A 53417-nucleotide genomic window follows, 5' to 3' on the forward strand; every position below is an offset into this window, starting at 1 on the left:
CCCCCCCTCAGAGAACATTCAACAGATCAGCAGAAGAATCCCACACACCCATTTAAAACAGATTTATTATTTATTTGTTCTCAGTATCTGTTTGTGTCTCACAGAAGTTGTGATTTCACCACAAAGTCCTCAAACTTCACTTTTTTACTGGAAACTGAATGAACTGCAGGCCTTTAAATATTTGATTCAGTTTCATCTAAAAGTCAAATAGAGGAACGATGTTACAACCCAGAGCATAAAGTTATTAAAAAGAACAAAGATTTTTAACTCCAGTTGAACAACAGACATCCTGTCAGGAAATTCGATTTCACAACAAACTGGCCGTCATTCAGAAAACCAGACTTTCCAGCACTGACAGGATTAACGGCCTCACACGTCTGTGGTTGTTCAGGAACCACAGACATGCACGATGCAGCCTTCTTTCGTAGACTTCTATGAAAGTGAGTGAAGAATGCAGCTTTACAAGTTTTTCGTTTTGCACGACTAATTATTTGTCACTCGTGTTCATGTGAAAGTGAAAACTGACAGCTGATGCATTTCAGGTATTTTAAATAGGAGAGCGTTACTGGAGCTGTGACCTCTTTAGACCTCGTCCTCTCCATCACGGCCCTTTTACAGGTGAAGAAACTGTGTCTGTGACTCTGAGAGCAGAGGTTTGGGTCGATGCAGCAGCCACGAGGCTTTGTGGTTTGTAGTTCTGAAGATCATTTCAGCTCCACTACAGGCCAGCATGGGAGTGAAAATCCAACCTAAACAGAGGTACACAGAGTCGGCTCTCTTCCTTCTTGTTTATTGTGGGTTGATCCACAGTGATGAATTTAAAATGGTCGAGTACTTTAACCACAACAAAGTGCAGCATATAGAAGCTTTACGTGGCACCAGGCTCAATCTCACAGCAGGGGAAGCACACATACTTTCTTTGATAAAGTCTTTAAAAAGTCAGCTAATAAGACAAGTTAAAGCAGCTTTAACTCAGATATTTAACTATATTTAACTCAGATATAACTCTGCACAGTTTTATTAAACCTTCTTGGAAAAACTGCAGGCACATGGAGACAGACTGGAAACAGGTCTGTGAAGGTTTTTGTGGAGGAAGAGAGGAGGAGTAGGAGAGTCTCCACTACTTAGGTCAGGTTGATGCAGCTCCTCAGGTTAGCAAAGTGTCCTTGAGCGAGATGCCCCAAAATAATGTGATGTTTCATTTGTGTGATCAACGATGTGATGCATGGATGGAATAAAGGGCGCTTTGATGCAGTCTGTGCTTTACAGTGTTTATCAACCACAAACTTATTTTAACGTCAGGTTTATTTATCCAGAGAAAAAGAAGCTCTTTAGATTTACATGATGTGGCGTCTCTTCACATCAGAACTACAGTTAATACATGTTGTAGTGTTTGGACATTTTTAAATCAGTTTTAATTCAGTAACTTATCACCACAGCAAACACGACTCATCACTAAATCAATAAATTCACACCTTCTTTTGTGATCAATGTTTTATTGATTTACAGCAGGGTTGGTTCCCTAAAACAACACTGGTCACAATGCATGGAGAGAGGAAAGAAAAAAATACGGTGGAAATACAAATATTAGAACGTACACAAGTTACAACCAGTTATTGCCTCTTCCAGCTGATAATTTTGGATGAGAAGGTTTTCCAAGCTTCGACAGTTGTGGGTCGAGCTTTATTTAATCCTGCAGTGGTAAGTTCAAGGTTAACGATACAAAGAAAACATCCAATCAAGAATGATTTCAAATGTCAGGACTGAACTAGTGCTTTGTAATTATCTTCTTTGTGGATGAGAATCCTGCAAACAAGATTTTGCATTGTATTTGTTTTAAGGAGATGTCAGAGGAATCATTAAGGAGACAAAGATCAGGATTGAGGATATAAAAAACTTCCAGTACCTCAGATAACACAGAGTTCACAAAGCCCCAAAAGTCAGATATAACTGGACAGTCCCAAAACATGTGTAAGAACATGTGTAAGAACATGTGTAAGAACATGTGTAAGGACATGTTTAAGAACATGTGTAAGAACATGTGTAAGAACATGTGTAAGAACATGTGTAAGAACATGTGTAAGAGCCTGGTGATGAATCGTTGCACATGTGACGGTGATACGAAGCCTGTAGCTTCATCTGTGATCTCTTGTAGGGTTTAATGTAGGTTCTGTGGATGGTTTTGAAATTAATTAGTTGATGTGCCAAGTTCACAGAAGTCAAACTTAGACTAGTCCACACTGTGTCCCAGTCTATATCAACCTGTAGTTCTCCCAGTTCCTTAATCCAAGTAGATTCAGTGGGCAGAGGATTTACATCATGTTCGGCTCATTTGTTGTAAATTATGGAAACAGAGGATCTGCCAGATTTGGGCAAGATCCAGTCCAGCATGGGATGAGAATGGAGGGGAGAGTCCCAGGGGAAACACATGCTTTTAAATCTGAGCTGTATGTACACAAAGTAAGAAGACGCAGGAAGGGAAAAAGTGTCCTTAAGTCCTGAAATGAACGAAGGCCCTGAGCGTCGAACAGATCATCAAAAATGTTTATTCCGGGTGAAGACCAAGAGGGTTGAACAAATGCTGCCACACAGTAATTTTAAATTGTGCCAAAGTGGTGAACTTTTACAAAATTACACTGGATCACATAACCGTGGATCTATTTTCAAATTCACACCTTTTTTAAACAATGAGAGCTCTGATTCTACAAACCTGTGCATTGATACAGTAAAGATCTGCAGATGATCTGCAGATGATTGCAGGTCCAGAATCAAGAAGCTGCTGGAAAGAAGTGTTAACCAACATGGGGCTCTCATGACTATAATGTTGTTCTAACATTTAACAGTGCAACCAGAATTTAAAAAGTTGTAAATAAAAACAGAGCGCGGGGATCTGCACACCGACAACGAGAGGTGACACAAGGCTGAGTGAGAAACAGCAGGAGGAACAGTTGGTAAAACGGAAGCAGGTCAGTGATGTGATCAGGTGTAAAAAGATGATCTTACAGAGGCAGAGGTTCATCAGTCTGCTAAAACCTTCGTTTGCAGCGCCACCACCGGCTCCATCGCCTGCAGCCACCATGCTGCCACCGGGTCTCGTCTTGACCCAGCCAGAGGTGTCGCCATGCCTGGTCTCATCCTGCCTGCCAAGCCCTGTCCACGTCCAGCACGTCCACGTCCGGGGCCTGTCAAGACAGCCCGTCCACGGAAACCCACCAAACCACCCAAGGTGTCACATTTCGCATTCACACTATCGTCGACCACCTGCAAAGCCACCCGAGGGTTTTCGTACACGCCCATGTCACCGCCAGCCAAGCTGTCCAAGTGTGGTCAGTCATGCCCGCTTAGCCACCGCCACATACCACGTGGTCGGCCCCCTGATCTGCTCCGTGGCCACTGTTGGACTCTTGGCCGGCCCCCTGAACATTTGAACTATGGACCGTTGTGCCCTCGACCTCCAGGTCGGCCCCCTGAAAGGTTGAAGAACTGTCTGCTGAGCTTCAGTGTCTTTCACAGACTTTTGTGTTGCACTATTTCATGAGCTCCAGGTTTTTTGACTTTGGTCAGTTTCAGTCTGTCATGTTATCATATGTAAGGGTGCAATAGAAGTGTTATAAAGTGTGACTCACAGCCTTCAGCTGAATTATAAAAACACACAGTGTCTCATTTAGCTTAATCAACAGGTAGACTTCAGATTTTATGACATAACGCGTCATTCACAACAGCTTAAATAACTGTTAGAGCCGTTTTATATCCGGCAATAAAATGTTTACTGAGAACCTGAGAATGTGGGCGTGGTTACAGTTTGTGTCCAAAGAAATTCAAAGCATAAAGTGAGCTATGATTCATCCACCCACTGAGCTGAGCTATAACCCTATTATGGTCTCCACAGGAAGCTGAAATGTTTTTATAAGAGTTAATGCATGTGGTTTTTACGTCTGTAAACCTGATCCCAGAGATTTCCTGCTGACAGTTTACAGGAAGTCAGCTGTGAATGTAAAGCTTCATTTGGACAGAAGGTTTTTCATGTCCTACTGTCTTCCTCAGAAATCAATATGAATATAAATTTTCATTATTTCAGACTTTTGTTTTACATGTTTTATAACACAGATTTTGTACTTTTTAAAACACGTTTCCCTCTTTTTATCTTTTTATTATTGTTATTTTTACAGATTTCAGAAAATCCCGGCACTCCCACTTTTCCTCTGAATGACACACCTGTGAAGAAAATAGATTTCACAACAAGCTGACTGTGTACAGAAGCCCTGATTTCCCAGATGTCACAGCCTGTGGAATAACAGCCTTGTACGTCGGCCTTTGTACAGCATGTTATCTTGACTTCATAAAGAATCTGTAGGCGTAGAAGTTTCCAGTGACAGTTGTGGACTGAAGGTTGGTGTCATGAAACTCACTCATCTCTACTACATGCCAGCATCAGGGTGAAAATAACAAAAACAAAGGCAAACAGATCTTCAGCTGTTGGCAGCAGTTGTGTTTAAACTGAGTCGAGTACTTTGACCAGAACAAAGTACCAGGAAACAAGTGTCTGATTTATCGTTCGTATGTGCCATATAATCAAAGTGCTTCTCGGATATCATATAAGGCTGCATGAGTGGGTGAGTGTGCACAAAAAAGTGCTGACCAAGTGTGGTCAGTCGTGCCCACATGAGCCCATTTACCACTAAGATTTGATGCTGTTGACAGATTTGTTCTTCTTAAACGTCTTTTTCATGTTTAGGAGCCTCAAACCTGAAGTTATGTCAAGTTTATTCATCCAGACAAAAAAGCTCTTTGGAAGATTATTATTGTTATTTTATGAATGATAATACAACAAAATTGCTCTCCTGTTGCACAGTACTAATTAATACATTTTAAGAAGGAATTGATAATAAAAAGGATGCAATGAAAAACTACAGAAAGCACAGTGGTGAGATTAAAATCAGTCAGTATAATAGCAACAGGTGCAATGTGATTTTGTGAGGACTGATTTGGATAAAAGTCAGTGTGTACTAGCACTAACTGTGTCATTTTTAAAGGCTGCGTGAAAATCCTGAGCAGGTTAGTGCAGGATAAACTTCCTGTTTTTCCTCTATAATCTTCCTTCTTTTTCTCTGCTGATGTTCTAATGAACTGATTCAATCTGAGTACAATTAGAATTAGACTCAAATACAGTTTTTATTCAAATCTACTGACATCATTTTATTGTTACATTAATGTAGCACAAGTTTCAGTTAGCTTTGCACAGAAATAGCTGGCAGTAATGTCGTCCAAGCAGATACTTTTTACTTTGAGTACATTTCAGAGCTGGTACTTCAACTTTTACTGAATACTTTTTAACACTAGTATCTGTACTTCTACTTAAGTACAGAATATCTGTACTTTTGCCATTTCATCAGCCGTTCAGCTGTAACCTTTCCTACCTGTCCTGAAAGAGTGGGTGGTATACTGATGGGTCTGGAATTACTTCCTCATTTATGAAGAGGCGTTCCAATAACGGTTTCTGATGTACAGGGATCATACCTTTAATGACTGATTCACACTGATCAGGTATAACAGTCTGTCCACTGACAGCTGACGTGAACAGCACTGATCGTCTCTTCTTTGTCCTCAAAGTTGATGTTAGAAGCAAAGAAAAAGTTTAATGATTTGAGTGATCGTCATCCCGTGTGGTCCGATGCAACAGACAAACTACTGTAGCTCAAACTGCCATAAGGTTTCATGCTGGGTCTGATAGACAGTGCAGTATGTTGTGTATGGGGCAGACAGTCAGGGTGCCCACGCTGACCCCTGCTCACCACTGAAAGCACCAACAATGGCCACGTGAGCATCAGAAGTGGACCATGAAGCAATGGAGGAAAGTGGTCTGGTCTGATCAATCACATGTTCTTTAACATCATGTGGACGACGGGGTTTGGATCATCGCTTACCTGGAAAACACCTGGCACAGGGATGCACTATGGGATAAAAGGTGACTTGGAGGACGCAGTGTGTGAGATGCTTTGGGCAATGTCCTGGTAGGAAACTTTAAGTCCTGCCATCAAGGCAGATTTACTTTTGCATGTAACATCTGTGTGATTTGGTGAACAAACAAGTCTGATCCATGGAGGCCAAACCTCACAGCTTACAGGACTGAAAGGATCAGTTGATATCATAATATTGTGATCGCAGCTTTTTTATTTGTATGAGTCCTGGTGGGTTAATGTGCCAGAGCACATTATAACGTGGTTTTTAAAGGCAAAAGTGTTTATAGTTGCTTCAAATGGCAAATCTTAAAGCTAGAACTAAAATAAAAACTGAATGGATGTGGTGGCGTTTTGCTGCCATGGTTTGGATCAAAATTGTTCTCACTGATGGTCAAACTCCTGTAAAGATGAATAAAGTTATTCTTTAAACATAGATGTTTAGGAAAGACAGATAAAAAATATTCAGAGCAAAATGTTTCTGTTTTGATGGGGGTGAAGTTTTAGATGATTTGGACAGATGTGTACAGATGTGGGCATGTACAGCTCAGCAGGGCTCACTCGTCGCTCTAATGAGGATGAAAATGATGTGACTCACATGTTATGGTCTTCACAGTCACCAGATCATAACCCAGCTGACTTTACTGACGTTTCCTTTAATTAGTTTCATTATATGACCCTAACAGTAAGCTACCTTAGAAGAGCATTCAAACATGATAGTAAATGTACTTAGTTACTTTCCACCACTACAGCTTCCAAATTGCAGCTAAAGCCAAACTGTAGGAAAAGACAGAGAGACAAACAAGCTGAATATCCCAGGTCTCATCTTAAATTTGTATTATTAATCACAACTGTTGCATATGATCTATATATAATCTTCCCAGCAGCCCTGATAATGAAGATGATGGTGATGATGCAGCATTAATGAGGTCTGATCCTGCATCTCTGCAGGATGGAGACAACACCCTCAGACGCTGCGCACCTCTTTGATTCAGCTGCAATAAAGATCCAGGAGGATGTAATCACATGACATCCTCAGTATTGATTGGTGCAGTGTTGGGGTAACATGCTCCAAAGGAATGTGCAACTTTAATCACGTTACATTTTTCAGTAATCCAATTTCAGTTATAAATATAGTAGCTTGTTGCTTCTATTACAAAGGTTCTTCAGTTATCTGAACACTGGCTGGGTACAAAGGGGGGGGGGGGGGAAGTCAAGTTTTTCCTTCCTGGTTGTTCACACTGCAATCAGAGTAATTTAGTTCATGTGCAGAAGGTGGTGGTGTGATCTACAGCTTTTCAGGAGTCAAGATATGGACATCAATTTTAGTTTTATAGCACAAAAGGACATTCTAATGTGAAGCTAGCCAAGAACCCAGAGTGATGTTAAAGCAGTGAGTGCTGACCCGAGCCCAGGAGCCAGACCCTGAACTTCAACTGATGAGCAGTCAGGCTGTGTCCTCATTAGGCCAGGGACTTGTGTTAGTTAAATAGTAATTATGCGACAATACAGGTGATGCAAACGTAATGTAACAAATTAATTTCTCTAGCAAGTAACTAACTAAGGTAAAGTGCTTTGTGGGGCAGCACCTCATAGCGAAGAATCTTATGTTAAGGTCTTCACAGTCATCCATTGCTGTGGAAGTCATCTGAGGAGGAAGCATCGCTTTAACACCGTTGGAACATCACCAATGAACAGTTACTGACTGCTGACAGAGAAGCACTCATCCCAACACACCCTGTCAGTTGATAACTTCTATCTTCCTTTCCAAAGGTTTGAAGACACAAGCACATAAAAAAGTCACAAGAGTTTATTTTCATGTTTTTTGTACACTTGCAGAAATCTTTAAGCACTTTGTGAACTAAGTTTATAATACACAATCATCAGTTACAGCAGAAACACACTTACAGTACAATTGCAGTATCATTCATCCGCAGCATATGAGCAAGTTCAATAAGGAAGTTCTGTAATCACTGTGTGTTCAGCTGCTAGTCTGACCACTACCACATTCTGTCAATACTGACATCATTATTCTAGTCCAATCATCTTCTTGCACACTATCTTTAAGCCAATGAGCTTGCATGATTTAAATCTGTGTGCTCTGTATTCTCCCTTCTGGACTCTCAATTATGTACCCCACCTACTCCCCATCTCCACATCACCCAGTCACTCTGAGTCACTGGGATAACTGGGATTCCATTCTGCCATAAGATTATCATAGTCTAATTATCAATAAAACTGATTAATTTCTCAATAAATCATATTAAGTTCTCCCAAAGGATCTCTCCTTAATGAAATACTTTTATAAAAAAAAAAAAGCATACAGGCTCATTTAAGATAATAGCAAAGCGATATGCATACTAAAGGAGGCACATTATACAGAGGTTCACCTACATTTAGAGCAGTTCAGGGCTAAGTTCACCTTTGTTTTATCAGTTTAAGTCGGCTGATTCAGTGTGAGCTGCTGAATGTATTTCAGTCACTGAGCAATTTTATTTAACATGTTCACAATTCACCTTCAGATATTCATTCACACATAATCAAATGAACTGCTATGCAAAATGCAGTGTAACTCAATGAAAGGCTGAATTTCAACCTTTTCTTTCAAAATTCAAAAAAATTCAAAACAGTGATTTAATGCTCTTTGAAATTTGTTTGAAATGAATTTGCAAACTGATGATGATTCAGTTAATCAATGACGACACAATGCTCTCCCTACATAGGCTGCATTTGTAAGTTAAAAGTATCAGCATTAGTAATACTGACCCTGTAATGACTTAGTATTGGATCAAGATCAAAATTTGCTGTATCCAACAACCACTAAGCTAACACAGCGAGGCAGACAATCTTGTTTCACTGTTGTAGCTTATTATATGATCCTGCTTCATCATCACATTACTTTTATAAAATGTCAAATTAAAATAAGACAACTTGCATTAAACAGCTCTGGAACAATTTTGAATTCTTCATAAAATTTGTCCAGGAAATAAAGAGTTCTTTATAACACACGAGTTAAACATTCTGGATAAAAGACATGGACACACACGCATGCAAACTCACACTGAAGCAGCTGACTTAAATCCCCAAAATAGAACTGGATTGAGATGTGTGACATGGAGCTTTTCTTCCATCCTTTGCTTCAGAAAACGTCAGGAGAAATTCAGAAGTGGAGAGATAATTCAATGAACTATAACACTTGTCTGTCAGACCCTCCTGGTGCTTTTGATCCCATTCGATTTGCTGTGGAATTGCAGAGAAAAAAAAGCAAAACAAAAAACTAATGAATCTCAATAGAAATTTGTTTTCTTTAAAACAGGGTCAATAAATGAATGTATTATCCTCACATCATGGGTAAGCTGATATTAAAGAAGACGATATTATACAAACTTACCTCGAGCATTGAGTAAAATTACACAACAACTATTCCAATTATTCCAAAAATAACTGAAACAATAGTAGCTCTCATCATCCCAGTCCCAGACGGCTCACCTGAAACACAAAAAAGATGAAGTCACACTCAAGATGTTACAGCAAACATGTACTTAACATAGGTTACAACCTCTGCATCGAAAACATATAAAAGGTGTTATAAAGTATATGGAAACTAATAAGTTAACAGTAAAACATGATTTACTAATGAAACCACAATAGCTAAAATCTCAGTTAAATTAGGAGAGTGTAAATACAAGTGTGTGGAAGTGTTTGACTGGGTCAAAGGAGCTTTCAAAGAAAAGCGTCTGGACTTCTCAGACGCTTTTCTTTGAAAGCTCCTTTGACTACGATGACCTGGATGACTGAGAACCTTCACAGAGAAGTGTTTGACTGTGCTGCCAACACCTGATGATTTATATATATGGATGTTCAAATTCATGCTGCCAACGGTCATTTTATTCTCTTGTGATCAATCAGATATCTTCAAAACGTTTCAGTCTGTGTTGATGAATACATCAATGTTACTGAACTGTATGACTCTGCAGGACAGATCAGATTTTTTTTTTATGTTTTAAAGTCCAAGAGTGGATGGAAACTATTGGTGAAACTGCTAAAGAGGCCTCATTTTAAGAGCCACCCCCAGCTTCCACTAAATTCATCACTGACTTTGAGTGAAGTTCACTGCATTGCTGAGTGTGTCATGCTCATTTAATACTATTACTTGTTAGGTTTGCAGACCTATAAAGTAAGGGATTTTTTGAAGTATAAAAAACAAAATACTTGCTTAATTTAACTTTAATGTTCTGAAATGTAGGTTTGTTTTTAGTTCTCATCCAAAGTTTTGAAAATCAGGAGACAAATAAAATGTAAAAGTTGCACAAATCGAAACTATTTACATTTACAGCTAAAGTTATTTTTGCTTTTCATCAAAACAGACTGTCGGGCTCATCAAAATGTGAGCTGAACTAAACCTGCTGCAGCCTGTTGGGCAGTGAGTTTACGGTTGAGTGGAGCGGCAGAAGTAAATGAAAAAGATTAGCTAGAGGCAAAAAAGAACATAATATTGCCACATAGAATGTAGCAGAATAATTATTCTATCTCGATTATGTTCTTTAGAAAGAATAATTGAAATTCAATTATGAGTTTTCAGAGATCTACTATACTAAGTGTTATCGTAGATCTATAACACTTAGATATGACAGATAAATCTTTTAGCTGCATATACACTTATACACAATAGAGTTTAAGCTTCACACCTGTTCTGTTACAATACCTATATAGAGTATTTACCCTGATGATCTGGTACCCTTTACTGCTTTAATATAAAAAGTCAATATAGTTTGGCTTAAAACAAACAAACACTCTTCACTGGACATCCTACACAGTTCAGTTAAAATTGTCACTACGATATGGTGGGAGAATGGCATTTGTCTAAATCTGCGTAGAGCTGGCTGTCCTCACAAACTGAGTGATCAGGTAAGACGACAAGTGTGTGTGTGTGTGTGGGGGGGGACCAAGACCAATGACCACACTAAAGGCCTTAAAAGCTTCAGTGGCACAGATGGGAGAGACTGTATATACAGAGTGTCAAAGAGAGCCCCTGTTGAATCAGGCTCATACTAAATATCCTGTGAAATTTGCCCAAACACACGTGGGTAAAGGTCAACTGGCAGAAGGTTCTTTGGCCATCAGACTAGATGCTTTGTTTCACAAACACCAAACACTGCTCATCACCACAAACACACCATCTCCACTGTGGTGGTAGCAGCATTGTGCTTTTGGGATGCTTCTCAGTAGCTCTGGAATGCTTGAAAATGTAGAGGGGAATATGGATGCAGAAATATAACACTAAATCCTGGAGGATAATGTCACTTACAAGAGAACTGCAACTTGGGTAAAGATTTATTTTCCAGCAATGGTTCACAGACAACAAGGTTCTAGATTAGCCAAATCAAAACCCAGATCTCAATCCAGTCAAGAATTTGTGGTTGGACTTGAAAAGAACCGTTCATGCTGGATCCTTAAATAACTTGACTAAGCTTGAGATTTTTTGCAAGAAAGATTGCACTGTGCGCTGTCTATCTTGCGTGCTGCACAATATCGTTTATTATTTAGTAACTACTGATATCTACTGCTAGCTAGTTTATTGTGATGGTGCTTTTTTAAATTATGTTGCTCTTTGTTGTTTGCTTTCTCTTCTGTTTTTTTTCTCCATACAGGTGACCCAGGTGTTTTGTTTTTTTTGTTTGTTTGTTTTTTTTTTCACTCTTCCCCCCTTCTCACCGTCTCTTCTCCCCTTTGGTTTTCTTTCTCTCCCTCTCTTTCTTTCATTCTTTCTCCCTGTCCTATCCCCCAGTCATGTCTGTCCTGTTTGTAGCAACTGAAAATAAAATAAATTCATAATTATAATAAAGGTCAATCAAATGGACCAATATGGCAAGGCCATGATGATCCACTTGGTAAAATAAATCCGCCTGGCATCTTTCTTGGCCTTAAGACAACAATTCTGATGGCTAAAGATCCAAACGGGACACACAAAAAAAAAAAAAGAAAAAAGAAAGATTGCAGTGTCCAGATGGCCCAGCCTGATTGAGACATATCCACACATACTCAGTGATGTGACTGGAACTTAAAGTGCATCTACTAAATACTAACCTAAAGGGGGTTAATATTTATGAAATCACTTCTTTTACCTTACATATTTATAATTATTTTAACTGAACTCGGTAGTATGTCCACTGAGTTGGAAATCTTTTTGTAGCCATCTCTTGACTTGTACTTTTCAGTGAGCTGTTCTCCAAGTTGCTTGGTGTCATGTTGCAATTGTAGCAGGAATACCAATGAACCAGAGACTGGACCTCACAGACACACGTGTTTTTACCGCAATCACCTGACACATACATCAATTGCACTCAGGCGATTTCCATTTCAGTAATTGTGACACTGATGGAGTCAGCTAGCTGAACCTCTACTGAATTACATCAATCACTTTTATTTTAGACTATATATTTTTAATTCTTTCATTTAACTCAAGCTGAATTATGTTAACCATGATTTCATTGATTAATCCATAAAATACTGAAATATCCTGAGTAAATACTTTTTATAAGCATTATATAAAGTCTAATTGCATTACATTTGTTATGTTCAAGCTATCTGATAATGTTATTAAGGTTTTTATTCAATTATGTGTTTTAGCTCTAGTCTGACCACAAATGTCTTATTTTTGACACAGATTTAAAGCCAGTGGAAATAGACTGTATAGTCTCAGGTATACAGTCTCAGATCTTCTTCTTCATTCTTCATTCACCACATGTATAAGAAAACAGCACTTCAGCTCTCTTATTCTATGACCTCAATAAGCACATAACTTAGGAGATTATGAACTTAATCACTGGTTTCAAACCTTGTAATGCAACATTTTTTATTTATTTTGCAAGTTACCATTAAAGCCAATTTGATTGGCAAGTCACGAGCCTATCAGGATGCAGTGGTTTCATAACACCATGCCAAAAACTCTCAGCTTGGGGCATCACTGGCATTCACTAACCAATCAGTGATGTGACTGCGGCTAAGTCTTTCTTATCCATCCACATCGATACACATTATAAGTCCTTTTTGTACTAAGTGTACGGTTGGGACGTTCCGTTTTCATCTTTGGTTTTCTTGTTTAATTTATTGATATTAGTTTAAAAACTGTCAGAACTCTCTCTCTCTTCTGTTTATTTCTGTCTTTCTCTGTTTATATTTGATGCTATTTTTGTATTATTACATATTCTTTGGGTTTCAAGAACAATTTGGCACTCCATTTGTTGGGCTACTCTTAGCCTGGATTTAGGCACCAAAACATGACCTATTTTAAAAGGTTTGATGATTTCTTATCAGGAAACTTCCAGAAAGAAGAAAATTGAATTTTTTCATGAGACAGCCCATATGGAAAAGAAATAGTAAAAACTTGTATGTGATTACTCATGAAAGTGGCCACTTTCTCATTACTTTCATACATTGTTTTAGTAAGTATCCAAAACATACAAGTTTCATTATATAATTTTTCAAGGGATCTTATATCTGTTTTCACTCTTATATGCTTTTCATACAAGTTTCACACAAGACAGATACAAACTTTATAAGATTTATATGTATCTTTTCCATATGGGAGAGCTCAAATGTGTAATGTGTGTCATCTTACTTTTACTATATTGCCTCAGACATTTCCAAGACCACTGTGTATCATGTGTAACACTGATATAACAGCTTTTGTTTTTTCAGCTTAGTAGCATTTCCAGACAATTCACTACATGTCTTCACGAGTTAATTATTTGACCCTTCGTTTCTGTGCAGACATAATTCTGGGCATATATTCACATCTTTCAAAAGCAATAATTATAAGAATTGTTTAATGTTTAAAATGTCACTCACCACTAAAATATACATAGATATTCGTATGTGCCTGATGGTTGATTTCCTTCTGTGTGGCGACACAGCGATAGCGGTCAGTTTTTTTCACAGTAGTATTGACGGTGATGTGGAAGCGATCTCCAGTTTTAGAGACATGTGGCTCCTCAGAGGGAATGATTTGATTCTTACTGTCCTGCCACTCCACTGTAGGTTTGGGGTAAGCATTCTTAACATCACACTGAAGCAGCGCCCAGTCACTTGTATGATCACAATTTGTAACATAAGGCTCTTGAGCCGCACCTGTGAAAGCATAACAGAGAGATTATGTAAGAACAATAGCAGTTAATTGGTTACTGCATTTTTCTTTTCTAACACCACAGTTCTGACGCTTCAAGAGAAATTTGGTGTCTGAATTTTTACTCTAAACAATATTTGTGACTCACATAAAGAAATTTATACAGAGAAAAAGTTTGGACGTCTCAAAGTTTGAGTCATATAAAAAGATTAAAACGTTTTAGGCAATTAATAATGTAGTAACTGTTGAGGTTACAGAAAAGCCACTATCTCCAAAAAAAAACAAAACAAAACAAAAAAAACAACAGCACACATTTGAATCCAAGTTTCCCTTAAAAAATTTGAAGTGGAGATAATTTTAATTTTTTAATTACACTGAGAGGGATGAGATACATTTTGAGCATATGCACCTTTAAGGTATTTTTCTATTGGACTGAACAGCTATGTCTAACAAACACAATGTCCGGATCAATAACAGATTTTGGGTTACTCAACTAATAATGAATTAGATAATGTAGCAAAAATAAAACAAAATCTATAAATATTTACACAAATTACAATATTTACAAATACAATTAAAACTGGTTTAATAAAAAAATGGGTAAATGCTTTGCAGGCTTCTAACCAACAGTAAAGTCGCTGGTGGATCAATGCATAGCTGGTTTAAGTTCATATACACACACTCTAGAATGTGACCATCAGTGACGCCATCTCAAACGTGACTCACCTGGGACGTTTCGGACCTTTAATATGCCCTCTGAAAGGAAACAAACACACATGTTAGAGGTGACTGGGTTATCATCAACTTGGCAGTCAGTTTGAACAGTCGTGCGTCTGATATATAAGGAAGAATTAACATTTATTCATTAAGTTATAGTTTATTCTATTTATTCCAATTTATTTTGTTTATTGAACCCTATGGACAACTCAGATCTTTGATAAGTAGACAGGTGCAATGTGTCACCAGGGTGCAGGGGAGGCTTCCCCCCCTCTGTCCCCTTCTGGCTTCTTGTGCCTCAATTTTATCCCACAACTTAGACATTCACATTACTCACACCCTCATTACACATACATATAGGATCTTGGGGGTGGGCACGATACACGGAGTCCAAAGTACCATCAGGGTGTACACCCCACCCCTGGCGTCGTTGCCCACCTCTCAATTTTAAATACACGTAGACATTGAGGGCTAGCAGGAGGGACCATGCGCTTACCTGCTGCTCTCTGGCAGGTAGCTCCAAGCCCTCCTGGGTTTTAAATGCACCTTAGAACACACATGCATCAACATTACAATGAGCGGGTGGAGGGAGGTTTGGAGTCTTCTCTCACCTCCGTTCTCTGCGGCCTGCTGGAGCGGGGGGGCTAGGAGGAGTTGGCCGTCCGACTGCGGTCTGGAGTGTGGGGCCTCCCTGCTGCTGCGGAGTCGGGGCGGTCTGCCTCTCCCCACCGCAGGGAAAAGGGAAACACCACCTGGGTCTGGGTGCAGTTCCCCCCTCCAGGGGCAAGGGTACCTAGACCCGGTTTGTAGAGTACGCTTGGGGAGTGTGATCGTGTGTACAGCGTCTCTTTATGTCTGTCTCCACGTTGGTTGAGTGTGAAGTGCATATGAGAGCATGAGGGTGGGAATGGATGTTTGTGTCTGTGTGTGCCTGTATGTCTGTGTCTATATGTCAGGTTGGGTATCAGACGCCACCTCTCTGGGGACATCTCGGGCCCTCCAAGGTTTGGAGGCCTATCTCCCCCTACCACCACTTCCCCTGCCAGTGGCAGACGCCCTCAGACATCGGTGCGTTGGTGGTTCTTTGTGTCTGGGGATGGGCGTCCAGGTACACACCGGCTCACTCCTTGGCGGCCGCTTATCGGGGCCTGGAGCCTAGGGCTCGCTCGGGCCACTTCGGAGGTGGGGTGCCCCTGGCCTCTCGGCCTGGGGCTCGGTCACTCAGGCACAGCTGGCTGCCGGCGGAGCTCACGGGCGCGTCACTGCACCCCCCCCCCCTGGCTTCTGCTCCGCGGCTGCTGAGTGAGCCCTCATCTGGGACTCTCCTCAGCTCTTTCCGGGACAGTGGCGCGGCTGCCCCTCTGTTGGTCTTCCTTGGTCTCTTGTGTTCTGGGGGCCTCTGGATGTCTGGAGTTTTGATCTCCTCCATACCTGCTTCATGCCCTGGAGGACGGGGCTGTGGCCCCCCCACACCCTCTAGCAGATCATTACATGAAGGAACCTTTTAAAAACAAGCGCGTCCATGCTCACAGGTGTACACACGGGTGATCACACCCACAAACTACACCCTTTTTGGCTCCTACCTCAAAGCACACTGTGTTCTGTTGATCTTATGTGCTGCACAATAATGTTTAATATTTAGTATTTACTGTCATATTCCCATATATCATTGTGATGTTGTTTATTCTATTACTCTTGTTCTCTTCTGCTTGTTTTCTTTTTTCTTTCTCAACAGGTGATCCAGGTGATCGATATATGCTTTTTTTTTGTCTGCTTATTTAGTTGGTTTTTGTTTTTTTTGCCCTTTATCCCCGTCCCTCTTCTCCGCTGTTTTTCCCCCCTCTTCCTTTCTCCCTTTTCTTTTCCTCATTCAAGTCTGTCCCGTATCTAGCAAGTGAAAATAAAAATAAATAAATAAAATAAACAATAAAAGGTGAATCAAATGGACCATTACGGTAAGGCTGGGATGGTCAATTTGGTAAAGTAAATCCGTTGGGCATCTTTCTTTGCCTTTAGACAATAATTCTGATGGCAAAAGAGCCAAACGGGACAGGCATAAAAAAAAAAAGTAGACAGGTGCAGGGCCAGCATGCACATGGGCAAGTCTCAGCTTTATTCACTAAATATTGCAAATTTCACTGCAGGTGTGCTGTGGGGGTGAGAGCCTGCCAGATGTGCATGCTGACTGTTTCATCTGTAAATAATCAGCTGATTTATAACAGCACTCACCAACAACAAGCTCAATGCGGGATGTTTTTACACTGGGCTGGGTCACTGGAAAACTACAGGTGTAGTTTCCGTTGTCCTCCAGCTTAGTTTTATTCATTCTTATGGAGGCGTTGCCGTGCTTCAGCTGTTCTGGAAAATGTGAGACTCGACCTTTGAATTCATCATCTTGACCTTTGCTATATGTGCTGGGATCAAACATGAACACCTCCTTTAGAGGAACTGTTCCTTCCTTCTTCCAGACAAACAGTTCTTTCTCTATGTTCTGATTGGTGCTGAGGGAGCAGGGTAAAATGACATCATCATCTTCCATCACAATCACTCTGCTGTCAGGTGGTCCTGAAAGACAAAACTTGAATTAAACAATGTGTTCAGATACAAAGTGATGAGGATATAATGAGAGTCATTTAGAGTCAGAGACAGCCAATCAGAAGAAAGTTCACGCTTGATTTTTACTAATCATGAACTTAAAAAAGGTCTAAGTTTAATTTAAAAAAAAAAAAAAAGCCACAAGAATATAATCAGCAAACTTTTTCACTATAAAAATCACATATTTTAGCTCAGTTCCCCTTCATAAAAACAAACCGATTAAACTGGTCTGGACAAAAATGATGGTACCTCTAGAAAAGAGTAAAAATAAGATGACTATAGGGACCTTAAACCGAGGTGTGTCCTGTAACTATTGTCAGATATCTTCTTACTTGTAATCAGTCGGCCTATTTAAAGGGTGAAAAGTAGTTAATGTGCTGTTTGATGTTCCTGCACCGCACTGAACATGAACCACAGTGAGCTAAGGACAGAGCTGTCTCAGGTGATGTGACTGACAATTAAAGACAAGCATGTTAAAGGTAAACGCTATAAGACTGTCTCCAAGCAGCTTGATGCTTCTGTGAATACAGAACAATATACTGTATCATTCATGTTTTTAGGGACACCCTGAACATGAACGCAAGAGGAAATCTGATGACAAATTTCATCAATAAGTTCCAAGAGATAAGAGATTAGAGGTGAACTCCAGGTGAAGTAAAGTGTCAAATCACACCAGCCGTTACTGTTTGAGCTAAAGTGGACTTAATGGAAGACGACTGAGGAGGACACCAGTGTTAAAAGCAAATCAGAAAAAGCATGAATGGAATTTGCCATTTAGTCATTTTCTACAATGTCACATCAGCTCAGATGCAAAAATAAGGCTTATAAAGAAAATAACACAGCGCCTGCTCTGAAACATGGAGGAGCCTTGGTTATGTTCTTGGGCTTGCTTTGGTGCATCTGGCACAGCGGGTCTTGAAATCTCAAGAGTATCAAGGCATCCTGGAGTGAAATGTTGTCTCCAAAAGGCACCCTTCAAACCACAGACAGTTGAAGCAGTTTTCTCCTGAGGAGCGTCGACGAGTGCAGACGTCTCACTAACAGTTACAAAACTCGCTTCATTACAATGATCGCCTCCGAAGGTTGTGTAGTAAAGTAATTAAGAGGACCATTTTTGTCCAGAACAATTTCATTTTTTACTCATTCTGCTGAACCACAATTCAAAAGCAGTGTCTGGTTTTCATGAGTCAATTTTCAGTAAATGTTTATTGTCAGTTTAAAGTTTCTTTCTTTCTTTTTAATTGAAGGGTCCATATTTGTGTATTTGATGACACTGAAAAATGATTCTTTTTGTGTTCCCTGTATTATTCATCCTCTTCAGTCTCACAAATACTGAGTCCCAGTATCTCAGCTGTAACAGTTTTCTATGAGAGTTTATGCCAGGCGTTCAGGGCAGCTATTTTTGTTAGCACACAGACACGCTCTAATCATACAGCAATAATCAATAACATCAACAGCTTCAAAAACATAAAGTGTTCAAATATCTAATTTTCATCTTTTGGGCACTCAGCAGAGTCTCTGACAGCACGGCTCAAATCCAAAGTCCTCGTCCTGCTCTCTGCTCTCCTTCCTCTTTTCAGCAGCAGGTTTTTACTTTGCTTGTTAAACATAATTTCAAATGCTGCTAACTGCTCTATAAGACGCTCACTGAACAAAGTGCTGCATCACTGACAGAACACAGAGGGCGAGGTCCATTAAAGTGAACTCTCTCTCTCTTTCAGGAAATGGTCTTCTGCTAAAATGACTGCATCCGCTTGATGCGGTATCTTTACGCAAACGACTGCATGTGAAGTAGAGGCACACTCCTTGATAGTCACTTTGACTGGCTGCTTCCTCCCTTTAGTGCTTCTTCCCCATCACACATTGTGCTTTGTGTGCAGAGGTGACAGAGGTGGAGAGGAAAGTGAACAAACGTGAGATTCTTAGAAACAGACGTGCATGTGCAGTACACGCCTCATCCGTTTCCTGAAGAAGACGAAACTTGACTTTCTCGCTCAAACATCACTAAAAATATCTAAACTACTGTTGTTACCACAAAGCTGTGTGGAAAGATTGTAAACTCATTTCTTAATTTATGATTTGGTGCAAAGATCTTCACACTTTTGTGTTTATGGGGAAAACAAACACAGGTGTGGGCTCAGGAGAATTTGGCAAGATAACAAGAAATGGATTAAACTCACAAACATCCAGCAGGTCACCAGTGAGCCACATGTGCTGGTGTTAGGTGTAGACCGGCTTTTAACTACACGCTAAACAAGCAGAGTTTCAGAAAGTGTCTCATGAGCATTTTGGTCTTGCAGTTCTTCTGGGATGAAGTGTGGTAAGTGCATAAAAAATTCATATAAAGAGATAAAAGTGAACATAACCCTGCCTCTAACCAGGTCACTGGTGACCAGGTGGCTCATCAGAGGTTAACAAAAGTTTCTGTGACAGCAGGTTTCTTCATTTCCACTTGATGAAATATCACCAATTCAGGCAGCAACAGTTTCAACGCTGTGAGGCCAAAAATGTTTCACTGATAAAGATTTGAAACACATCCAAGCTGTGTCCTTTTCACCAGCTGAGCTCTCAAAACTTTCCTGCCAGTTTGAACCTGCACACCGCAGTCAGTAACAGCCTCATGTTAATGGGCCACAGAGTGTTTTAACTCTGACTGTAGAAAACCTCAGGAAATGGAGCCTACTGTTCGTCTTTTTAATCATATTAATCCTACTGGCCTCTTCACTCATTGAATCACTCGCTCTGAGAACTGGGACTAAAACACAAACAGACCCTGAAAGAGTTAAAAAACTAAATAAAATTATATGTTATGCATGAGAGACCTATGGATGAGTAAAAGCCAACATCCACTCTGACAGCATCCAGCAACTCAGCGCAACATCAGCAGAACACAGCTGCTATTGAAACTGGAGATCCAGAGCCCACAGCTCAGTGGGATCAGGGCTGGACTGGTAATCTGGTCAATTTTCTTTTCCTTGTCGATATAATTATTCAGGCCACCTTCTCTGTGCACTGGTGCACCTTGCAGAACAGAGTTTAGTGTGGATGACGTGTTTGATAAAGATGGACAAAGAAAAGAAAAAATACATGGAGCTGAAAAGCTGAGAGAGAAACAGAAAAAAAATAGAAACAGATGCAGCCAAATGTGTCACATTAATAGTCAGGACTGCTGCACCGTCACCAGCAGTACCACCAACACTTTTAACAAACCCTGGAGGCTCCACATAGGTTAGCACTCGCTAACAACATTAACTGCCATCACCCCTGTCTGTAGTTGGGCCAGATTGTTGGGGTAGAAGTGAAGGACAGAGACACAAAGACCTATTTTACTTACCTAAGTCCTGCTAAGTAATGCATCTTTTAAACAGAAAATAATGTGATTATATGACTAATTGTTCGATTTCCCTGTTTTGTTTTTTTTGCATGCACCACTCAGTGTTATCATTGCTTCATGTGCACATATTTAACCTGGGTGACTGATCATGGTGGGTCACCTGGGCCAAAATTGCCAGCGACAATTTTTTGTCCAAGTCCGGCTCTGAGTGGGATCAATAGTGAGCAGCATGGAGATAATGAGCTGACCCTGGAAGAAGAGTGGATCTGAACTAGATGATGTCCAGCCACCTCCAATCACAGATGCATCTACTGAGCTGAAGATGGAGATTGTGCCCAAACTCAAGGTAACCACCCAACTGAGAGCACAAGTCCCCAGGCTTACAATATCAGAGGAGATGTGAACATTGACCTGGGCAAAAGGACGGCACAGAGGCTCTGATCATACTAGAACCAGAACAGGATAGCGTACAGTGAGCACCACAACCAAGAAGCTGGGAAAGTGTAGAAGAACATCTGTGCTGCATTGAACTGGAAGTCCAAATGTCCTGATGGGAGACACCACCAATGATGGTTGAGAACAGCAGGGCTGTGGTTCTGAGGGACAAGCAGCTGCTGAACAACCAACCAGATACTGTGGTGGGTAACAAGGAGCAGAAGACAGGTGTGACAGAAGACAGTGAGAGGAAGAAGGAGTGTGAGGAAAAAGAGTACAGGAGCCAAAGAGCTCCAACTCTGAAACAGGAAGAGAGACAGTGTGTGTGTGTGAGAGAGAGAGAGTGTGGTTAATTATTCTCTATTCTATGAGTCAGTTTATTGTTGTCGACCCACTTTAAGAGAACATAAAACTTTAGATGCATTAAAAAATCGCATTCAGACACAAACAAACGTCACACCGTGTCAGCAGGATGAAAGCAGAAATGTGTTTACAGGTTAAAACACGTCAGGATGGAATAATGAGCATCTCTGGTAACTGATCATAAACACTAAAGAGAATAGTTTCGTTTCATTGTTGAAGATGCTGCACATTAATCTGCCCTCTCATTGTTTTACTCTAAAACGCGGCTGCGTTAAAAGCTGATGTAGGTGTAGACTCCGCAGTCATCCACCCACTAACGCAGCAGCCTGAGCAGCGTTAAAGCTCCATCCGCTCCTGTGAAACGTGACAGCGCCTGCACTGATTATCACTCTAAATCAATGAGTTTCTTACCGGATTCAGCACCAAACGTCAGTCCGGACAAAGTCAGGAAACAGAAGCTCAGAAACAGAAGTGGTGGAAGCTCCATGTCTGCAGAAACCCTCTGAGGATCAAACGTTACAGCATCTCTTTTTTTAAAAAGAAAAAAAAAGAAAAAGCTCGGAGCCACTCCTCCTCCCGCACTGACGCACTCCAAAACACTTTGAGTTTCTATTCTCTTAAAGCAGTAAACCATAACTGCACTTCCGGTGTATGTATATGTCGCAACATCAGCGCCTCTTAGATTGAACTTGTTTAACAGCGACAATTACACAGAAACGCGGAGAGAAGAAAGCTTAATGAGCAGAGATGGCAGATTATTATAAAAAGGTTAGGCTGAGGTAAAGAGAAAGGACGCTCCCACCACGGAATCTGCAGCCTTTAAGGTCAAAGACAGGGCAGGGATAGCTCAGTAGGTAGAGTGGTGGCCCCCTGATCGGAAGGTCGGGGATTCAATTCCCCTGAGCAGCTACCCTGAGGTACCCCTGAGCAAGGTACCGTCCCTACACACTGCTCCCTGGGTGCCCAATGGCTGCCCACTACTTCATTGAGTGAATGGGTTAAATGCAGAGAGGAATTTCCCCACGGGGATCAATAAAGTACACTTTCTTTCCAAAAAAAAAAAAGGGTCAAAGACAGCTGCAGGTTGTTTTGTTTTTTTTACACTAATATGACCTATATGATGAAAACACACACACACACACACACACAAACCACACACACACACACACACACTGAGGCTGTTCCTGCTCCTCCTCGTAATAAATACAGATTAACCAGGTTGTTCATCTAATACAATAAAGACTAAAAGCGTGTGGTACAAATGGAAACATAAATGTAAAGCGCTCACACAGATTCATACAGGGTTCTGGACACTAAACTACAGCACAGAGCTTTTCCTCTCATATTGCTGATTTCTCTGCAGCATCTCTCTTACTTCTTCTAACCTTTTCATATTTTTCTAATATTATAATTTTAGTCTTTATTTGTAAATTCAGCTGCTGTTGCTTTGATGACTGTGATTGCTTGGATGTTTCCAACGCCACCTCTTTCACATGAACACGCTCATGCTCAGAAACTTACAGACTTTGGGTCAACTTAGCTGATAACCAGCTTTATGTGCCATCTTATCCTGATCAACAATCTCAGGTGAAATAAATCCAGGTAACACAAAGAGACCCTGGTTATCTGCACCTTGCTGAGCAGAACGGTGTCCTGGTATTCAAAGTCACTGCCTCTGTTCCTTCCCCGTTACACCCGCCTCCCTCTCATTCACACACATGTATTCAGTCTCACGTCTGCTGACGTCTACACACCTCCACCTCTCCAGGCTCTCCTCCACCTGCTCTCTACTCTCACTACAGACCACAGTGTTGTCTGCAAATATCAGAATCCACAGAGACTCCTGCCTGACCTCCTCTGTCAGCTCATCATCACTGAACAAGAAGGAGCTCTGATCCTGATGTAATCCCACCCCCACCTTGAACCCACCTGTCATTCCTACTGCACACCTCACTACTGTCCCTCTGTCCTCACACATGTCCTGCACTGTCAGTTAGTCATCTGGAGTAACCGTCTTTCCGCTCTTCATCATCTTCGCGGTCCTCACTTCCTCTTTCATAAAGCTCTGTACTTCCTCATTCACTAACTGTCCTCCATCCATCCTCATCTCTCTCACAGAGCTAGAAATGAACAGAATAGATCAGTTTTAAGATAAGATAAGATAAGATAACCTTTATTAGTCCCACACGTGGGAAATTTGTTTTGTCACAGCAGGAAGTGGACAGTGCAAAAGTTATGACGCAAAAATTAGAATACAATAAGAATAAATACAGTACACAGCTGTACAGAATAGAATAAAATAATATACTATATACAGTAGAATAAAATAGAATAAAATATACAATAAGATAAAAATAGAATACGAATGCTATATACAACTGAGTAAAAATACAACGATGCCAGAAAAGATTATTGCACTTAGTGTTATTGCACATGTGTGGATGTGTGTGTTTGTTCAGTTAAAGTCTTTATTATGGAGTCTGACAGCAGTGGGGAGGAAAGACCTGCGAAATCTCTCCGTCCCACACCGTGGGTGCCGCAGTCTCCCACTGAAGGAGCTGCTCAGTGCTGTCACAGTCTGCTGCATGGGGTGGGAGACGTTGTCCAACAGGGATGACAGCTTAGCCGCCGTTCTCCTGTCACTCACCACCTCCACTGGGTCCAGAGGGCATCCTAGAACAGAGCTGGCCCTTCGGATCACCCTGTTCAGTCTCTTCCTGTCCCCAGCAGAGATGCTGCCGCCCCAGCAGACCACACCATAAAAGATAGCAGAAGCCACCACAGAGTCATAGAAGGTCTTCAGGAGTGGGCCCTCCATCCCAAACGACCTGAGTCTCCGCAGCAGGTACAACCTGCTCTGCCCTTTCCTGTAGAGGGCGTCTGAGTTATGAGTCCAGTCCAGTCTGTTGTTCAGATGAACACCAAGGTACCTGTAGCTGTCCACAGCCTCAATGTCCATACCCTGTTTTAACCAAAATGTTGTATTTCTTCTACTTAACATGGACACATTAATGATAAGCAATAGGTCCACATTTCTGTCCATATTAGGAAAACACAACGAACCACTCATGAATCACTGTGCACACAGCTAATCTAATCTAACACTATCTTAATTAATAGGATGTGGTGGGAAATGACGTGGGTTAGATTCTGAAGAACAGATTTATGACTCACGTGGCCTCATACCTGCTGATTTTTCAGAGTGTGCTTTGTGTAAACAAGGTTTAAATAAAGTTTAAAGTCTTTTTACAGCCAGTAATGTAATGTTTACTGAGAACCTGAACATGTGGGCTGCTAGTTTCATCCACCCACTCAGGATGAAGGAGTTGAACTATGAATCTACTAAGCCCCCACAGGATTAACTGACTGTAAGGTTAATAGTTTAAAATTACTTTGGGATTGCTACTGAAGGTGTGTATTTTATTATTATTGCTGAGTGTTATCTCAGGATTAAATACAGGCATGATTTATGACAAAGGCTACAAAGTCAATAAGGAAAAAAGATCCAGTTCCACTCTCATGGTCACTTTGTATGACCTCAGTTTGACAAAAACATGTGCAAGAACTGACGGCCTGTAGAATAATGGCTTTGTGTGTCAGCATTATTATACACACATGCACTGACAGCATATTATCTTCAGTGATCAAAGAAAACTGTGGCACCTGTGACAGTGGAAGAAGAATACAGATATAAGAGTTATATTTTCTGTAGGATTGTCCGACCTTTGTGGCTGTGGAGGAGCCATATCTTTGTAAACATGTGGGACGCACTAGTTATTAACCTGCAGTGACTCAGGAATGTGCAACCATATAAACAAGGTGAGTCATGAAGGTGGGCGAGTAGAAATAAAGAAGGATGAAATTTCCTGTTCAGTGTAAAAGACCAACCTTTGTTTAAAGATGAAGAATGAAACCCTGCGTGAAATGTTTAGCTGTGTTTGGTTTCTGACCGCGAGCTCAAAGCACAGATGATGGCATGAAAGGATGATGCTGACTGAATGTGACTGAAGAGCAGAGCTGGAGGAAAGAAAGCTGCATGTGTTTGCTGTCATTCAGGGATTCAGGCTGTTTTGTTTACAGACAGTCAAGTTTTATATCAAAGGATTTCATCGCTTGCTCGGTGCATTTAAGACATTTTAAATCGAAGTGTTACCAGAGCTGTGACCTCTTCAGACATCATCCTCTTCTCCAACATGAACCTTTTCCAAAATGTGTCTGTGGCTCTCAAAGTAGAGCTTTGGGCCAATTCATACAGCAGCCACGAGGCTTTATGGTTTATAATTCCTGAAGATCATTCCAGCTCTACTACATGCCAGAGAGTGGAGATAAAACCTCTCATGGCTGCAGTCGGCTCTCTTTCTTCTCATTTATTCTGGGGTGATCCACAGTGACAAACATAAAAAAGGTTAAATTTCAGAGCAGGAGAAGGACGCATGCTTACTGTGAGAAAGTCTAAAACAGTTCAGCGAATAAGAAGATAAACCAGCTTCAGCTCAGATCAAATTCTGCACATTTTCTGGAAGAACTGCAGCCACATGGCGCCAGACTGGGAACAGGTTTGTGAGGATTTTTGGGACTAAGGAGGTACACAAGTCAAGACAAGTCATTTGATTTATTTAGCACATTTATGCACAGCCGACATTGATCAAAGTGCTTCACAGCAAATACAAACAGAAGAAACAATAAAACGATTTAAAGCAATAATAGTAATGTTTTAATAAGTAAAATTGGAGGATAAATACAAATGATAAAAGTAAATAATGATAAAAAGTAATATAATAATAGCAAAAGAGATGCACTGTGAAAGTGACACAATAAACTGTAACTCATCTGAAGCTCATGAGGAGACGGTTAGTGAGGAAGACCTAATCTGAGGAGGAAGATGATTCCAGAGTTTTGGAGCTACAAACCTGGAATTACTAGAAGCTGCCGATCAGTGGACCTGCTGCACCATCATTATCTCAGAGCTGCAGTCCTCTGGTGAATTTCATCCAGCAGTGTCAGCATCCACGTCCTCCACAGGAAGTTGTAGCACTGACACATCAGCTCCCAGTTTATGTTTATCCAACCGACTGAATGCATCTTTTCCTCACATGGTATTTAATTTAATTCATTTTAAATGGCACCAAATCACAACAAAAGTCACCTCAAAGTGCTTTATATTGTAAGGTAAAGACTCTACATTAACACACAAAAACCCCAACAATAAAAAAAAACCACCCTGTGAGCCAAGCACTTGGTGACAGAAAGAAAGAAAAACGTAATTTTAATAAAAATAAATCTTTAGGAGAAACAGGCTCAAGGAGGAGAGGACAGCAGCCATGATGGGTGAGGGGAGGAAGACAAGATAAAGACTTGCTGTGGAGGAGAGCCAGAGATTAATAATAACTAATAATTAAATGGAAAGTGATGCATAAACACATAGTGGCTGAAGAAGAAACTCCCAGAGCATCATGGGAATCCCCCAGCAGCCTACGCCTATTGCAGCATAACTAAGGGAGGATTCAGGGTCACCTGGTCCAGCCCTAACTATATGCTTTAGCAAAAAGGAAAGTTTGAAGCCTAATCTTGAAAGTAGAGATAGTGTCTGTCTCCTGAATCCAAACTGGAAGCTGGTTCCACAGAAGAGGGGCCTGAAAACTGAAGGCTCTGCCTCCCATTCTACTTTTAAATACTCTAGGAACAACAAGTAGGCCTGCAGAGCGAGAGCCAAGTGCTCTAATAGGGTGATATGGTACTACAACATTACAGCAGACCGTCCCTCTGAGACAGGACACTTCTAATTTTGCAGATATTGCACTGATGGAAGAAAGCAGTCCGGCTCAACAACGACACAAAGACTCCTCAGAGTGTTACTGGAGGCCAGGGTAATGCCATATCTGGTTAGATACCATATTTCTAAGATATTTACAAAAATAACAAAAGTCTTTGTATTGCCTTTGCAGCAGAATTCTCTTCTTACAAAATCTGTAATAAAATCCTTTGGTTCGCAGTCACACACTGCAGCAGCGCCAAGTCCTGTTTCTGAAGAAAAACCACAAACCCACACATTAAGTACGAGTGCACCCTCAGGCTAATCTTCAGAAAGATCAACCACACGAACAGGTTGTGTTGCAACACTTGTGTTTGTTTCACGTCAGGTCTGCACACAGCGATCAGAAACATATTAGCATTAGGCAGGTTTATAATCTGCAGCAGTGAGGAAATCAAACATTAACACTGACATGTCTGTGAAGGTCCTCAGTCATCCAGGTCATCGTAGTCTAAAGAGCTTGGAAAGAAAAGCGTCTGGACTTCTTTAAGTTGCTTGAAGACGTTTCACCCTTCATCCGAGAAGCTTCTTCAGTTCTAAGGTCAAATGGTGGAGAGTCCCAGATATAAACCTAGTGGGAGTTTCCCCCCACAGAGGGACAAAAGGACCCCCTGATGAGCCTCTACCTAATCACATGGTGTGAAATCATGCGAATTCCTGAGGTCAGATGGCCCAGGATGTGAGTGGGCGTTAAGGCGTCTGGGAAGGATCTCAAAGCTGGATTATAGATGGCAGAGAGTTGGTGTCGTAAACCCCGCCTCTGTTCAAAGATGGTCGCTCACAGTGGACATAGATGGCTTCTTTCACTCCTCTTTCAAACCATCTGTCCTCTCTGTCCAAAATGTGAACATTGGCATCCTCGAAAGAGTGACCTTTGACCTTAAGATGCAGATGGACTGCTGAGTCTTGTCCTGTGGAGGTGGCTCTTCTGTGTTGTGCCATGCGCTTGTGAAGTGGCTGTTTGGTCTCTCCGATGTAGAGGTCTGGGCATTCCTCGCTGCACTGTACAGCATACACCACATTGTTAAGTCTGTGTTTTGGCGTTTTGTCTTTCGGGTGAACCAGTTTGTGTCTGAGCGTGTTGCTGGGTCTGAAGTACACCGGGATGTCATGCTTGGAGAAAACTCTCCTGAGTTTCTCTGGTACACCGGCTACATAGGGGATGACAATGTTGTTAACACTGATAACAGCTTCAGAGGTAAACATGAACTGTCCCAGGAGTCTTTGCACTTGTTTGGTTCACTGCAGTCCTGTTTCATCAGGTATGTTTTCTGATCATCAATTAGCAAAAGAAAAAATTAAACCCATGAAAAAAATATTTAAAAAGTGGAAGAAAAGAGAACCCGAGAAAGTTTATTAAAAGGAAAAACGTGAAATATTCTCGGGTTGGTGTGAGACCCTGAATTAATTTTAATATGAGTTTCTGAAGAAAAGCCATAGAACCAAACAACAACTCTGACTGCAGCCTCGGGTAAGTTTTCCTCAGAAACAGCCGGCACGCGAACAGGATGTGTTCAGCATCCACTTCAGGTCTGCACACAGAAACATCTTACAAGCATCAGTCTAAAATTTTTAACTCGCTCCAGATCAATAAGGAGAAAACATTTTGGAAAGACTGAAAATGAATTGTTGTGATACAAAATTCAGCTCTCTGGCAATTAGACTCTGATGATGAGAGTCCAGATGCTGACAAATATGAAACTGTACAGTACAATACAGACAGTAAGTCATATTATGATTGAAAATACTTTATTTATCCCGAGGGAAATTGTTTTAAAGGCTGTCAGATGATCCAGTGCCAGGAATAAGTTGAACAAAGAGTTTTACTTTGAAGTTAATTAAAGCTGCCAATCCCAGTAATGCTCCAGTTTTTTGTGGTTTGGGGTAAATGTTGTTTCATGTGGAGCCAGAGGGTTGATATCAGAGTCACTCTGGACTCTGACTCGCTGATGTGCCAAACCTGACGACCACAAATGTGATGCATTCAAAATTTATGATGGTGAGATTTCATGAAAGCAGATGGTTGGAAGGATTTAGGTGTCCATCATCAGCACAGTCAGCTGAACGTAGTGGGCGTCTGTCAACTGAAGTCACTGAAGTGTTTGTGGTGACTTTTGGAACATTTAATGCAATTATGACCTGCTGTGTGGTACACACCATTTAATTGTCATGGTTTTGTAGTTTCTGGACTGATGAGCAGATTCAGACAGCCGGGAAAAGTTTGAACAGTTTATTTAAAACTGAATAATTGATGGAAGCAGACTGATGGAACAGGTGCTCCCATATAGGACGTATCAGAGGATTCACAGAGAGGGAGAGATGTTATCAGCAAGAGCTGATAATAAAAGGTTGTCTGTATGTACAAGAGTCTTACTTATGTGTCCTTACTTGGAGTTAGTTAGATTGAGAAGAGAGAGGAGGCACAGGGGATCAGGCTGGAATCTGGAGACGATAGAAGGTTGAGTGGAGACTGGGCAGGCAGGTGTGCTTCTGTGAGCTGAGAACTAGGAAGCAAACAGAGCAAAGGAATTACTGAGGGGTAAGAACAACAGCTAGAGATTAACAACCATGGTGGAGAAAACGATCTGGCAGAGAGTGACTTACACAGCAGGTCCTTAAACACTCAGCTAATGATGAGCTATGAGCTCCAGATGGATGAAAGCAACTTAAGGAAGGGTAGTTTTACTGTTTAGTTTGTTTCCAGAGTAGATTTTCTTGTTTCATCCCAGTTTATATTGTTTAGTCTTTATTAGTTTCAGTATTAATTTTAGTCTTTTTTATTATTATTGTATGGGGGCATATGTCAGAGGCAGGATTTAGAAAATCAGAACAGACATTACAATACCAACACAGAACCTTCTGAAAGCAGCCGACTCACAGTGTTGTAGACATTCAGAAACTCAGTATCAAAACCTCATCAGACACTGTAATAAGATTTTTAACAAGCTAAAAGAACAAAACTAAGAATATTCCCTCTGTAGCTTTTATTACATGTTAGTTGGTTTTCCAAGTTCACAAACTCATTTCATTTAGTTTAGTTTATGTTCTGACTCTGCATTTAATGGTCACAGAGCAACAGACTCTGGACAGGTCACTGACCTGTCACATGGCTCTTTGACAGAGTGGAACGAAGCCAGAGTACAGAACACAAAACTCTGACTGGATCCTTGTTGTTGAGAGGGAACCATAATAATCACTGCACCATCCTGAACACAGTAAATCCTAAGATGCTGTTTTATTTTGTTAAAACCAACAAACTGTTTATTAATATTTGTATGCGCCCTATTGTTTAAGTCACAAATGACAAGTAATGTAAAGCTGCTTCTAAATACCCGAGCAGACCTGAAAACATGGAGAAAGTTCAAACAAAAAACGTTTCACTGCACATCAACACTGCAGTAAACCTGTGAGAGGCTCAGACGTCACCTGTGTGGGACTCAAGTAAATGTTAAAGTAAATGAATGTAAACACTGCATGAAAAGGATCTGGGTGGGGATCCTGATCCTTCTGTGCTGCACAGACGGTGAACGTAATAATAACTTTCACACACAAAGGTGCTGAGTGACACAGATAACTGCCCAAACAGGTACAAACAAAACCTGAGTAAACTGAGACTAACTACCTAACGAACCAAGTAAACAACTTCAGTTGTATTTTACTGCATTCAGCTCCTCTGTAACGGTTAGAATATCAGCCCCAAAGTATGTGCTGTGCAAAGAAACCAGTAATCATGTTGCTACACTGATGTTTTTATTCTTGACTCTTTACTATATTTACAATTATTTGATTATCTGCAAAATACACAAAAAGTATTGAAAGTAGTCATTCTGTCTGAAAATGAAGAATTACTGTGATATTTTAATAGTGATGTGAACATGTAGTGTTGTGATGGTAGCTCAGTGGTTCCTAACCTGTCATGGTCCTGTGTTTTTAGTTTGGGAATTTCTATTTTTAATTTTTTTTAAATATTCTTTGTCAGTTCTTAGTTTGCTTTCATGTTCTATTTAGGAGCTTCCATTTATTTATTTATTCATTTGCAAGTTAAGTTTCATCATTTATAGTATTTTTGCAATTTGAAGGTCAGTTAGTTTTCTGTGTACTTTCTGTTCTGGGTCAGTTTGCACGTGTTGATTTCCTTCTTTCAGTTCTCTCGTGTTTCCTGTGTTGTTAATTCTCAGTTTCTATGTTAGATGTTCTTTTATTTTATCACTTCCTGTTTTATTCTGACAGCCTCCTGTTCTTACATTTAGTTTTACGTCCTCTGCCTCAGTTGTGTCACATGTGATGCTGTCTTGGCCTTTCAGAGACTGCAGATTATTGTCTTTCACATTGTGATCTGTGTTGGTTTTAGTGTTCCTTGTACAGCCACATTCAGTGAGGTCGGGTAAAATGATTCAGGCCAGGCATCTGACATCATCCCAGGCTACTCTGTTCACAATGTAACAATGCAAAGAAGCGGTTCCTGTTTCAGCTCCTGTTTTAGTCTGACCTGATTTCTAACTGGCTCTTACCTCTTTTCAGTCCCTAACTCCCCATCTTTCTTACTTTATGTGATCAACCTGGTTCATCCTGTCTGCCTTGGCAAAGAGAGGGGGAGACACCAAAAGTGTGCAGTCAGAGTGGTCCATGAGCTGCTCGTTGATTGAGCTGACTGTCCATAACGACCCTTTGGCCTCAGGCAGGTACTCTTGATTAGTCAGTCCACTCCTGGTCCTGTGTTAACAGGGTAACAGGTCACATCCTACACCCCCAAGAAAGAAACCAGTAATCACAGAAATGAGGTAAAGGTCTTAGCATTCATATTAGCTAAAAATATGCTAATCAAACTAAGACTGTAGACAGACACTGCCACACGTAGAGTATTTGTCAGCTATGTAATGACCCTTTTTCCTTCACTATGAAATTTCAACTTGAAAAATGACATCAGAAAGTCCAGCTTCAAAATAAAACTGAGGACCACCTCCACACCAACAACTCAAGGGGTGTATGTGATATTTAGTTAGTGATGTTCACTAACTAACAAACACAGACCCAAAGTGTGGTTCTGCTGTGCTGGCAGATGATCAGACTGCTTCTTCGCTGCTTTGAACAAAAAACACCAGAAGGAGCTACACCCCATCCACCATCAAACATCAACCACATCTTTACAGGTTTTTGACCCAGTTTTTCAGTTTGAGTTCAAATTTTTACTAAATATTATCCAACCTTTAGTTTGGTTTTTATGTATTTTAGAGCTTTTGTTTTATTTCTTTTGTATGCTTATTTTTGTTATTTGTGGTTTTGAGTTCGGTTTTCATTTAAGGCGAGAGTGAAATATTTTCTTTCCAGGGAGCACCTTGAAACAGTGATCCATGCTTTTATTTCTTCCCATCTGGACTACTGTGACTCACTTTATTTGGGGGTCAGTCAGTCGTTGTTGTCTGCAGCTGGTTCATAATGCTGCTGCATGACTCCCAACATCCATCCATCCATTCGCTTCCGCTTATCTTTTCAGGGTCGCGTGGAGCGCTGGAGCTGGTTGTTTTAAAGTGCCTTATAAATAAAGGTGATGATGATGATCAGTTAATTTTGCTTTGTAGTTTCTGTTCTTGGTTATAGTTTGGTGTTCCTTTCTCCTTCCTCCTGTTCTCCGTTTCCATGTTAGGAGTCCTGTTGTTTTGCTTCCTGTTTTATTTTGGGAACTTCCTGTTCTTTGTATCTGCCTCATTTGTACCATCCGTTCATAATGTCTTTACAAAATACTTTGGAATTTTATATTTCTTCTAAAAAGATAAATCCATCCATTCTTTTTCACTCATCCAAATCAGGGTCACTGGAGCCTATCACAGCTGCGAGAGGCAGGGTACACGCTGAACACGTCACCTAACACAGAGAGACAGACAACCATTTGCACTCACACTCATGGACAATTTAGACTCCAATTAACCTAACCCCACTAACTGCATGTCTCCACACAGAAAGGCTAGATGGTAGAGTTGTTTGAATTCAGCTCTCTGTAGATATATAAATTTAATTTCCATCCAACTATGTAGCATCCTTTTGTTGGAAACATATTACCCAGTTCCTATCAGTGTAGATATCCAGCACGATTTGTTTCACGTTAAGATCTGATGTGCCTTTACGTTTTTAAGCTGTATATTTACTACAACTGAAAACCACGGTAACTGGCTTGGCGACTGACAAATGAATCAAATCAGAAAACTTAGAATTCATCTTGTCACTTCATCAGTAAACAATAATGACCCAGTTTTCACAAAGCCCTACAATAATACTGCCTCCACTTTGACAGATGATGTGATGGGCTTCAAATAATAAGTCATGTCTCTCCTTCTTTATACTTTTCTCTTCCCATTATTCAGATAAAAGTTCAACTTGGCTTCTTCTGATACTTTTTCTGATCTCTGCAGGCTCTTTTTTAGGTGTTTTCAGCAAAGTCTAACCTGCCCCTCTCCTTGAGTCTTCCCAAGGTGGTTATATACACACACACACACACACACACACACACACACACACACACACGACATTTTACTCCGAGATCCTTGAACAGTGTGACAACTAATAATGTATTGGGACATGAAGAATTAAAAGCATGAACATGATTTTCATTATCAAACATCAACAACATTAATGGAGTGTGTGTATCCTGATTCATATTTATTTACAGCAGACCAGCTCAGGGTTATAGTTAATGTACGTTTAGGGTTAGAAAACAAAAGAAAAACGTTTTCCTTGTTTCTACAGTTGTTATTTGCTGTTATCAGACAAATTTCTTTTTAAATATTATTTAGATATTTACTGAAATATGAGTGCAGCTGGAAACACAAATCCATCCAGAGTATTGATTGTGTGTCCAAATCAAACATGCGGCGCTACCTGCTGTGGCAATGGAGCAGCTAAAAGTAGTTTTCTTTATTAGTAACATGTTATGCACCAAGAGAAGGTGGAGCCATTTCTCTGCTCCGTCCTATTAAACTGCTGCAGAAGAGGAAAAAACAGGAGGAGGACCTCTGATCTCTTATGGAATAAATACAACAGTTTTTATTTCATGAAGAAAGCATTGATGCACTGCATCTGTTTTCATTCAAATAGAAAAAAAAAATCCCCAAATGCCCCGTTTCAATGTTGAAAAGATGCCATTAGACAGGCAGCTAGTTAGTGTAGTGGTAAGACTACACACCTCTGGATAACGGGTGGGTATCCTGACTGGATACCCACCCGTTATCCAGTCACAGCCCTGGCATCCCCCATGCTAAAAACCAGCCCTGGAATGGTGCAGCTACGTCTGCAGTCCAGGACACAAGCATTTCACTATATGTTGTACTGTGAATGTGACAAAGTTTGTTTTTGAACGGGGTTTGTGTATCAAGTATTGAGCACTATGAGTCATTTATACTTTTATTTTTATATAAAAATATGGGGTGATTAGGATGAAAGTATAACAAAAATGGCTACATCCCTCCATCCTGACATTTAACCATGTGCTAAACCACAGGATTAAAATCTGTTCTGAACTTTTAAACTGCTAAAAATACCAAAAATAATCCAACATGTCGTCACTGTTCTGCTCAAAAGCTTAACTTGGTTCTCATAAAACAAACACATAAGCTACACACACACCGTACTTCACACTTTGGGTTCACTTTGATCAGTGCTGATTTTCTGTTTCTCGAAGGGGGGATTCTGTTTCTTCTTCTCTTTCTGCAGATTGGAAAACAAAACGGTGTTAAAAAGTCATAACTGAGCAGAAATGTAGTGCTATGAATCTAAGTAGTGGAGTGCACGATGACACATGAGTAAGTTTGAATTATACTCGTTGCTATAGTAACATAAGTACAGTGGGAAAATTCACCCAATTTTATTATGATTACAGGCAAGACGCTAAACTGTCTTTATGAATAAATTGTGATGTTTGCTGTTTAACCATCTTCATCAGCCTCTGCAGTGTTCCTCCTCTTTCCTCACAATAAGCTTTAGTTCATTTCAGTTTGTTTCATTAATATATTCAAAAAATGTGAAAAAGTAAAATAAACAAGATTATAAACATGACGGTCACACAAAAATATGAGAATGTTCATAAATACATTAAACTTACTTTTTTTATTCTTGATGTAACACCTGACAAGAATCCCAACTACTACAACAGCAAGAACAACAGCAACACCAACAGCAACACCAGCTACAAACGTCCATCCAGTGTTTGGTTCTGGAACTGAAGAGAAAACATTGGTGTAACTCAGACTGTGACTGCATGTTAGGAACAAACAGCAGGTTTAAACAGCGAGCTCAGTGATGTCAGCATGGATCCAACTTCCTGTTTCCTCCTGCTCGTCTCCACAGCTCACAGGCTGGTTCTGGTTCTGCTCTCAGCTGTAAAGATGATGTTGGAGTTTTGTTTTGTATGAAAGATGTTTGAATCTGTGCTGCTGCTCACAGACTCCTGCTTTCCTTTTACTGAGCCTCACATCTGAAAACATGTGTGAGTCTGTGTGTAATCGAGGTTTCCTCCACCCTGAGCTTCTTAGCTACACACATCATTAAAGTGAATCTCTTCAGACTGATGATTGTAGAAAACAAGAAATATGAATCTGTCAGTGTAATGACCGCCTGCTGCGCTGCCAACAAATGACTCTCTGCACTGGAGGATTTTGGACTGTTAGGATCGATTTTTTATGCAAAATCATTTTCTTGTTTTTATGTTATATTTAATCATCTGGCATGAATATTACATTCAGAAATACTGAGCATTAAGATGATTTCTACTATTTTATTCTTTTTTTTTAATGATACGAATGCATACAGTATGAATACATGTGGATTGTCATGCATGCCCCTGCAAGGGCGACTGTAGATACATAATTATGCACTTAATTGCTATGAAAAAGTATTCACCCCTTTCTGATTTCCATGTTTACTTTAACCATATTTTTTTAAAGCTCAGTTCCTTTTCACTAAAAACACTTAGGCCTGATTAGATTATTGCCAGACCTGCTGAATCAAGAAATCACCTACACAGAACCTATCTGACAAAGTGGGCTAAAAGTTCTCAAAAACCACCACGTCATGCTATGATCTACAGAAACCACTGAAAAACAAAGTCACTGTCACCTATTAGTCTGGAAAGGTTACAAAACCATGGATAAGGCTTTGTGACTCCAGCGAACCACAGTGGTGATGGTGGCTGACCAAAATGACTTTTAGATGCTAGAGCATCGAGGACTCATCCAGGGGGCCACAGAAGAACCCAGAACAAATTCTTCAGAATCAAAGGCCTCACTTGCCGTAGTTATTCAACAATAAGAATGAGACTGGGGGAAAAATGAATCCATGGGAGAGTTCCAAGCAGAAAACAACTATTGAGCGAAAAGCACACAAAGCCTTTTGTCACATTTGCTAAAAAATATCTTTACTTGCAATTCAATGGACTCATCCGGATTATCCTTCACTCACCACATGTATAGAAAAGAGCTCAATTACTCTGTGACCTCAGTGAAAACTTGTTCATCTTTACTATAAAGTATATGATTGGCAGTCCTATTCCATTGTTGGCTCTATTGTTTAATGCATTAACATTAGTTTAGAAAGTCTTCTCAGACTTCCCTCTCTTATATACATTTTTAATATTTGCTGCTGTGTTTGTATCATTAAGTTTTCTGTGGGTTGCAGCAATGGTTTGGCACTTCATGATTGGCTGGATTTAGGGACCACAACAGACGTTATTAAAATAGTTTGATGATTTGCTATCAGGAAACTCCCAGAATATAGGAAAATGACTCCTTAATGAGACAGAGCTCAGAAGTGTAATGGGTGTCATCTCACTTTTTAGCATCTGCACTCAAACATTTGCTACAGCACATAAAAAATAAGGAATATAATCACACTGTGCATCATATACAGTATGTAACACTGATAACTGCTCATAATGATACCTGTAAGAGGTCTTGTATACAAACAAAAAGCAACTCATCTATGAGTTGAATTCAGACTAAAGTTACTTTTTGCTTCAGCTCCAGTGAATCTGTCTGCTGGAGTGTTTTATCACACACCTCTACTTTTTTCACCTGAGAAACATTTTCCAGACATCTGTCTTTATGATTTCATTAGTTAATATTTAGCTTCTTTGCAGACATCATTCTGTGTATTCAGTCTGAGCACATTTCACATTTCTGAAAAACAACAATTACTTAAAACATTTTAATATTAAAATTTCACTCACCATTCAAACGCACATTGATTTCCGTATGTGCCTGATGCCAGATTTCCTTCTGTGTGGCGACACAGTGATAGCGGTCGGTCTTTGTCACATTAGTTTTGAGGGTGATGAAGAAGCGCTCTCCTTTTTTAGAGACCTGCGGCTCCTCTGAAGGAATGGTTTGATTGTTACTGTCCCACCACTCGACTGTAGGTTTGGGGGAAGCACCTTTAACAACACACTTAAGGAGCGCCCAGTCATTTGTTTCATCAAGATTTGTCACAGAAGGCTCTGCAGCTCCTGTGAACACACAATAGTAATATTGTATAATTATTATTTTTTCATGTTTAGCTACTCTGAGTGCCAATGTGAGGGTACTAACGCAATACTGCCTTACTGGACAGTATTGATGTTTTTAAAAGGAATTTAATTTCAAAGCTTTTACTCTAAACAACATTTTAGACTCACATGCAGACATTTATACGGAAGAAAGGTTTGGACATCTCTAAGTTTGTTTAGAGTTATACAGAAAAAGATAGGAAAGTGCCAGCAAAATGGCAAACATATCATCAAAAATCTGGCACTGTAACCTGGATAACTACTTAAGGAGGATTTCAGTGTTATTTATTATTGCTATAAATATGAATATAAATAAGTACTTGAACAATTGTAGATGTTACAGAAAATAAAGCAAAACCCCCCTGCAATCTCCAAAACAATTCCACTAGTCTTATAAAACTTATTGCTAGAAGTTGCTGTAAATTTTAATTACATTGAGAGGGATAAGATACTTTTTGAGCATATGTATCTTAAAAGGTAGTTTTCTACTTGGATTAATAACTCAATGCAGACGATTAGGAGTGAGTAATGAGTTCACATATACACACGAGGATGCGAATATCAGTGACGTCAAAGGCATGACTCACCTGAGATGCTTCGGACCTTTAACTTTTTAAAACGCAGAGGTTGTATGCGACCCAAGTTTGCATGGTAATATTAATAGATAAACATAATGTATATTTTCATGATGACCGGAAACATAGACACGGACATGTTATACGTCGTTTCAAAGTTCAGATGTTTATCTTTCAGTAGATTCATGAACCTCAGTAAAGAATTTACGACATAAAAACAGCAACGTCTTTATTGACGGAAGTAAATACTTCGTGACCCTACTTCTACCCATTACAATCAATGTTAAAAAGCCGTTTATTGGACCAAAAACGGCTTTTTAAAAACAAACAATTGCTTGTTTAAAGGGAAACCCCCCACGGATTAACTTCAGTTCGTTTGCGTTCAAGCGGGAGTAAAAAGAACCTGAAAAAACACTAAATTTGTTTTGTCGGAAAGTTTTATCGGAGCTACGCAAACTAATATAAATGCGGTTTTAAAGCCAATTTTAAGCGATTGTTAGATTATTTCACCAATCAAGTTTGGTATCGCTGAAATCCTTAAACGCCCACGAACATCAATAATCTATCAGCATCTTCCGCCAACGTGAAGCAACGCGCCATGGAGACCGTTAATCCAATCAGCCAATCAGAAAAACGAATCTTATACCAATCGCACGGCAGTTTGATTGACAGCTGCTGTTATCCAATAGAAAGTTAAGGCAATGAAACCACTCTCCCTTTGAAGCCGGGAAAATCACCTGTCTGACCATATATGGAAGTTTACGTGTTAGCCTCGCTGTTTCAATGGAACGAAACGAAATCATAGAAAACTATTTTATCTTTGGAAAAATACCCGATTAGAAAACAAAGAACAAAACAAAATCACGATTTTAGTTATTTAGGAGATGATTTTGTGGTTAAGTTTAGTATTTAAGAAGATTTAAAGTGCAAAAAACAAAATGAATCATTATTATTTGTTAACTTTGAAGAGATTTTTTTGGGCGTTTTGAGGCAATTGATTAGAGATTCTCGGCTTTGCGCTTTGAACTAAACTGTAATATCTTAAAGCCATCTCTGTATATCAGCATGAAACTTGGTGCATTTATCGGAGACAGAATGAAGAGGATATCCTGTAAATTTCAGCCTCCTAGCCCTTATAATGACTGATTAATTCTAGTTAACATCTTAAGTAAAAGGTTAAAAACATCAAGGCTTCAGTCATTTCCTGTATAATCCTCTAACAAATGATCTGTGTTAGAGCTAAAGGTAAAACTGACAGACTACAATAATTATCACAGATTTTAGTTCACAGTGATAAAACAGGCAGGTATCAGATATTTATGATTTGGAAATTTTTCTTAAGTTTATTCTGGTAGTTACAGACATGCAGAAGTGCACATGCCTGTGAGAGGCTCTAACAAGTTAATATGGGCTCTGAAAGGGAAAAAAGCACAAATATTAGAGGTGACTGTGTAATTATCAATAGGCAGTCAGTTCAAACTTGAGAAAAGAAATTCAGGAGTGTTAACCTGCTATATTAGACATATTTTATAATCCTAAACTAAAAAAAGAAAGAAAGAACAGTCACATATTTCATAACTGTCCTTATACATTTACACAAGAGACTGATTTATGGTGGTGGATGTATTATAATGACACAGTCAGAAAACACCCTGAACAGCTGTGTGTCTGACATATCAGGAGAAGTGAGAATTTGTTTATTCAGTGTTTACAGTAGCATTGACAGAGATTTATTCTGTTTAGTAAAGACTGAAAAAACCTGTGGGCACCTCAGATGTTTGACAAGCAGATTTACCAAATATTGATAATATTTCTGCAGGTGTGCTGTGGGGGTGAGACCCTGCCAGATGTGTGTACTGACTGTTTCATCTGTAAGTAATCAGCTGATTTATAACAGCACTCACCAACAGCAAGCTCAATGTGGAATCTTATATCACCGGACTGACTTTTTGGAAAAATACAAATATAGTTTCCTTTGTCCTCTAGCCTAGTGTCTGTTATTTTTATGGAGGCGTTGCCATTCTTCAGCTCTTCTGGAAAATGTGAGACTCGACCTTTGAACTCCGCAGACTGATCTTCAAGGTCATTATTATGATGTGTGCCATTATTGTACGTGAACACCTGCTTTCCGTCTTTCTTCCAGTCAAACACCATTGACTCAATGGTCTCACTGGTGCCGAGGGAACAGGGTAAAATAGCATCAGCATCTTCTTTCACAGTCACTCTGGCCACAGGTGTCCCTGAAATACAGAACATGAATTAAACAGTGTGTTTTCATACAGATTGATGAGGACAGAAGGAAAAAAATTTGTAAAATGGCCTGCATTTGTATAGCGCTTTACTTAGTCCCTAAATACCCCAAAGCGCTTTACACGTCCAGTCATCCACCCATTCACACACACATTCACACACTGGTGATGGCAGCTACATTGTAGCCACAGCCACCCTGGGGCGCACTGACAGAGGCGAGAAGGAAAGTCAGGTATGAGTCAGGGACAGCTAAGAAAGTTCACGCTTATTTTCATTTCCAAATTAATCATGAACAATTAAACCGATCGTTTAATTGAGCGATCGTGGCTCAAGAGTTGGGAGTTCGCCTTGTAATCGGAAGGTTGCCGGTTTGAGCCCCGGCTCGGACAGTCTCGGTCGTTGTGTCCTTGGGCAAGACACTTCACCCACCGCCTACTGGTGTTGGCCAGAAGGGCCGATGGCGCGATATGGCAGCCTCGCTTCTGTCAGTCTGCCCCAGAGCAGCTGTGGCTACAACTGTAGCTTGCCTCCACCAGTGTGTGAATGTGTGTGTGAATGGGTGGATGACTGGATGTGTAAAAGCACTTTGGGGTCCTTAGGGACTAGTAAAAGCGCTATACAAATACAGGCCATTTACCAAACCAATCCAATTTAAACAGAAAAGAAAAACAGTTACAAGATGAAATCAACTAACTCAGCTTTATTTTTTCTTCCTACAAACATCTCACTTATGTGCTTTACCTCTCCTTCACATTGTTCTTTGTAGTCCATGCCTCACTGCACAGTGTGAGACTGACTGGTTTAAACTGAGGCTGAAGGAGCTGAAGAGCTTGTTTCAGAGAGGATGAACTCAGAGGCTGCACCAAGGCCCAGACTGAGATAAACAAGGATCATTGTGAACTGTGAATCATGCTAAAGTGTTCAAGAATCAAACATGGAGCTGGAAATGAGTATAATAGCTCACCTTTACTTCATGTATTACATTTCTGTTTACAAAAGTCAGAGGGTGAGGTCCATTAAAGAGGATTCTCTCTGAATACTGATTTCTGCTGATATGACTGCATCCACATGAAATGCTCCTCCATCCTACCAACACACAGCTCCACCTGAGTAACATATATGTCATAGGTGTCAAACTCTGGCCCGCGGGCCAAATTTGGCCCGCAGCCTAATTACATTTTGCCCGCGAAGCCATACCAAATTACTATCAGAGCTGGCCTACTGGTATTATACAGCTAATATATATATTGTTTAGTATTAAGCTTTGCTTGTTCCATATTCAGTTTTTTAGCAAAAATGTGTTTTGAGTCCATAAGAAAAGATTCATTCTTATATCTGGAGGAATAAATATATTTCAATAAATATTAATGTTAGCCCGCGACTTTGTTCCAGTTTTGAATTTTGGCCCACTGTGTATTTGAGTTTGACACCCCTGATATATGTGATCATACTTATCACATAAACTTTAAATATCTTTAAATAGAAAAATCTTATTATTCACAATGAAATTTCTATTATTAAAATTTTGATTCCTCAGCTTTATAACTGTAACAGCTATCAGAATCACAATGAGAATATTTTATTAATGCCTAAGGAAATTATGCAGTTTCAATTGATCCAAGAGAAGAAGAACAGTAACAGACTGAACAAAATAAAATAAAACTATATATTATAAAGTTAGAAAATATAAGAAAAAGCTTTAATTATTAAAATATTTACATTCACTACCCACAGCTCGTGGCCATAGGTGAGGGTAGGGACGTAGATCGACCGGTAAATTGAGAGCTTCGCTTTTACACTCAGCTCCCTCTTCACCACGACGGACCGGTGCAGCGTCTGCATTACTGCAGCTGCAGCCCCAATCCGTCTGTCGATCTCCGGCTCCCTTCTCCCATCACTCGCGAACAAGACCCCGAGATACTTGAACTCCTCCACTTGGGGCAGGAACTCATCCCCGACCCGGAGTGGGCACTCCACCCTTTTCCGGCTGAGAACCATGGCCTCAGATTTGGAGGTGCTGATCCTCATTCCCGCTGCTTCACACTCGGCTGCGAACCGTCCCAGTGCGAGCTGGAGGCCCTCACCCGATGAAGCCAACAGAACCACATCATCCGCAAAAAGCAGAGATGAGATTCTGAGGCCACCAAAGTGAAAGCCCTCCGCCATTTGGCTGCGCCTAGAAATTCGCCTGCGCATAAAAATTATGAACAGAACCGGAGACAAAGGGCAGCCCTGGCGGAGCCCATCACCCACCGGGAACGAGTCCGACTTATTGCCAGCAATGTGAACCAAGCTCTTGCAACAGTTGTATAGGGATCGAATGGCCCGTAGCAATGGGCCAGACACCCCATACTCCCGCAACACCTCCCACAGGACACCCCGAGGGACACGGTCGAATGCCTTCTCCAAGTCCACAAAACACATGTAGACTGGTTGGGCAAACTCCCATGCACCCTCAAGTATCCTGGAGAGGATAAAGAGCTGGTCCAGTGTTCCGCGACCAGGACGAAAACCGCATTGTTCCTCCTGTATCCGAGGTTCGACTAGCAGACGAACTCTCCTTTCCAGCACCCTGGCATAGACTTTCCCGGGGAGGCTGAGGATTGTGATCCCCCTGTAGTTGGAACACACTCTCCGGTCCCCCTTCTTAAAGATGGGGACCACCACCCCGGTCTGCCAGTCCACAGGTACTGCCCCTGATCTCCACGCAACATTGTAGAGGCGTGTCAACCAGGACAGCCCTACAACGTCCAGAACCTTCAGGAACTCGGGGCGGACCTCATCAACACCAGGGGCTCTGCCACCAAGGAGTTGTTTAACTGCCTCAGTGACCTCGCCCCCGGAAATTGGCGGGTCATTCCCCTCATCCCCAGACTCTGCTTCCTCCTCCACGTGTCAGTGGGATTAAGGAGGTCCTCAAAGTATTCCTTCCACCGCCTGACAATTTTCTCAGTCGACGTCAGCAGCGCTCCGCCAGCACTATACACAGTGCAGGTAGAGCACCGCTTTCCCCTCCTGAGGCGTCTGACGGTTTGCCAGAATCTCGAGGCAGTCCGAAAGTCTTTTTCCATGGCCTCTCCGAACTCCTCCCACACCCGAGTTTTTTCTTCAGCCACTGCCCGAGCTGCATTCCGCTTGGCCTGTCGATACCTGTCGGCTGCCTCCGGAGTCCCACAGGCTAACCAAGCCCGATAGGACTCCTTCTTCAGCCTGGTGGCTCCCTTCACCTCTGGTGTCCACCATTTGGTTCGGGGATTACCACCACGGCAGGCACCAACCACCTTGCGGCCGCAGCTCAATGCAGCAGCTTCGGCAATGGAGACGCTGAACATGGTCCATTCGGACTCAATGTCCCCAGTCTCCCTCGGAATGCTGTTGAAGCTCTGCCGGAGGTGTGCGTTGAAGATCTCGCGGACTGGGGCCTCTGCTAGACGTTCCCAGCACACCCTCACTACGCGTTTAGGTGCACCGGGTCTGTCCAGCGTCCTCCCCCGCCACCTGATCCAACTCACCACCAGGTGGTGATCAGTTGACAGCTCAGCCCCTCTCTTTACCCGAGTGTCCAGAACATATGGTCGCAGGTCTGGTGATACGATTACAAAATCGATCATCGACCTATGGCCTAGAGCGTCCTGGTGCCACGTGCACTTATGGACACTCTTATGTTCGAACAGGGTGTTCGTTATGGCCAAACTGTGATTTGCACAGAAGTCCAATAACAAAACGCCGCTCGGGTTCAGATCAGGGAGGCCGTTCCTCCCAATCACGCCCCTCCAGGTCTCGCTGTCGTTACCCACGTGAGCATTGAAGTCTCCCAGCAGGACAACAGAGTCTCCAGGTGGAGCACCTTCCAGCACACCCCCCAGGGACTCTAAGAAGGCTGGGTACTCTGAACTGCCACTCGGTGCATAAGCGCAGATGACAGTCAGGACCCATTCCCCGACCCTAAGGCGCAGGGAACAAACCCTCTCGTCCACCGGGAAAAACCCCAACGTACCGGCAGCAAGCCGAGGGGATATTAGGATACCCACCCCAGCCCGCCGCCTCTCACCAGGGGCAACTCCAGACTGAGACAGAGTCCAGCCCCTCTCCAGGAGACTGGTTCCAGAGCTCAAGCCATGCGTAGAGGTGAGCCCAACTATATCTAGCCGGTACCTCTCAACCTCACGCACTAACTCAGGCTCCTTCCCCACCAGAGAGGTGACATTCCATGTCCCTATTGCCAGTCTTGGCAGCCGGGGATCAGTCCGCCAGGGCCTCCGCTCCTGGCCGCCACCCGGCACACAATGCACCCGACCCCTATGGTGCCTCCTGCGGGTGGTGGGCCTGCGGGAGGATGGGCCCATGTCTCCTCTTCGGGCTGTGCCCGGCTGGGCCCCATGGACTAAGGCCCGGCCACCAGATGCTCGCCCTTGGGCACCCTCCCCGGGCCTGGCTCCAGGGCGGGGCCCCGGTAACCCTATCCCGGGCAGGGTAAACTGTTCTCTCGATGTTCTCTTCATAAGGGTCTTCTGAATCGCTCTTTGTCTGGTCCCTCACCCAGGACCAATTTGCCATGGGAGACCCTACCAGGGGGCAAAAGCCTCCGGACAACATAGCCCCTGGGATCCCTGGGACACACAAACCCCTCCACCATGATAAGGTAGCGATTCACGGAGAGGTATTATTATTATTATTATTATTATTATTATTATTATTATTATTATTATTATTATTATTATTATTATTATTCTCTATAATAAAGCCTTAACGCAAATTCCTTTTGATGCCTCTAATTCTTAGATGCGTGATTAACAAGATCAAGCACAAATTCAGTTTTAAAGCTCTGCCAGATAGTTCTCTTGACAAGACCACTGCAGATGTGAACTGAGATACTACTGAGGTACACTGAGCTTAGAATATCACTTGGTGATGTGAAGAACCTTCCTTCCACTCGCCAAAGGGAGGCCATGCTGGACAGACCATTCTACATGCAACAGGCTTTCAGCCATAGCTTGATCTGATGAAGAGGAGACAAAGAAAACTGTCCCAGCAGTGGTCCAAACGTGAAACAGCACACAGTGCACAGTCTTGCATTTTGCACATCTATCCCATGCAAGAGGTTGTTTTGACTGTCAGGCATGTTGTTCAGAAGAAGTAAGCAGCACTGCTATCTAAAAATATCAAAATGGTTCTCTGTTTGAAAAAACTGGCTTAGAGCAAAAAAAACAAACAAACAAAACAAAAACTAATGAGGAGTATAATCTCAAGTCCAGACACTTTTCTTTCCAAGCTCCTTAGACTACAATGACCTGGATGACTGAGAACCTTCACAGACAATCTCAAGTGTACTTTTGGAAGGTTTTATGAGCATGTAGTACATTTTACAGAATGTTCTGTAAAAGGTTTGTTTTGTTATTATGTTTTGGATTGTTCAGAGAGTGTCCTTACAAAATAATCTTGACAAATGACAAACGAGAGCTTATTTTTAATTACTCAATGGGTATTACAAAAGTCAGTGCATATTATCAGCACAAGTGATAAGAGCGTTTCAATCCTTTATAGAAACACGAAAGCCAAAGTCCTCATCCTGCTCTCTGCTCTCTTTACTCTTTTCAGCACCACTTACCATCATTTTAAATTATTTGTGTTAATGACTTCATAAAACACTCACTAAATAGATAACGTGTAGTATCGTTGACATCAGGACACAGAAGGCAAGGTCCATTAAAACTGACTCTCCCTGCATATTGACCTATTCTTATATAACTGCATCCGCTTGATGCAGAAATTTTTGACGAACAGTAGAGATCAATGTCAGGAAATACAGGTAATATATTTCCCAGCATTCCTCTCTATCCAGGAAAAGCCTCTATGTTAATGAGTGGAGTTAAAATCCCAGAGCAAATATTTTTAAGAAGTAAAATTCCATAAAAAGAGTTAGGCATAATCATATAATACTTCTAGCTTTACCATGACTCCAGTAGTGTGGCTGTCTATTGTAATGTAGAAAACACTCTTTGATAATGATTGCCTGAGATGAAATTTGACTTCCTCTCATTGTAAAGTCATTAAAAAACAAACAAACACTACCTCTACACTATCTCTGTATTAGTAGAAACAGTGTATATGTGTTTCAAACTGAACATGAAGTTCATTCGGAAACAAATGTCACACAGTCTAAACAGAGACCAAAGCAGATGCGTTTACAGGAAGCAGCGCACTAACAAAGACGCACACACGTACGCTTTAAAACGCATACAAATGAAATAATGAGTATCGCTATAACGATCAACAAAGAAATAGATTCGTTTCGTTGTTGCAGGTGCTGCACATTAATCTGCTCTAACTCTCGTTATTTCAACACTAAAATGCGGCTGATGTCACAGGTGTAAATGCCGCAGTCATCCACCCACTAAAGCAGCAGCCTGAGCAGCGTTAAAGCTCGATCCGCACCTGTGAAACGTGACTGCGCCTGCACACATGATCAGTTTAAATCAGTGAGTTTCTTACCGGATTCAGCAGCAAACGTCAGTCCGGACAAAGTCAGGAAACAGAAGCTCAGAAACAGAAGTGGTGGAAGCTCCATGTCTGCACAAATCCTCAGAAGATCAAACGTTACAGCATCTCTTTAAAAAAACACATGAGCTCGGAGCCACTCCTCCCAGCGCACTGACGCACAAAAAAGAAAGAAAGAAACATTCATTCTCCTTCTATTCTCTTAAAGCCGTAAACTATAACTGCACTTCCGGTGTGATATGTGACAATATCAGCGACATTTAGCTCTAACATGTTTAATAACTGCGACAGTTACACAGAATCGCTGACAGCAGACAGATTAATGAGCAGAGATAACAGATTATTGTAACAGTTTATGTACAGGTTGAGGTAAAGAGAGAGGACACCCCATACTTCCAGAATCTGTAGCCTTTAAGGTCAAAGACGGCTTCATTTTTTCACACTAGCATCTTTATATGACACACACACACACAAGGAAAAAAAAACAGGCACAAGTTAGTTCGAGTTATAACACTCTTCACATGCCTCAAGGAAGCATGTCCTTTAGGAAGGAGGCCCAGAGGATGACCTGGGACACACTTCCAGGAGATGGAGTAGGTGGCTTTCTGGACATACCTGCTTTGAATGTTGTCCCCACAACTCAACCCTGCATAAGTGACCAAGGATGAAATTATGGTGAAATTTGGACGGATCCATCCATCTATTGTTAACTGCTTGTCCATTTCAGAGACACTGGGAGGGGGGGGCGGGGGTGTGAAAAAGTGTTTGCCCCCTTCTCCTGATTTCTGTTTTTTGTTTGTCACACTTAAATGTTTCAGATGATCAAACAAATCTAAATATCAGACAAAGATAACATAATTAAACACAAAATGCATTTTCTAGATGGTGTTTATTATTAAGGGGCAAAAAATCCAAACCGACATGGTCCTGTGTGAAAAAGTGTTTGCTCCCTAAACCTAACAACTGGTTGTCCTACCCTACAATCAAGCATTTATGATAACTGGCAGCAAGTCTTTTAAAGTGCCGTGGAGGAATTTTGGTCCATTCACCTTTGCCAAATTGTTGTAAATCAGCCGCATTTGAGAGTTTTCCAGCATGAACTGCCCTTTTAAAGTAATTTCAAAGCATCTCAGTTGAGTTCAGGTCAGGACTTTGACTAGGCCTGGACTGGACCTACTGGTGTGTTTTAGATCACTGTCCTGTCGCAGAACCCAAGTGCACTTCAGCTTGAGGTCACAAACATGGCCAGACATTCTTCTTTCGGATGTTTACAATTCCGGTATTCATTCTATTTATCACATTAAGTTTTCCAGGTCCTGTACCACCCCCAACCTCTTCTCCGTCACTCCTGACTTCATCATTCTATACCTGAGTTTTTCTGTTATAACCTGCTTCCTCAGATCCACAAAGACAAAGAGAACCTGCTTCTGGCCTTCTCTAAACTTCTCCATCAACACTCTCAAAGCAAACATCTCAGCATGACTCTACACTGCTGCTCACTGATTATAATCTCTTTTCTTAGCCTAGCTTCAACCACTCTTTTTCGTATTTTTAGCTTTCAGCTTTATCATCAGCTTTATCCTTCATCCTTGTTCTTTAAAACTTACACTAGCTCATTTATTCCTCATTCCTGTAATGCCCACAGTGTGTATTATTAAACAATCTGTTTTAAAATACCACTGGTCTCTCTGTTAGACACCTCCATACCTCCACAGGTATCTGGACTAACTTGCTTTACTTCAATATAATCCAATTTTATTTATATAGCACAAAATCACAGTCTCCTCAAGGTGCTCCATACTGTAAGATAAAGACCACTCAATAACAGACAGAGACTACAACGATTACCCCCCCCCCCCCCCTTCCACTCTCCATCCTCTTCATCACTACCCTCAGTTGCTCCTTACTAATCATCTGTACTTCCTGATTCAACTGCCCTCCATCCCCCCTCTCACATTAAAAACAAAGCTGGACATTTTAATCTGGGTCCATATTCCTGTCTGCATGCAGGAGTGCACAATTACCCACCTGCAGATCATAGTACACACAGTGAGGTTCTCATGTTCCTGAATGGTGGGAAATTACATGTTTTACATTCTGATGCCAACAGATCCATCCACTCAGGGACTATGAAGCTATTAAAATCTCCAGAGGAGAGAGAAATTCAAATTTCTTTAAAACATAAACTGAAGTGTTTTTAAGGCATGACTAATCATTTTAAAATTAAACGTGAGATTACTACTATTCTGAGAATTGACAGCTGAATTTTTTCTCAAAGTCAGACAGAGGAATGATACTACAACCCAGGCTATGAAGTCTTTAAACAAAAGAAAAAAAGATTTCACCTCCACTCTCACTTTCACTTTAAACGACAGACTTCCTGTCAGGCAATTAGATTTCACAACAAGCTGGCCGTCATCTAGAAGGCCAGACTTCCAAGAACTGACAGCCTTTGGAATAATGACCGTATGTCAGGAGCTGTACTGATCTATGCACTCACAGCATATTATCTTCATGATGCAGCATCTCTGCTATCAGGGAAACTGCAGGCATTCATGAGAACTGATGACAGTAACAAGAAGAAGTAAGATGAGTTTATGAGTTGTTGTTGTTTTTTTGGACCACTAATCATTTTCACTTTTCATGTGAACAACATGAATGAAAATGCATGTCAAACTACTTATTCTGCCTTGTTGTCATCTACTGTTCAGAAACCCTGATTAAAATCAGAGTTAAACCAGTGACTTAGAAGCCTATCACACAACAATCATCCAGAAGGCCAGACTTCCAAGAATCAGATTCAGATTCATGAAGGCAGAAGAGCAGAGAAAGAAACAAGTGAGAGTAAAAAAACAAGCTTCATAAAGAATGAAACCCTGGCTTTGCACTGTTGTGCATTCATATTCATATATTCGTATTTGGTTTGAAAAGACGAGCTCTATAATGAACTCTCTATAGAATCCTCTGGGTATTGTCATTCATTCATTTATCTATCTTTATTATTTATATGAGTACATGTGTAATATAACAATAGAGCTGATAGGCTGGAAGGGGAGGAGAGAAAAAACAGACAGAAAGAAAAAACAAAAATTGGAGAAATGAGGGAATTCAATTCAATTCAATTTTATTTATATAGCGCTAAATCAGAACAAAGTCGCATCAAGGCGCTACAGAGAAAAACCTAACAATGATATGACCCCCTATGAGCAAGCACTTTGGCGACAGTGGGAAGGAAAACTCCCTTTTAACAGGAAGAAACCTCCAGCAGAACCTGGCTCAGGGAGGGGCGGGGCCATCTGCTGCGACCGGTTGGGGTGAGAGAAGGAAGACAGGATAAAGACATGCTGTGGAAGAGAGACAGAGGTTAACAACAGATATGATTCAATGCAGAGAGGTCTGTTAACACATAGTGAGTGAGAAAGGTGACTGGAGAAGAAAAACTCAGTGCATCATGGGAATCCCCGGCAACCTACGTCTATTGCAGCATAACTAAGGGAGGATTCAGGGTCACCTGGTCCAGCCCTAACTATATGCTTTAGCAAAAAGGAAAGTTTGAAGCCTAATCTTGAAAGTAGAGATAGTGTCTGTCTCCTGAATCCAAACTGGAAGCTGGTTCCACAGAAGAGGGGCCTGAAAACTGAAGGCTCTGCCTCCCATTCTACTTTTAAATACTCTAGGAACAACAAGTAGGCCTGCAGAGCAAGAGCGAAGTGCTCTAATAGGGTGATATGGTACTACAAGGTCATTAAGATAGGGCTTCCTGTTAAAGGTCATTTAATTTGTTTAATATGTGCATTGAAGGACATGTCCTGGTCAAAAATGACTCCAAGGTTCCTCACAGCGTTACTGGAGGCCAAGGTAATGCCATCCAGAGTAAGAATCTGCTTAGATACCATATTTCTAAGCTTTTCAGGGCCGAGTACAATAACCTCAGTTTGATCTGAATTAAGAAGCAGAAAGTTAGCGGCCATCCAGGTCTTTATGTCTTTAAGACATTCCTGCAGTTTAACTCATTGGTGTGTGTTATCTGGCTTCATGGACAGATAGAGCTGGGTGTCATCTGCATAGCAGTGAAAATGTATGCTATGTCTTCTAATGATGCTGCCTAAAGGAAGCATGTATAATGTAAACAGAATTGGTCCTAGCACTGAACCCTGTGGAACTCCATAATTAACCTCAGTGTGTGAAGAGGACTCTCCATTTACATGAACAAACTGGAGTCTATTAGATAGATATGATACAAACCACTGCAGCACAGTACCTGTAATACCTACAGCATGTTCTAATCGCTCTAATAGGATATTATGGTCGACAGTATCGAACGCTGCACTGAGGTCTAGCAGGACAAGCACAGAGATGAGTCCACTGTCAGAGGCCATAAGAAGATCATTTGTAACCTTCACTAAAGCTGTTTCTGTGCTGTGATGAGCTCTGAAACCTGACTGAAACTCTTCAAATAAACCATTCCTCTGCAGATGATCTGTTAGCTGTTTGACAACTACTCTTTCAAGGATGTTTGATATGAAAGGAAGGTTGGAGATTGGCCTATAATTAGCTAAGACTGCTGGGTCTAGAGATGCTTTTTGAGTAAAGGTTTAACTACAGCCAGCTTGAAGGCCTGTGGTACATAGCCGATCATTAGAGATAGGTTGATCATATTTAAGATCGAAGAATTAATTAATGGCAGGACTTCTTTGAGCAGTTTTGTAGGAATGGGGTCTAAAAGACACGTTGATGGTTTTAGGAAGTAATTATTGAAGTTAACTCAGAAAGATCAATTAGAGAAAAAGAGTCTAACTTAACATCAATGGTACTAAGAGTAGCTGTAGATAATATTAATCTGTAGGATGATTACTGGTAATTTTTTCTCCAATGATAAAAATTTTATTTGTGAAGAAGTTCATGAAGTCATTACTAGTTAACGTTAAAGGGATGGTTGGCTCAAAAGACCTCTGACTGTTTGTCAGCCTGGCTACAGTGCTGAAGAGAAACCTGGGGTTGTTCTTATTTTCTTCAATCAGTGATGAATAGTAAGATGTTCTGACTTTGTGGAGGGCTTTCTTATAAAGCAACTATTTCTCCAGGCTAAATGATGATCCTCTAAATTTGTAACACGCTGGTTGCACAGAAGAGGGGCCTTAAAACTGAAGGCTCTGCCTCCCATTCTACTTTTAAATATTCTAGGAACAACAAGTAGGCCTGCAGAGCGAGAGCGAAGTGCTCTAATAGGGTGATATGGTACTACAAGGTCATTAAGATAAGATGGGGCCTGATTATTTAAGACCTTGTATGTGAGGAGCAGGACTGAACAGGTGCTAACTTCTATGTAGGATGTATCAGAGGAATCACAGAGAGGCAGAGATGTTATTAGCGAGAGCTGATAATAAAAGTTACATTAAGGAGTTACATTAAGGTGAGGAGAGACAGGGGGACACAGGGAATCAGGCTGGAATCTGGAGATGATGCAAGGTTGAGTGGAGAATGGACAGCTGAAGGTGTGCTTCAGGTTTGGGTTTCCATAGAAGAGTGGAGGTGAGGCTTTCCAGGAAAGCGATATGTTTATGTGAGCAGGGAATGAGGACGCAAACAGAAGACATGAATTACAGAGCTAGAGATTAACAACCATGGTGGAGAAAACAATCTGGCTGGCATTGACTTACACAGGCGGTCCTTAAGTACTCAGCTATTGATGAGCTATGAACTCCAGATGGATGAAAGCAAGCTAAGGAAGGGTAGTTCAACCCTTAGGTGGAGACATGAGGAATCTGCCCACCTCTCCACCTGACAGAAGAGAGAAAATCTGAACACAAACAAGTTTTAAGTATTTTTTTGGTCTGTTGGCTCCAGTTGGCAGTTACCTGTGCACTTTATGAACGCAACCTGCTGATCTAGTGTTAGTGTAACATGATTTAACTACAGTGTACTGTTTAGTCTGCCTGAAAATGAAGAATTACTGTGTGTAATTTCAAAAATGATGTGAACATGTAGCAGTTCCTAACCTGTCATAGTCCAGTGTTTTTTAGTTTGGGACTTTTAAATGTTTACTAAATATTCTCTGTTGACTCTTAGTTACAGGTGCAGGTTAAGTTTTGTCATTTATAGTAACCTGTCATTTTGAAGGTCAGTTAGTTTTCTGTGTATTTTCTGTTCTGGGTCAGTTTGCACGTGTTGATTTCCTTCTTTCAGTTCTCCCCCGCTCTCATGTTTCCTATGCTGTTAACTCTCAGT

The 53417-nt window shown here is 41.0% G+C and overlaps 1 protein-coding gene and 1 long non-coding RNA gene across 6 annotated transcripts; one reads left to right on the top strand and one right to left on the bottom strand.

Annotated features, from left to right (window-relative positions):
- Window positions 1-2747: 2747 nt before the first annotated feature.
- On the top strand, window positions 2748-4373 carry LOC145428781 (uncharacterized). The gene is made up of 2 exons (XR_013909104.1): window positions 2748-3226; window positions 4170-4373. It is a non-coding gene; the product is annotated as an uncharacterized LOC145428781 (long non-coding RNA).
- Window positions 4374-7749: 3376 nt separating this feature from the next.
- LOC113021855 (programmed cell death 1 ligand 1-like) lies at window positions 7750-47371 on the bottom strand. 5 transcript variants are annotated; one of them, XM_080301540.1, is made up of 6 exons: window positions 47184-47371; window positions 17029-17364; window positions 14809-14838; window positions 13809-14087; window positions 9349-9446; window positions 7750-9197 (listed from the first exon to the last, which is right to left on the bottom strand). In XM_080301540.1, exons 1-5 carry the CDS (start codon window positions 47257-47259, stop codon window positions 9367-9369), a joined length of 801 nt encoding a protein of 266 aa, XP_080157666.1. In that variant the 5' UTR covers window positions 47260-47371; the 3' UTR covers window positions 7750-9197; window positions 9349-9366. The 5 variants fall into 5 exon arrangements, with proteins under 5 accessions (XP_080157666.1, XP_080157663.1, XP_080157664.1 ...); XM_080301537.1 differs by lacking the exon at window positions 47184-47371 and adding an exon at window positions 21938-22606; XM_080301538.1 differs by lacking the exons at window positions 14809-14838; window positions 47184-47371 and adding an exon at window positions 21938-22606.
- Window positions 47372-53417: the final 6046 nt, after the last annotated feature.

Source organism: Astatotilapia calliptera, chromosome 5 (assembly GCF_964374335.1).
Source record: "Astatotilapia calliptera chromosome 5, fAstCal68.1, whole genome shotgun sequence".
NCBI lineage: Eukaryota > Metazoa > Chordata > Actinopteri > Cichliformes > Cichlidae > Astatotilapia > Astatotilapia calliptera.

What these genes read in the sequence shown, in the direction of transcription:
- LOC113021855 (XM_080301537.1), bottom strand. Translation starts at nt 22,160, where the DNA reads ATGGTTTACTGCTTTAAGAGAATAGAAACTCAAAGTGTTTTGGAGTGC. An exon ending in AAAGGTCCGAAACGTCCCAG is followed by an intron (nt 14,088 to 14,808) that starts GTGAGTCACGTT and finishes ATGCTTTCACAG; the next exon opens with GTGCGGCTCAAGAGCCTTAT. An exon ending in TATCTATGTATATTTTAGTG is followed by an intron (nt 9,447 to 13,808) that starts GTGAGTGACATT and finishes TTTGTGTTTCAG; the next exon opens with GTGAGCCGTCTGGGACTGGG.